Source organism: Miniopterus schreibersii (assembly GCF_964146895.1).
Source record: "Miniopterus schreibersii genome assembly, chromosome: 5".
NCBI classification, from domain to species: Eukaryota; Metazoa; Chordata; class Mammalia; order Chiroptera; family Miniopteridae; genus Miniopterus; species Miniopterus schreibersii.
Window position 1 is genome coordinate 74,165,143 of NC_138106.1, and position 72,089 is coordinate 74,237,231.

Here is a 72,089-nt window from a genome sequence, read left to right on the forward strand (position 1 = left end):
AATATATACCTTGATAATATTCAAGTTATTGTATTTCATTTATACCTAGATATATTTAAAGAAGAAAAATAATATGAAATCCATATATTGATTTGATCTTTGCAAACAGGCTCTTCAGTTTTATTGTTTTCTAGTTGTATGCACGTGTGGGGGATGGAACAATTGTCACATAATTGTCAATTATTAGTGTGCTTGTCCTCTTTATCCTGATACACTTTAGAGGTGAGAAGAAAGAGTGTATTTCTGTTTGTACTAGAAAAATGACAAATTATATTGGAATATTTTTGGAAGAGTATGTCCAAAGTGTTGAACTGAAGCGGCTCCAATTACTCAGGGATCTGAAGGTCTGAAACTACTGTCGATTAAGTAAGAAATGTCCCATATTACAGAATTGGTGGAAGGTGAAGTCTGTATCCTACTATAGTCACTGAAAAGGACAGATGCCTACTTTCTTATATTTTATTGCAGTGATAGCATACTGTCAAATACACTCACAATGGACAACACAGGGGCCTGTGTTTCCCTCAAGAAGGGACAGTGGAGCATCTTTCCAGGTGGGCGCAGCCATCTGAAGCCTCTAGGATCCGGAGGTGGCTGTAAAACTAGGACACAGTGTCCTGCATTAACGGCATTGCCCGTGCAAGCTACCAAGTCTCATGCTCAGAGCAGTAGCTATTCACTCCTCTCCGGGCTCCTTTGTGGCCCGCTCTTATCTGGGCTGCTGATTGCTTTGCTTTCCTAAACTTCTGCTCATTCTGATTCCCTTTCTTCCGTCTATTGCACCCCCCACCTATTTGTTTTCTTTTTAAATCACACAGTTTATCTGTTTGCTTGCAATTAAGAACATTGACTGTTAGGAGTCTTAGAACTATAATAAACAGAATGGGGAAGAGAAAATATTCATAGAAATAAAGTCTGAACATTTTCCCGAATAGAAGAAAGACATGAGTCATCAAATTAAAAGATCACATCAAGTTTCAAGCAGGAAATACAAAAACAATTTCACACTGAGAACTCATCAGACTGGAATTGCAGAACATCAAAGACAAAAAATATATAAAGAGAGAGCTTTAAAAAGACTGACAGACTGACATATCTCATTTGTAACAATAGATGGCAGAAGACAGTGGAATAATGCATTCAAAACAATAAATTCAAAATAACTGTCAATCTAGAAACTGATTCCATTTTACCAGCCATCAAAAATAAGAGGACTAAAGATTTTTTTCAGACCAAGATTATAATGTTTCTCCTCATAGGCCTTTACTAAAAAAACCACTAAAATATACACTTCAGAAAAAAAAGAAATTGAAACAAAGAATTGAATACTTTTTTAAATGCTAATAAATGGAAAATAATGTAATGTGGTAAATAAACATTCACGGCAAGAATTGAAAATTAAAATAGTAGTCAATATCCACTTTACAAACAACATTAAATATTGTCTGCATACAAAAATACATCTATTCTAAGTGTACATTTTGATGCATTTAAAAAAGAAACTTATAACGGTTTGGAACCACCAGTATAATCGAGATATAGAGTATTTCCATCAACTCAAAAAATCCCTTGTATACCTTCCAGGTCAATTCCTGTGTAGCAACATAAAAATATGATGTTCAGCTCCTTCAAAAGAACATGTCACAGGGATCATGACTGCCTGACAGCCCTGACTGCCTACTTTCTAGATCCACAAATGCCTTCATGACAAGACTATGCTTCCAGCAAGCACTTCCCAGTGAAGACCTCCGACTGCAGAGGTGCTAATGCTGGCCCATTCCTGTAGGATGCAGGACTCCCAACTGTTTCCTCACTGACATGGGCACAAATAAAACCAAAACTGAAGTCTGAGAGCCTTCCTACTCACCCTTATTATTTCTTTTAATCTTACTTGATATTTTTTCCATTGCTTTTCAGAGAGAGTAGAAGGGGGGAAGGGAGAGAGAGAGAGAGAAACATCCATATGATAGAGACCCATAGACTGGTTGCCTCCTGCACAGGCCCCAACCAGGGCCAGGGATGGAACCTGCAACCGAGGTATATGCCCGTGGCCGGAATTGAACCCTGACCCTTGGGCCCAAGGGCCAATGTTCTAACCACTGAGCAAACCCAGCGAGGGCTCACCTTATTTTTTACAGGCATTTCCCCAATAAATCTCTTACATATTAAATTCCACATGATATGTGCTTCTCAAAGGACATAAACAGACACCTGTACTAATGAGAGTGGGCAGAGTTTGTAAAATGAGGTTTTGAAATTGGCTCCTTTGTCTAACTAGATCATGTTTAGATTTGCCTCCTATAGTTTATTGTGATTACCTCATTAATTTTAGCAATTATCTGTCACCATGCAAATTTATCACAAAATTATTGACTATATTCCCCTTTCCCTTGTCACTCATCCCACCATCTTCTTCCTCCGGAAACCATCCCTTTGGTCTCTGTTTATGAGTCTGTTTCTGTTTTGTTTTTTTATTGCTTGTTTTGTCTTTTTAGGTTCCACATGCAAGTGAAACTGGACGGTATTTGTCTTTTCCTGCATGAGTTATTTAACTTAGCCCAATACCCTCTACATCCATTCATGCTGTTGCAAATAGCAAGATTCATTCTTTTTTATTGGAGTGTAATTTTTACTGTATATAATCCCACATCTTATTTATCCATTCACATCTATTGACAGACACCTAGGTTGCTTCCATATCTTGGCTATTGTAAATAAGGCTTCAATAAATATAGGGGTGCATATGTCATTTCAAATTAGTGCTTTTGCATTCTTTGGATAAATAATCCCACAAGTGGAATTGCTGGATTGTGCAGTACATATTTTTTAGGTTTTTGAGGAATCTTCATCCGTAGTGGCTACACCAGTTTGTATTCCCACCAATGGTGCGCAAGTGTTCCCTTCTCTCCACATCCTCAACAACATGTTAATTGTTGACTTTTTTATAATAGCCATTCCAATTAGTGGGAAGTGGTATCTCATTGTGGTTTATTTTAGATTTTTATATAGACATGAAGTTATATTATTGAATATGTTTCTCTAAAATTGTGCATTCCCCTTGAATCCAACATCTCAGAATCTAGTAGACCAACATAGTGCCACCCAGCAAGCTTGGGGGAGATGGCTTCTCTTCCCTCAATGCACTTGCTGGTTAAGAACTGTTATACTAAGATAGTCCCTCCAACGAAAGTAGTAACTAAGTAAGTAAATGTCACTTTGAGTGTAATCATAATGCCTAGAAGAATTTTATGACTTTTAGTTTTAAATTATTAAACTTATTTCTTGTTTTATTTAGTTTTATTCTCACTTGCTTTTTAAAAGCTGAACAATTTTGTCTAGCTTTTTCCCTTCTATTGTGCATATTGTGATGGGCACTGAATACCTGAAGAAGAGATCACTGTGAATTTATGTCCAAAGCCAGTTGTATATGTAGATGTTATATAAGCAGTTGATCTAGTATTATGATTTAATAATTATGGACAGCCATTTATTCAACAATATTTTTTTGCCAGTCTATATTGACACTTGAGTTTTAGGGTTTTATTATTTTTCTTTAAGGCTCATTTTCCTTTATATGAGAAGTAAACTGGAAGCCAAAACACCTTAAATCATTCTGAAGATTCATACCTAAGAGCCAAGTAGAAGCCCGGAGAGAGCAAAAGAACACCACTTAATAAACAAGAAGGGACTTAAATAAGGTTTTAAAGGAGTTTAGAAGTGAGACGACAATGAAACACTATTAACAGCAACAAGGGAAATATCACTAGTTTGATTAGGACTGGCTCTTTTTTACTTTATATTGTCAAAAGTAAATTTGCCATTCTAAAGAATGTTTCAAAGATTGTTTTGATCTTATAAGAATTAACTTAGTTTGTTTCCATTTAAGCACTTTTTTTTTGGTTGAAAACCATGCCTTTTAAGTTACCAAAAAATTTACTGAAAGAAAATACAAGTCTCTACTTCTTAAATTAAATACAAAAATATATTCTAAAATAGCTAATAAATATTGATATTATTTTATGGTCACATACATATTGCTTTTTGTAAAACAAATAGGCTCCCTGATGATAAATGATGCAAAAATAATTCATGTTCAAGCAAGAACAAAATTGGCAGTAAGGATTAAACTCACATTATACTAGAAAGGCAAGGGATTTCAACTTGAGCCTTAAGCAACTAGAAGTTTTAGTTAGAAATGTGTCAGTAAGATTAAATAATTCAGGCTTTCCTCTGGGTAATGTGGACAAGACTGAATTTTCAAACATACTTTATTGTTAAAGAATGGTAGTTAATATTGGAAAGTAGCTTTCACTCAACATAAACTAATAAGGCTTTATTATGTGCCAGGAAAAGTTCTAGGTTAGGATTATAGCAGTAAACTAAACCAAAAAACCTTTCCATTGTGAAGCTTATTTTCTGGTAAGTCTACTTTTAAGTCAAGATATAAAATTTCCAATGCATGCAACTTCATATACTGTCTTTCAAATATGTATATTTACAATATTTTTTTCTAGGCTTTGGTGAAAATCTAACTCATATTACTTCACAAAAAGAATTTAAAATTCTCTATGAAATGTTTTATCATTTGTGTGTGTTTGTAATTGACTAAATTACAACTTAGTGTTTTAAAAACTACTGCGAAACATAGAACCTAAAAAATGAATTCAATGAGAACATTGTTCAGAATTTCTGTATTACCTAGTGAATATGTTGAGGTATTAGCTCATCTTAATTTTTTCTGCCATATAATATAATTTCAATTCTAAAGTGCTATGTACTCATAAAAATTAGTACTAAATGTTAGCAAATTTAAAAGATTCCCTTCACGTAGGAAATTGTCAAGGGATAATATAAAACTAATGATTAAATCATTTTGCTTGTGGTGCTACAGCTTTATTTTTTCCAAAATATTATTAAGCCTCACACTTATAATCAAGTTTATTTATAGAGCTTAGGATAATATGTCATTCTAGGTAACTCTGAGATGTCTGAGTTTGTAAACTGGACTTTGACGGGACCTAGCTTAGCTAGAGAATTCGAACCATTCAATTAATGACAAGAAACAGTATTATTTGCAACTGCCATTAGTTTATGATTACCAAAAAGCATGTTCATTTCAATTTCAATTAAAAAAGTGAATTAAAGAAATAAATTTTAAACTATAGAAAAATCAGCAAAGAACTAATGAGTATGCCATACTGCAGAAGCACTGTTGTTGCTGACTTTTGTGATAGATTATACATTACACCTAAATGCCTTTCTAAGCTGGCTGGTATGGTTACTGATGGACTTTCAACTTCACCCCACCTGTGCTTGCTTTCCTGGGTTTCATTTAGACCTTTAACGTCATTTCAGCACAATGTTTTCGGTTCAGTGCCTCCTTGCTAAGCAGCTCAGAATTTCCTCCAGGGTGCCTACGGGCTCAGCGCTGGACCCAGTAAAACTTTCTTTGATGAATAATCTTCTGGTAAGTGTGACTTGTGCGGCAAACGCACACTTATTTATGGCTGACATAGTCTTGTGTCAAAAGAACATAAAATTGAAGTTAGAGTTAATAACCTGCCACTTGGTATTATACCTGAATTTTTGCTCTTTTGCAGTTAAGGTTGTATGAGTATTTCCATTAAAAATTGATTTTCAGTGGTTTGTAACTTAACTGCAAATGATTTGTTCATGAGAGATGAAAACTAATATACAAGTGCATCCCTTAGGAGCCAACACATAATGAAAATTACATGGTTGTTTTAAAGTTAAATCGCAGTAAGTTAGGGGTGACAAAAAAGAAGCCATGGGTTTAGGGTAATATTACAAATTAAATTTAGGTTGGATTCCTTTTATTTTTAATTAGCAAATACTATTAATTTAAATAATCATTTTGATTTCATAGAAATTATAAAAACATCAAAGTGCATAACATTTTTCCTTCAAGCGTGTGCAGATTTACCATGTGCTAGCATCAATACTAGGAACATTCTACAAAAAAATGCTTTCATTTTGTTGTGATATTCACTTTATACCAATATATCTTTTAATTTATAAATTTAAAAGAATTTAATCATTTGAATCAATAGATAATTAACAATTTCTTTGTCTCCATAAGATGCTTTATCAGGTGCTGAGGGTTCAAAGATAAATGATATTCTACCTGCCTGGAGGACCTAATAGTCTAATATGATAGAAAAGACAAAAACAGATAGAATATAAATGACAAAGGCATACAGAAAGGGTTTCAGGAGAGGAAGGCGGGACTGCAAGAGTAGAAAATTTCAACTATTTGTCCATGAAACAAATTAATTTGGAAAGAATACCTTTAGCAAAGCCTTATCATGTTGATCAATAATCTAGGGACACAATACAGAAAAGGTAAAATCAGTATAAAAATCAGGTTTGGGGCCACAATTTCATCGCTAGGCAAAACGCTACCACTGACTGTTTTTAAGCAGAACATTGTTCATGTTGGAAGAATATTTGAAGAATATTAATCTGGAAATACTGTAAGCTGGCATCATTGTGTTTTGTTCAAGAGTGTTGACTTAGGTCATATTCCTGGGTTTCAATCTCAGCAGCAATATTCCCTCGCTTTATAAACTTCAAAGAGCCTTTTAACTCTCTAGTCTATAATTGGTTTAATGCTGAAGTACATAAAAAAGATGATAAAATACAGTACCTCTTGTGTAAAGTTGTAAGAATTAAATGAGAGAATACATAAGCACTTGGCACTATGTTTGAATACGTGATAAGTGTTAGTTGTTATTGTTATTGAGATGAAGGAGGAGAGGGAAAGGAAACAAATGACAAACAATGTGGAAATATATACAATTGTACAAGATAGAATTGACATGCCTGTAAGAGGGCTTTAATCATTATAATCAAAATAAAAGTATGCTTTAGATATAGAAAGTATAAAGGTGGAATATGCAAGACTAGAAAATAGATTGGATTTAAATGGTGGGAGGACTGGAGTACAATAATCCTCTGGAGACTTTAAGCCTGGCTGAGAGTGTGAAGGCAGTTTCAGGATCATAAACAGGACAACATGAATCTTAATGATATGGTTAAGGATGACTAATATAAATGTTAAAGCTTCAAGTGTTCCTTGGATATAGAACTAACCAGAAAGTAGTCGTAAATATGAGAAACTTTAGCATAAAGCATCTCTTAAGATCTGTGAGAACAAAATGGAAATTTACAACTGCAATATATGTAGAATCACAATTACCATTCTAATTCTTCATTGCCCATGTTTATAATACTAGCATTATAACACACATAAATATAACATGTAAACTAACGGCAAAAAAGTTTTTAAAAGATATGTATAATACAAAATATTACTATATAAATCATTCTTAGTCAATTAGAAAAATTTAAGTAACTTCAAAATTTGAGAAATACTGATAATATAACTTACAAAGGTGAACCTATCAATGTGAAGAACAGTCCCCCTCAAATCTTTGCATTTTCTAGAAATAATGAAAAGCAAAGCGATATATTTACATTTGTAAAACTTATAAATAATTGTTTTTAATAATTAATATTCAGAGCTATCAAGGTATAGGGAAAGCAATGTTCTCCTCCAACACAATATTCTGGACCTATGGTGATGTTCCTACAACATTAGCTCCTGAACCTGCTTTTGTCTTTGTGGATATAATGTTGCTATCTTTTCTTTAAGCAGCAAATTCAAATGTGAGCCCTCTCAATTATTTTCTGTGATCCTATTTTCAGGCACCAGTTATTGGACAATATTTTCTTTAAAATATATTTAAAATCCATCCCTTATTTTCTATTATCAATCCTAACACCAAATTTAGGTGTTTTTAACATTGTGCAAGAATAATTATACATAATTCAAGTTTTTCTTCATGTCTCTAAAATTTCCTGTATCCAAGCTATCCTTCATTCTGTTCTAAGGACAATATTTTAAAGAGGATTTTTAATGCTTAAATAATATATTTTTTGGAAATTATAAGTGTGCTGTAAAGGAGGAACCAAGAAGCATCATAAAAGGGAAGAAATCTTTGGCGTATTTATTCCCCTTGAGGAAATAAAAAAATAAAAGTTATTATAATATTACTAAAGGAGCATTTACCTCTTCCTTCTACAGAAAGTAACAATGTGAAGGAGAGGAATGTGGCCACTGGGGGTAAAAAAAAGTTGGCTAAGAAACCGAAACTCACAGATAAGTTCCCTCGCTATTATCAATAGCAACCTTGTAGTACAGACTGATTAACCTAACTCTAGTCACTTTCTTTGATTGGATGGCAGATAGTGGTGAAGCATTGAGGAAAGCTAGTCAATCCTTAGAGGCAAAGAATATAAACCTCATGAACAAAGTAAAACAAAAACAATGAACAACTATCACCACACACACACTCACACACACACGTGCACACGCACAAACCTGATGCATTAAACACCAATTGATTTGAAATGAATCCTGCATCAGTATTTCCTTACATTGCCCAGCTATCAAAATCAGTGCAGTGGGCCCAGCCATGTGTGGCTCAGCGGTTGAGCATCGACCTAGGATCCAGGAGATCGAGGTTCGATTCCCGGTCAGGGCACATGCCCGGGTTGCGGGCTCGATCTCCAGTCAGGGGCGTGCATGGCAGCCCATCACTGACTCTCATCATTGACGTTTCAATCTCTCTCTCTTCCTCTCTCTGAAATCAATAAAGATATATATATATATATTTTTTAAAAATCACTGCAGTGGAATACAGGAGAAAATGCCTGCAGGTGGTGAAGGTATATAGGAAGTATAGTGAAACTCATTAAGAAAAAAATAATTGAGAAAGATAACAACTATATAAAAAATTGCTATAATTTCCTAGTATAAATTGTAGTACATTGGCATGGTTTAATAAGCCACGGTTATAACAATACAAGACCTGTAGACAGAAAAGTGTACAAATTCTAGACCCCTACCACACTTGCTTCTCAGGTTAGCTGAGAAACCCACCTGTGCTCTAGGCTAGACACAGTTTAATAGATTTGCTTGCCTTGCTTCTTTAATAAATTTACTTGCTTTATTCTTTAATAAATTGGCTTTATTACAATGCTACTGTACAGTCACTCCTCTGAATTCCTTCCTAGGAGACTGAAAAGAACCGAGGGGACAACCCTTTCCCTTCAACTCAGGGGGCTGTCAGATAACACCTTTTCTGGTGTTTCTGGGGTTCCTATAACATAATTATTTGAATTTAATCAGTTGGGTTCAGCTGTAAGTATCATTTTAATTATTGCCCTTTTCTTTCAGTCCTAAATCTGTCAATTCTAAGAAAGACCTGGTTTATAATATTATGTTTCTTCTGGACACCTAACTCTCATTTTGGAATTCAGTCCTTTTATTAACTTTTATGCCAACCTTTAGTACTTTCTTGTTGAAATTTTAAACACACTTTTATTGGACATGTGGCACAAAATGGTATCAATATATCTCCCTTCTTCTCCATCTTACCAGTAATCTCCCTATTTTCTGTAAAAAATAAATAAATAAATTCATTTTCTAATGGCATAAATCCTATCACAGGGTTGCTCCAATGATTAAAATATTCTAGAAACAATTATTTATGGTATGTCCCTGATATTTTCCTCTTTATTCTTGCTTTATCTAATATGAAAAGAGCAGTTTCTTTTTTATCTAAAAAAGGTTTGTTTCTTCCCCTACCGGTTTCTCATTGCATTATTTCCCTAGTCATTTGTTCTTTGGACATAACTTGAAGTGGCTAAAATATTTGCAACTGGTAAAGAATATTTTACTTTGGCATAATCTTTAAATTTTACTACATATTGATTTCCCTTCCTTAAAATAGGTAATAGCACTTGACAAACTTGCATGGCCCACAGGCTTTTTTTACTTTACTTTGAGGCACTTGAATGCAAAAAGAAACTGAAACCCAAGACATTATTACTGTTGTTATGCAGACAAATGATATTAAAATACAACTGTATCTTAACACTTCCCCTGGGTCATTGACCTTTATGTTTTCACTTTATCCACTTTTCTCTGTGTTAGCCTGCCATGAATAAAATTTCATAGGAGATCAAAGGCTACTAAACACAATGTGTGTGCTTGAAAACCCCCTGTAAGGCAAAAATTAGTTAAGCTCCTTGGTCCCCTTCTCCTAAATTTATAAAAAGGTCTATGCCTTTTGTAAGTATATTTTATTTTCATGAGCGTATGACTTAGTCGGCATATGTATAACTACATGGAGATACTGAGTGTGTTGGAAAAATAAAATATGTTAGCTTAAAATCTAATTTTTCACATGAATTACTTGCCTTAGTAGAATGGACAATGCTTTCTCAAATCACGCATGACAGAATTTTATTTTCTCTTTTCAGCCATTTGCAATAAATGTTTTCTCATGTAATGGTTTTAATATCAGTGTGTGTGGGTTTAGAATGCCATTTTAAAAAATATATCTAAGAGAGGCAAGTTTATGGATTTGCATAATTTTAGGTGACATTTTGACCCACATTTACCAGAGATGCTACATGACATTTCTTCATTTCCCCAGTTTCCCTTCAGAGCAATAGACACTGATTACTTGAACAAAGAGAGACGGTTTTGTGTAAAATCAGTTGCCATGTTGCCTGGATAAGAAGAGCAATCTTTCCAGCCTCCTGAGACTTTCCGGTGAGCTTACAATGTGCCTACAGATGTCAGAAGCATGTACACAAATTAGTTAGGGAAGGAAAAGAGTAGGAAATCTGTGCAAAGAGCTTCATAGAGTGAGAGACACTAGAATTAGCATTAGCTCTTGTTTTGAGCGTTACAAGTTTCATAAATTTCAGAGGAAATAAAATAATGATGTATATTATAAATTAACACAAAAACTTGCAGTCTGCAATTGCATTTCCCTTTGCATTTGACATTCAATAATTTGAGGTCAGAAAGAAGGGTTTATCCTTAAGAAAGGAAAAAAGGGGCTGCTATAAGATTTTCTTTTCTTTTGTTAAATTATTATTTTGACATAATTTCAAATTTATAGAAAAGTTGCAAGGATAGTACAAAGCATTCCATTAATTTCCTTCCCCAAAGTTAACATTTTACTATCTTCGCAAATAAATTGTAGATACGGTGCTCCTCTATCCTAAATATTTCAGTATGTATTTTCTACAAACCTGGGCTAATAACGTAAAACTATTTTACATCATCACAGCAAAAATGACAATTTCAGGAAATTAACCTTGATGTGGTTCTATTATCTAATATACAGACATTATTCAGATTTCACCAATTGTCCCAATAACGTCCTTTAGAGCAAAAGAAAACGCAGGATCAGGCACTGCAGTCAATTATCATGTCTCTTTCATCTTTTAATCCAGATAATTCCTCAATTTTTAAAATTCTGTTTCATGCCATGGGTATTTTCAAAGTGCAAAGGCCATACGTTTTGTAGCGTCCCTCAGTTTGGGTTCGTCTGATACTATTTCACCATGATTAGATCTGGAGCATACAGTTTTGGCAGGAGTACTTAGCAACGGTGTTGTGCTCTCCTCTCAGGAGACACGAGGTTAGTCTGCTCCATTCCTGGTGACGTGACCGCCGGTCACTTGGTTCAAGCGGTCAGGTTCCTGTAGAGCTAAATGTGAACCTCTTTACACATAGACTGTGCACAAGACCTTCCACTCCGCCTTCACCTCCCTGGCTGAAATCTCACCTGCTTCCACCACAGTGTCTGTAAAGGCGAGGCACAGCAGATATGTTTTGTAAGGATTATAGTGTGATGAAGTACACAAAAGGGCAAGAAGGGAAGGAGGGAAGGGAAAAAGAAAGGAGACAGAAAAAAAGTGGCTTTGGCTCCAGGCAGTCTGTTTAAATTCGTTTTTCTACCTATGCTCAGTTTTGCTTTTTTCTGGCATATGAGGAAGAGATTTTCCACCTTACGTGGCTGTGTGCAGATTAAAAGTCAGATGTACCTAGAGCGTGGGTAGGAGCAAGCGCTCGGCGCCACGTGTTCGCGATCACGAGTCCTGCAGCTCGGAGAGCTTACTAAAATAATTAGGATAAATCAGTGAGAATTTGCATTTTAATCCCAGTGAAGCAGGACTCCTGAAAATATCTGGTAGAGCTCCTGTTTTTTGAGGTTCCTTTGTTTGCCCTGACAATTCAAGCTGGGAAACCTAGGTGTGTTGAGCAGTGTCTACTGACCATGAGTGAAAAAGGCCTTTACTTCTGCTGCATCTGGCCTGTTGAAATATGACAAATACGCAACTCTTTCCATGCTTGTTACAAACACTGTTAAAAACTCATGACAGACATCTTCCAGCCATAAAAGATGGAAGCATAGCATGGACTGCACATTGCCTTAATTAGTTTTAAGAGGAATTAAATGAGATAATCCTGCAAAATTTCAGACAAAACTTGGCACATGGTAAGCACTGAGTTAACTAATAATAGTAACATTTTAACTATAAATATTACTGGGACAAAGTTTTGTATTATCATGATATATTCTGAATTGTATACCTTCCAGAAAACACTGCATCTTTAGTTATTTGCTGGCAGTTTTTCTTTTTTTTACATAAGCAACACAGTAGCCTTCTCCAAAATGTTTTTCCAACATCTTGCTTAGGCAAGTGAAATTAAGGCACCCTCTGATCCTAGCAAGAGAATAGTAGTGTCATAAAAATAGTAATATCAATGAATATTAATGAAATATTAATGAATCCCTACCCGATGGGTGGAAAGACAATCCTACCACAGACTACTGAATCCTTCATCAAAACCACCGAGCATCAGAATCTGCATCTCTGTTTACGTTTCCCTCAATCATAATTGGTAGCTTGTCACTGCTTCTTTACTTGCTTGGAGGCATTTTTCTAAGCGAATACATCCTGTGAGTACAGAAGAATCCTCCCTCGCCAGGGCTGTCAGTTTGGCCAGCTCTCCTTTTAGGTTTCCTTGTTAGTTACTCTGCTTCTGCTTTTACTCACTTAAGTCATGTCACTCATTCAGCAGATGCACTGACACATACTTGACTGACGTGTAAATTTATTCACAGGAAAGAAAAGAACATTTTTGTTCTGACGTTTTATTTTTATCTCTGTGTGCCATCTTTATTTGACAGATTATAAAGCCATATCCATATTAAAAAGCACCTTTAAATAAAAAGCAATTTGTCACATCAATATTGCCTTCCCACCTCTTTTATTGCCATGGCCTTAGCAGGCTTCCCGAAAGAGCACATCTGAGATGGTTATCCAAGTAATCGCGAATAGCCACCCTTCCTTTCTTTCTTTGACTTTATTTTTTGTTTTTAAATTATTTCTGGCTTATTCAATGAACACAGGGAGAACTGTGTCTTCTTCCTATATCATGGAGACATGCGAACTGGCATACACTCTGCTTGTACTTTTCTAAAATGCTTAGAGAGATTACAGCTCATGGGCATAGGAAATAAAATAGTCAAATTCGACAGCTTAGGAACAGGAGCTAAGGAGGAAATTTGTGTTATATTTTAATTAAGAAAGACCCTTTATAAAAATGGGATCAAACTCTCCTTTATATGTCAGTGAAATGAGAAAAAGTCTTCTGTAATTAAAATGTATAGGTTCATTTATTCTCTTTGACAGTTTAGGTATGGAAATTGAATAATGCTTTTGTAAAATGGTGTTTGAAAATGCATATTTTCTTTATATTTAAAGGATGTATATTTAGTGTAATTATCATTTGAAGGGAAAAAATAACACAGATGAACATGCCCACAGAACCAGTCATCCTGATGTCAGAAATGAATTGCGTAGTCCTACTCACTGCACCCATGTCAAGCCAAAAGCGACAAACACATAGCACTTATCAACAGTCTAGTAGTTCTGAACACAGAGTAAGTAATATGAATATTCATCAGATGCCGTATATGCTGTAAAATGACATTTTATTTCACTAAGCCAGTTATTTCTAAGATTAGTAATGGTCAAGTGGTCCTCAAAAGCTAGAATGTCTCCATTTGCCAGCTCACTTGAATGTTTCTAAATATCTTAGAATTTAGACATTTAGGGGTTACCTAAGTCAATATGACAAGTAGGGTGAATAAATGAGCACTCTACCCACCTGATGCAGACTATCAGTGTTTGTTAGGTATGTCAGAATAGTTTACCACTTATGTAACTTTTCATAGAGGTATTTACTCTTGGAGCATGTTTATTTGATCTAGAATCTGTACTCTAACATCAAGAATTATTTAAGGTTTCACAAAAAGACTTTATATCAAAAAGTGGATTTTGGAGAGAGAAGTTGAAAGAAATACGTGAGGTCAATTAATATGAATGAATATAAGACCCTAGAATTGAATAAAAAACTAATAAAGTGTTTCTTCTAACTTTATAAAGGTTAAAAATCAATGTTTAGCTTAACATTAAATCTTAAGTGTCTAGTGCAGATGTTGCTAGCATAGAGTAAGTACTTAATTAATGATTACTTCATGAATGAACAAGTAAATGAACACCCCAAAGCTACATTTTCAAAAGACTCACATAACTCACTGTTAGGCTGAATTCTTAATAATGGATCTTTTCAATTTGCAATGGTGCATTGTTCTTAAACCTAAGTTAAAAAATCGTTTATTACTTTCAACTGGGTGACTCAGTTGAAAAATTTATACTTTTTTTTTTCAGAGTTCTGTTATCTCTGGTACTATTCACATGAAGTTAAAATAACTGCTCCAATAACTTATTCATTCAAATTTTAACCTACTTTAAAGGACTCTTGAAAACCAAGGACCAAGCAAACAACAATCATAATTACTTGGACCTGATCATTTGAATATATGTTGAGTTATTGTAATCTGAGGGCCAGAATGAAAACATTAACATAAGGCAAGGAAATTGTGTTACCAACAATACACAAAGTTAGTTTTTCTGGCTCTGTGATGGTAAAATAATTTGCATCTCAACTTTTAAATATGTCATTTTTTCTGTTACCTGGAGACATCATTATGAGCTGATGCCTGTCAGAAGTTTTCCTGACCCTTTCATTCAGCTCATTCTCCTGCTATATTTGTAGCCACACACCAGATGTGCTCATAGGACAACTGATTTCCTGGGCAGGGCTGAAAATGCTTCACAATGTACTTGGATAGGACTTTTACATACAAAATACTGAAGCAGTCATTTCTTTTGCATGAAAAATGAGCCCAAAAACCTCACAGCTTCATGATACACCAAGATGACTGATGAATCATAATTTCTGAGAAAAGCTGACTTGGAAAAAATAAATGTACCTCAGGATACCGATGCATCCCTAGTTCCTTGGTATTTACAGCATTTCCATCCCAAATCCCTGGGATAAATCCATCTCCTTTGTGACCATTTGTGTAGACAAGTGCCTTAAAAAGAGTCTTATTTCCTTTCATTGACATTGTTTTAACACTATTTGTTCACTGTGACTTTAGTATTAACATGTCTGTTGAATGTTTCTACAACAGTTTTTCAGGAAGCTATTTTCTGAATAATTTGAAAAATATTAAAAAAATAATGCCTCATAGAAGAAAAACACTGTCTTATAAAGGAGTTGAATGATTTATATGTGTTAGTGTGACTTTTTACATTTGTTATGGAATATTTATTCATTACAGAATATGAAAATGATGAAAAAATGTAGTAAAAACAAATAATTGTATATTTAACATGTTTGCTCTTTATTTTCCTTCTCTGTATCCATTATCAAAATATAGTTGTAGCTATAATGTGTAAGTGGGGACACTTACAAAATTGTATTATCATTTTTCCATGTTATTATATAATTCCCTTAGTGCCTACCTAAAATTTTTCATAGCATTTTTTATGAATGCTACATACAGGGAGGGGCAAAAGGTTTACAGTTATGAGTATGCAAAACACAGAATTTGTTCTTGTATTATTTATTAATGATTGTATTTTCCATATGAATAATTGTAAATCTACCTTTGTCCCACCCTGTATTTCTAGACATACTTGATGTTCAGCAAATTGTCCTTTCATTTGTAATCAAATTTTGATTTAATATATTTTTATTGATTTCAGAGAGAGGAAGGGAGAGGGAGAGAGAGAGAGAAACATCAATGATGAGAGAGTCATTGATCAGCTGCCTCCTGTACGCCCCCTGCTGGGGATCAAGCCCTCGGCCCCAGAATGTGCCCTGACCAGGAATTGAACAGCAATCTCTTGGATCCTAGATCCACATGCAACCGCTAAGCCACGCCAGCCAGGCAAAACTATGATCTTTTTTTTCTTGTATTTTCTGTCACTTCTATTCCTAGAAATTCCACTCTTAAATAATATTTTCTTGTTTTGTAATAATTTTGTTTCAAAATATTTAATTATTACATGCATGTGAAATAAATTTACACAGTGTCAATAAAAATTGTAGCTAAGTTAATATATGTAAAATATATTTCCCTTTTTCCTTACACTGGTATTGTTATTGAGACTTTGAAATATGTTTAACATAGGATATTCACAGTGGTGCTCTAATGTATGTAAAAAATATTTTGCTTTGTGTTTATTATTGTTGAATTTATCTTATTAATCAAATTCCTATTTTATTTATTTAAAGTTTTTGGTCATGAAGTCATATACTGTGCAAATAATATTTTACTTTCTCCCTTTTACACAGTGTTTATCAGCATTCAAAATACAAGCCTCTAGCTTTTACTACATAAGTCCACACTTGTTATTGTTCCCATGTTTTGTGGCTGTTTATTTTGAATTATTTCATTGGGAAGTTGATTTGTTTCTATGTGCCTGGAATGTCAGATTCGACTTCTCAAAACTGAGAACTGTAGTGTAATTTAATGAGCAAAGATACCCCTCAGTAGATAAGCTTGTAAAGTGAAACCGAAATTCAAGCATTTGTTCCTCAGGGTGGGTATGCTAACCCTGCATGTAACCAACATTTCTTATTTCCCCACGCAGCCAGCATGACTTTAGGCTTTCCTTGCTGTCCACACCGTAATATTCCTTCAGGCATGATGATGCACGTGCCCCATCACCCAGCTCTGTCAAACCTGCCAGTGAAAGCACCCGAAGTACTGGGAACGGGGCACCCACAAGGACAATCAGTGTCCCTTGACCTGAAAATCTGGATCTTGAGCTAAGGTGCCCCAAGGCTGGAAAATGATGGGCCTGTTTCATTTATAACGGGAGGTTCCTAGAAACATGTCCTGCTACCGAGGTCCCTTTCCTGAGCCTCATTTTTCAAATGATGTTTTTAAATTCTATAAACTATTTCTTACTTTCTAAGAATTTCTTTTTTTTTTTCCTTTTGATTGAATTTATTTGGGTGGCACTGGTTAACAAAATTATACATTTCTGGTGCATGATTTTTTTTTGCTTTTTGCTTTTTAAATTTTTTATATTTATGACAAGCATGGCCAGAGATGGTATCTGGTGCTTAAACACAGAGAGAGAGAAACATCTCTCTATGTTTAGTAATGGTCAAGTGGTCCTCAAAAGCTAGAATGTCTCCAGGCATTCCAGACACAGAGAAATACTTTTAAAGAAAAAATTAGAAATAAATAAGTAATAATTAAACTTTCAAAGTCAGCTCCATGCATCTGATACACTAATAATTTAATACATATTTTGGAGAGTTTAAAAAAGAAAATATTAGGGTTATATGTGTGTGTGTGTGTGTGTATGATGAAAATGCTAGGCAATTGATAGGTAAATTATATAACATTTTTATATATCAAAACGAATAAAGGAACAGAGGAGGCAAATAATCTTTACATTAAGTCTCTTTAAGAACTCATTTAAACAGCCAAATCCATTGAAGAACTTCAAAAGAGATATTTGTGTAAATGAATACACATTTAATTTGTGACTTTACTACATTAAATAAAATTGAAACTTGTGAGCAGAAACTCAGTTTAAACTGGTGTTTTCATCAGTCTAGTGGGAATAAAAATGTTTGCTATGACTTTACCAATTATTATCCAACTAGTCTTTATGTGGCTCTATGTATTTTCACCAAATTATATCATTTTTGTCATTTTAATTAAATGTATTTTTAGAAATACTCTCTGGAAATTTTAAATTATAGGGTGTTCTCAACAATATTAAATGTTTCATACACTTGGTAAAAATATTCAGAAATTAGTTTTAGCAAAAAGAGGTAAACAACAGATACCACCAAGTAGATCTATAAACAATTATAAAGTGTCTCAGGCTAAAGGGGCATTTGAAAAACTTTTATTTTTAGATTCTTTTCAGAAATTTTACTTCTGGATTTCATAGTTAGCCTCCATATGTACATTAGAATTTTTCTGTGGATCTCAAATCTCACTATAGAAATATCTTCCAAAAGCTTTGTTTTCAAGAAATATGTTGCAAGTATTGTGTTTCTGTCTGTAGGGTGGTTCTGCCTTATGGTGCCCATTAAACCACCAATTTCTACACTGCAAAGGTTTTCCTATGATGGAATGTTATTGTTTTAAGCATGCTAATGATTCTACTGAGGGGTCACAGTAAAAATAAAAATGATATACCCATTCCTGGTGTGTGTGTGTGTGTGTGTGTACTTCCCAATTATGTCTTCTCCAATGACTCCTGTGTAATTAACTGAAGCACAACTTTCTGACCAGTTTCAACCTTTGCATTGGTTTGATGCCTCAATCTGAAATAAAATTTACCTCTGACCAAACCCAAACCTGAAGAAAATCAGAAGCGTTCTATAATCCAGTGGCCAGAGAGTGTGTATTTATATAAAGGTTTGACAAAGAATCGATACTGTCAGTTGGCTTTCTAATTACAGAATAGTAGTGTGAGAAAAACAGTTTTATACATTTTTTCCTTTCAAAGTTTTTTTATATGCCTTCCTGTTACAGGTTGATGTGAAAGACAGAGAAAGAGGTGATTATGAAAAAAATATTCCAATGCTCCACCACATATATCATGTCTTTGGACTACAGCTGTCATTTAAAATACACACACTTAAAAATATTCAAAAGTTCTTCCCATGAAAGTAGTATTTTTAATTTCACATAAAATATTGAACTATGTTAAATAAGTTATCAGATGAAATATTATTTGATTAAAATAAAACTCTATAAATATACCAAACTGGCTCGTTAATATGAGAGGCAGGACTTTTTTGTCCATTTTATCATATTATTTTCTTGTTTTAAATTATGCAGATACACTTCTAATATTTTCTCTTCTGTTACTGTTAAACAACAGAGTCTTAGAAATCAGATTTTTCTTATCAATATTAAAGAAAACATATGCACTATTTCTAAAATTCACTGCTGTTTAAAGTGTACTATGCAACAATGTTCAGTTTGAAATATGTATTATAAAGTTAGTGTTTGTGTTTCATTGTGACTAAACAGGGAAAACACATGTTGCATATCATTAAATGATTCATATAAGGTTAACATAATTATTATATTTGACAAATTATAATAAAATACTTTTAATATGATTTTGATGCTTGTTAAGATTCTGTTATCAATTTCTAAATATATATTGTTAGTGATATCAGACACCAGATGAACCTAGCTAAATTAATTCATTTCAGATATTGGCCACTTATTTACTAAATATTAATTGCACACCTAATGAAACAGAGGGTCCTCATGACTTTGAGTAAATTTAGTGTTAAGTCCTAACTGCTCTCTCATTCTATTCCGCTCAGAGACCTAGCCTTTCCCCCAGATAATCAGCAAGCCCAGGAGATGGCACAGGACAGGAGCCTGGGCCGAACTAATGGTCACAAGGCCTGGGCCTCTGGCAGGCAAAATATAACATCTTGACCAAGTTATGATTCACTTCCTGAGCCCTAAGCTGAAACAACCCTCTTGCTGCTTTCCCATGAGACCAGACCGGGTACTGAACAGAGCTCAGCGCTGTCCTCAAGACCTGAAGAGGCCCTGGCTGCCCAGCTCAGTAGGTCCGAGTATGGTCCAGATGCACCAAGATTGCAAGTTCCATCCCTGGTCAGAGGACGTAAGAACCAACCAAGGAGTGCACAAATAAGTGGAACAACAAACGTGTCTGTCCATCTATCAACCCCATTTCCCTTCTCTCTCTCTCAAATCAATCAATCAATAAAAAAATAAAAAAAATAAAAAGACCTGAAGAAATGATTCATTACCCTATGGAAAAAGTTCCTAGATTTATTGACTCTGGAGTCCTGCGGCTGCCTTGGCGGGGCCAAAGGATGTCACTGGCCAGGGCAGCCCCCGGCTGGGTGTCCCCCACACCTGGGCCTGGGTAGACACATCAAACACCAGCGGCCTGTGGGGTTCAGGCGGTTAGGGCGACTGGGAGGAGGAACCATAACAAAGAACGCAAAAACCGCTGAGAGTCCCCGAGGTAAGCAGCTGCAGGGGAGGATAAAGACCACCCCCGCTTTCCAAGGAGATACGAGGAATCTGACCTTCAAAAGAGGAGGAGCTGGCCCGCAGGGCGGGGCTCAGCGGCTGAGCATCCACCTGGGATCCAGGCGATCGGGTTCGATTCCCGGTCAGGGCACAGGCCCGGGTTGCGGGCTCGATCAATGACTCTCTCATCACTGATGTTTCTATCTCTCTCTCCCTCTCCCTTCCTCTCTCTGAAATCAATAAAGATATATATATATATATATATATATATATATATATATATATATATATATATATATGAGGAGGAGGTCAATATCTAGGTTAGACCTTACCTTGCAGTCATATATAAATTATCACTTTGTTTATGGCATTAGTTCATAGAAATGACATTGGTATAATTTATGTTAGTTGAATCTCCATTATTTATTTAGAAGACTAGCCCATAATCCCAATTCTATTCCTGTGTATCACAGGAGTGTCCTGTCCTGTCTTTGAGGTATAGTGTCCAGCTTGGTCATTATTGCCACAGGGATCTCATGAGGAACAAATGAGACAATAGACATATAGATATAGATATGTAGATTATATAGATATATAGATATATAGATGTATAGATGTATAGATATATAGATATATAGAGATCTAGATATAGATATATAGCCCCTTTTTAAAAACTGAAAAGAGAATAGTTGAAGGCCAATATATGATACAATTACTTTATATTCTTTTCAGAGAGATATCAATGACTTGAAGTTTCTAGTAGAATCTACACCTTGGTCATTATACTTATTCTTATTATTTTTATTAGCATTGAACTTAATTATTAGCACAACTCCTTTCATTCAATGTAAAAATATTCAATGTAGATCAGTTTGCAATTGTATTAGACATTTTATAATCTTTTCTTTCTTATCATTAATCATTAATGTTCAACTCATTCTAGTTAGTCTAATTAACATAATTCCACATAATTACAGGTGCAGAAATGACACGTTATTTCCAAGTTACTTTACTCATAACATATCAAAGGAAATCCTAAAATAATGTCATATTTCAATTTAATTATATATTATAAGAAAATTTGAATTTTTCATTGTGAATTTTTTCTTGATCATTAAAAAATTCTCGTTATAGGCAAGAAATGAGAACACCCATTTTTCATATAAGAAAATAAATATTGAATAATTTTTCTCAAATTTTAATGTCAGTTTATATGAGACATAGGGATAAGAATGTTCCTTCTATTAATCCAGATACAGTTATTTTTTTCTACAAATATACATCACATTTTGTCTGTTAGTTAAAATTTCAAAATGTAAGCTTGTAACAAAAATGGTCTAGTGCACCTACTGCAATTCCCTTCAAGCTCTGATGTTTAGGAAAAACTGAATAAGGATTTTCAATAGTAATGCTTTTTTTAAAACAACTATTTCCAAGACTCTTAAATGAAGAAGAAAAAAAGATTTTAAAAAAAGAGAAAGAAAAGGAAACTGCCATTTCATAGACAAGGTACAGACTGGAAAGATGAAACCTAAAGGTTATTTGCTGATTTCATTTTAGGCTAATGATACTTGTTTGTTTTAACGGACTAAAAGCATTTTAGTACTTTTTAAAAATTTTCCCCCATAAACAGCCCATCACCCCAAGAAGAAACATACACCAAGTAACTTAATTATAAAATGTCAAAGTTTAAGAGCAAGAGTTGCCAAGCACCATCATGAAATTTCAGTAGCACTGAGACCGGCTCAGGTTAGCCTGCCATCTATATAATCCATTTGCAAGTAAAATGTGCCCTCTCTCCTAATCAACTGCTCTAGAGCTGATTATTTCCCATTTATTTAATGCTACCTGCCAGGCCTCCCAAATGTTTCAGTCCTTATTTTAGGACCATCTCAGACTCATTAGCCTTTTGCCTGACAGTGCCAATGTGACTCTGACAGCCTGAAACGTGGAGATGTTATGCTGTTGAGTGTCAAGATCTTTCCAGGAAAAGGTGTTTAAAAAAATACAGGAACATATATTTAAATAATGCCAATTTATGCAGCAAGGGGAAAAAAGCCAAGTATTCTATATTACATCTGATATATCTGAACATTATTTTTTTCATATGCAACCGGAATAAAATGATGTTTGTTTTCCATGATTCTGGAAGCAAGATCCCTTTTGAATTTTTTCATGACTAAGTGACCTTTTGCCATAAACTATATATTATGAACCCTTTGTATAAAAATTATTTTTCATTATATTTAGTTTAACAACATGCAGCTACAATTTTTTTCTTTACTCCAAATGATCAAATAACAGCACTTTTATAGGACCCAATTTAATATAATATATAATAGGAGCTATATTATAGAAACACATTTCCACATTTACAGATAAATTTTAAGTTCACAGGTCTAAATTAAATTTTCTATTTGCTAACAAATTGTTTTACATTCCTAAAAGAATCAAAATGAATTCATCAATGATTTAAAGAAATACTAAGTTAGCAAAATAGGGGAAATGTGAGACTTCTCTATCTAATTATGAAATCATAACAAGTGACCAAACACTGAATTTTAATATTGATTCAGACCTGCAGAAACTAGCCATGTGCTTAGTCATTTAAATTAGGTTTTCATGCTGTTTTTGTGCCAACAGCATTTAGCCTAGATTGGTAACCTAAATTTACTAGGTCATCTCAGAGAAAACCTAAACCTTCCCACATTATTTTGATCTGGGAGGAAAACAAATCAACTTGAGGAAAATAGAATATTATATTATGTCATAAATTGACTTAAAAGAACCATAAAATTCCCATTGCCTTATGACTTTGTGCCTGGCACTTTGAGAATTAAAGCTCTAATTCTGTAGAGCTTTAGAAATGTTAAGAATCTATCAAAGGTCACACAGGTAATTGCAGCTGAAATTAGAACCAGTTGGTTCCAAAGCCTTGGATCTCTTCATCTGAGTCAGTTTTCTGAAAATCCTACATTATGTATCTGTTGATTGAGATTTTAGCTAAGCTGCTCCATGGTTTTGTTGCTTGGTATCCATTTGGTTTGGCTAAGCGGCCTGCAGGGACCTTAAATGGACACTAGCCCCTCCTGCAAGCAAACGCCCCTAGATAGCCCCAGTGTCACATCAACTCTAAGTTTTTGGTTTTTTTATGCTTAGTTCTTGTTGAGACTTCTCCAACAGCCCTTATGATCAACAGTCTCCCCTGCCTCCCCGAGCCTGTATGCCTTACATATCCTTTAGATGAGACCCCTGTGAGACTTATCAAAACCCCATTCTGTTGGTTTGAATTGATCAATCAGTCCTAGTCCACAAACTCAAAAGCACTCTACCTAGGTACCCTAATAAAGGCATGTGCCTCAAGTCCCATTTCCCTCTCCCCCCTCCCCTTCTCTCTCTTCCCCTCTCTCCCTCCTCGGCCTTAACTTGCCTTTGTGGCCCCTCAAGTTGTTCTGTTTACTTCCTCCAGTTCTATGAATTGTGAGTAATAAATTCCATTTCAATGTCTCTTGTGGTCTGCAGTTGAACTGTGGTTCATCATCTAGCATCCTGTGCGTCACTTAACAAATGATGATTTAATAAAGTATGAACAGCATCCTAATATTATTAATTATTCATCAAAAAGAGGGATAAAACTTCATCTGACAATGACAATGTATGTAAACATAATTAAAATCATTTTAAACTCAGGCCAAAAAAGTGCATTATACACCAGATTGAGAATTCTCAAGGTTCACTTGTATGCTTTTTGAATGAAGCATACTCTTATTCTAAGCTCATCAGTTAAGTATATTTAGACCAAGATATTGCTTGTTATATAAGTTGTGGATCCTGTGCCAATGATATATTGGTACACAATTTCAGTGATTAGATAAAAGTCACTGGCTAAAACATGTTAAAAAAATCACTTCATATAGAAAAATAAATAAATTGCAAATGGGAAACTTAGGCGTGTAATTATCAGGCAACTAGAATACAAATAAATCAAGAATAAATAACATGGAGACAGTGCAGACTATAAAAATTCAAGATGCCATTGTTAGCCAGCAGAGTTTAAATGCTTAAGAGAATGATCTCCAAATAGCTGTTCAATGTGGTTCCTAGATGCAGATACATAAATGTCACCACACTACTGAAAGCACTCATGATCTCTAACAGCAGGGAAGTTAAACTTCAACTCATGAGTGAAATTTAAAGTTAAAATAGGTAAAACAAGCTTAAGGAAAGACAGTAAGCAAGATTATTAAAAAAAATTTAAACAATAAAACTCTTAACCAATTTGAACTAAAGTAATTAGTAAATGGAGCAAGAAGTGACAGATGTCAACATATTTCAAATGGTGTTCAGGATACACAAACACACACATATGTGTATATTATGTGTATGTACACATTTATCTATATATTTATTCATATTATCTGTGAAGTAAAGGGACAGATAATGATCCAAACCCATTTCAAAGCTGATCAATACCCAACAATCCTTTTAAAGGAAAGCCTGCAAATTCCATGTAACAAATACTTGGGTTGCACAAACATTGATCAGTGTAACACTAATAGTCCTTGCTAATATATCATATTTACAATGTCAACCATAAAACTGACCAACAAAGTTATAGGCCTTTACCTTGTTTCAGAGAGGCAACGGCCCAGAGAAATTGGCTCCAATGTGATAAACTCTTACAAAATGGTCCTTTTTCAATAATCTTTTGTGCTTGCATTCTGTTTCATTTTCCTTCCCCCTCCCATGGCATGCCATTGCTCACAGTCGTGTCACGGTCTTATTTTCCTCTGTAAAGGCGGCTTGCCAGTGCTGGTAGGTTTGGGGCATCCCTGCCCTGCCCTGCCCTTTCCTTTGGTTAGCATCAGACTCACTCTCCCAGGCCCTGAGCGGGAGTCAAGGCCAGAGGCCACGCACCTTTCTGCTCCCTGCAGTCATTAGAGAGGGGCTTACAGCAAGTTCAGCCCAGAGAGCCGTGGCCACCCTGCTCTCACACTGAGAACAAAGTCACCTTCACAGTATGCACAGAGCTTCTGCCGCTCTTCCCTCCTCTCTCTGTGGAGAGAAACCTCCCTAGTGAGTCTCTAAACTTGACCTTCCAGCAGGACAAGACAATCTTCAGGATACCATGCTGCTCGCGTGGCTAAAGCCACAGCCTCACACTGTTTGGACTTTCACCCTTTGACACACTACAGAATCTCAGAAATTTCATACAACAGTCTTGTCTTTTCCCAAATTAGTTCAAGTTATGTTTTTTGCCTTTCTTAATTTTAATGGTAACCGAAATAGTTCACATCTTAGAGGCATGATTTTCAATCTAACAGCTCAGAAGAAGGTAGATAGACCTGGCAAAGAGCATATCCCAATACTTCTTATCATATCCTTTAATTCTTCAAATTAAAAAAAATACTATTAAAAAGATTTCTGCTTCCAGTGATGATGGAGAAACAAGGGCTAGATTTACACTTCTGCCTAAAACAAATGAAAACATAAACAAATAACAAAACAGACAAAATATATAACACAATGTTTTTCAACACAATAGACATCAAGCAACAAAAGACACTGAAGCCTTGGATACTGGAAACACATGGGGTGAGCCTTGCGAGAGTATTAGAAACAGCAACAAGAGGAGGAAACTAAGTAGAACCCCAGATCACAATATTTGAAGAGACAGTTAAGAGTACAGAAAACAATGTAGATAGAATTTCAGGATATGGTCAGTTATTAGAAAGCTACACACACACACACACACACACACACACGCAGGCACAGGAAACAAAACCAACCACCCAACCAAAAAACCCCTGCAGAAATTTGCAAATATTCAGCAGAAAGTATCTCTTAAGTATTCAGCAGAACCCTGATTAGCACATTGCATATAATTACCTGAAAGTGTGGTATTTGGACTGAATGTTTAGGTCTCCCTAATAGTCATATGCTGAAATTTAATCCCCAGCGTGATGGTATTTGGAGCTGGAGAATTTGGGAGGTAATTAGATATGGGTAGAGCCCTCATGAATGGAATCAATGCTCTTATAAGAAAGGTCAGAAAGCTAGCCTGCTCTCTTTCCTCCATGTGGAGATACTAGAAGCCTGCAGCCTGCAGCCTGCAACCTGTAAGAGGTTTCTCACCAAAGCTCTATCATCCTGGTGCACTAATCACGGGCTTGTAGCCTCCAGAACTGTAAGAAATAAATGTGTGTTGCTTAAGCCAGTCTATGGTAGTTTGTTATAGCAGTCCAAACTGACTAAGGCTTTGTTACTGAGAAGTGGGGTGTTGATATAATAAATATCTAAAAATGTGGAAATGGCTTTGGAACTGGGTAATGGGTAGAGGTTGGAAGAATAGTGAAGACTATGCTAGAAAAAGCCAAGATTGTTGTGAAGGGATTTTTATAGGCAAATCTAGTGAGTTCTTAGAAAGGTAAAGAAAGATTTCGTTTGTTTAGAGAATATATAAATAATCACGTATACAGTGCTGGTAGAAATGTGGGCAGTAAAGGTTATTCTGATGCAGCCTCAGGCATAAATAGGGAACTGTCATTGGACAATGAAGAAAAGGTGATCCTTGCTATAAAGTGTCAAAGAAATTGGCTGAATTATATTTCTGTTTCAGTGTTTTGTGAAAGGTAAAAATTGTAAGCAATGAAATTAGACATTTAGGGGTGGAGAAGATTACTGAAAGATCACCTTGGCCCTCCTGTCTGCTTATAGTAAAATGCAAGAAAAGAGAAATGCCTTGAAGATGGAATAATTAAGCAAAAAGAAACTAGAACTTAAAAATGTGGATTCTCAGCCCATCCAATATTGTAAAATATGAGAAAGCATGTTCAGAGAGAACACTAAGGGTGTGCAAGTGAGCATTTGATAAGGTGATTAGTATGAATGTGAACCAATGGCATGTGTACCCTTATAAGAAGAAGCCAGAGAGTTAGCAAGCTCACTTTCTGATGGTTGAAAAATGAAAGAAATCAGCAATCTGTAAAGTGGAAGAGAGCTCTCACCGGGGCCTAACCATGCTGACACCCTGATTTCAGATGTCCAGCCGCCAGAACTGTGAGAAACAAATTTCTGTTTCTTATAAACTACCCAGCCTATGTTACTTTGTTAAAGCAACCCAAAGTGACTAAGAAAAACAGAAGAATTATTCAAAAGGATTAAAGGGAACAGTATCTGGCACTCACAAAGGAAGGCTTCATGATTCACCATTCACGGGATACTGGGAAATCCACTCAAAATAGTTTAGCCTCAGAAGACAGGAAAATTAACTTGAGATTAAACTCTGTTCCTGTTCTACCAACAACTTCTAAAAGCAAGAAACAAAATAATTAAACTTAAGCAAATTAAATTAACTACTACTTTTGAGGACAATGCTCAATAATATGTGGAGGGATACAAAATATCCAGCACACACACACACAAAGGAAATGTATAATGTCTGGTATATTATCCAGAGAAACAGAACCAAAAACTCAGTGAGGAGCTACAGTAATCAAGATAGTGTGGCACTGAAAACAGACAAATAGATCAATGGGACAAAACAGAATCCAGAAACAAAACTCCATAAACAGAATCAACTCATATCTGATATAGGTGCAAAGGTGATGCAATGATGGGGCAAAGAAAGTCTTTTAAACAAATGTTGCTCCACCCTGGCCTGGTGGTTCCGTTAGTTAGAGCAACCATCCCTTAGGCCAAAGTGTTGCGGATTCAATTCATGGTCCGGGCACATACCTTGGTTGTGGGTTTGTCCCCAGTTGGGGTGTATATGGGTGGCAGCCGATCCATGCTTCTCTCTCACATTCATCTCTCTCTCTCTCTACACCCCCTGCCTCTCCTTAAAATCAATAAAAACATATCCTTGGGTAAGGATCAATAAGTAAATAAATAAAAAAATGTTGCTATAACAACTGGAAATCAAAAGCAAAAGTGTAGACATTTTTGGAGACATCATGCAGACACAGATCTTAAGCCCTTTATAAAAATTAGCAAAATGGATGACAGATCTAAATGTAAAATTCAAAACTATAAAACTCCTAGATGATAATAATGGACCTTTTACATGGTATTTTAATGTTTAATACGTAGGAACAAGTGGAGTTAAGTTATATTTAGCATTCAGATATCCTGGAGAAAGACAATAAGGATGGTGACATTACTCCTTGGCTAATTTATGTTACACAAATATTTACGTGATATGTATAGGAGTGCTGTCAAATGTACAACTTACAAATTTAAAAAATTCACAAAGGGAACAAAACACACTGACTCACTCAAAGGTTAAATAGACACAGAGAAACACATGCACATGCATTTTGGTTAAATAAGCATAGTGATTTTATAAGAATAAACATATAAATAGAATTATAGTACACAGATGTAAACACATTGCAAGATTATCAGTTTCTGTCATTCTGTAAAGGGATCACTATTTTCGTTTTGCGTATTTTCCAATTTTATATATTACTAGGCTATGTTAATACATGTCCAACTTTGTTATTTTATTTTATATTTCATCTATAGTAAGCCAAACAAAACTAGCTTTTGGGAGTGTTGGACTGTTTTGTGTTGAAAGTTGACACCTTCAGTGGTGCTTAAAGCAACATAATGCCTAACATAATGTATATCAATTATACTTCAATAAAAGGAAATATAATTTTTCCCCCCTCCATATATCATGTGCATTGCTCCAAAAATTATTGTCTTCAACTAATATTTTTAGTTCCACAATTACATATGTTAATGCCCGGGCTCACTTTTCATTGCAGTGTTTTCACTTCATTATATACTCAGTGGCATTGTACTTGGGTATCGAATTCTAGTGCTTCTGATCAGAATTTCTAAACAGAGAGGATGAGATCTCAAGACTATTTTTAAGGAAGAGGGGAAATGTTTTAATGTGAAACAGGAACTAAATATTACATGTATTTGTGGGTGTGCTTCTAAATTTAGCTTTCATAATATTTTTCTAATTACTTCAGAGGTCTGAATAATGTGTGCTTGACATTTATATTGGTATTTTTTGTATTCTTAGTTTTATACCTTCACTATAATTCTCAAAATCTTTGACATTTTACAATGGAAATAATGAAACTTGAATACAACTAATACAATAATTTCCTTGAATACAACTAAAATTTACATTCAAAATAAAATTAATGGATAATTTTAGGAGAAAATAAGTAATATATGTATCATTTTGTCAATTTTGCACTCTACTTTTTGATGTATGGCACTATATTTGGTTGACAGGTACCTACTGAAGAATTAAAAGCAAAAAACTAGACATTGTCCTCAAGAGTTCCGTATGATGCACTGAACGGATCCTGTTAAAGCAGCATCTGCGATGACCTAGAATCTAAGCCACAAAAATCCAATCCTTTTATTGACATGTGCTTCACATTATCTGATGCAATCTGAATCCCATATTGAGACACCATATGTGTGACATTTTCTGCTTTTTATAAAGTATTCGAAACACTAATCAAAATATCAGGATTATGTAAGACTGTCAGCTGTAAGAAAACGCCTTTCTGTTGACTTTATATTCCCTTAGGGGAGAAATAATCACCTGAGTCACATTATGCATATTTGTCACCACAGCCAGTATGAGGATTTTTACTAGTGATGATTATTAACATCCTATCTATGATTTGGAAACCAATTTGAGTGACAGGTGCGTTTTTTTTTCTTTCTACATCCACAACTGTCAGAAATGTTCAAGAAGATATAATTTATAACGTGTTTGTATGTTGCTTTATATTTTTGAAACAAATAAACTTCTGTATCATCTAGATGATTTGAAATTTTTTCTGCTTAAATAGGACAATTTGATGCTTCTAAACCTAGATGCTTTGAATAAAAATTTCTATTTGAAGCTCGTTTTCTTTCTCTGTAGCATCCACACTCTGCTTTTCAACTCCTCCAGGCCCAGAGAAAGTGGGAAGCAAATGTGGGAGCTTTGTCTCTTTTCCTTCATTTCTCTAATTTATGAGTGGCCCGGAGTAGCCTATATTAAATAAGTGTTTTTAAATGGTCTCACAGTAACTATTCTAACCAAATTAGTGAAAAAATGGATGATTTAATATCATGTAAAAAGAAGAAAAAGGTATATGGGCTAATAAGTGAGGGCTAAATCCTGTGTGTGATTTTTCAGGCCTGAGCAGAGGCAATTCCAGAGGCTTCACCTGGCTTTGGGGCAGCCCTGCCCTCCCAACAGACCCGGCGCATTGCTTTGCAGGGCAGGCCCTGGGGGAGTTGTAACCGGGGATTCAGGGGCCTCAGCAGGCCTCGCTCTACTCACATGTGTTCCTTCCCCGGGCACCTGTGCTGAGACCTACTTTTAGAGGGAACTAGGGAGAATCTTGAAGACATTTTTCTGACTCAGTGTTCAGCACCCTTCTAGTGCTAGTGCTCGCCCCTGCCCTCCTCATTGGCCCTTGGCAGTGAAAAGATCCCTGTGTCTGTGTAACCCACCTAACCCTGAGCCTAGCGCTGTTTCCCCGGGAAAGTTGGACAGTGGAGGGGCCAGCACTTGTTTTCAGTTTAGCCTCCTGCTTATATTATGGGACTAAGTGGTTAAACACTTGAGGGTTACTTTCGTTTTGGTTTGTTATAATTGATTAATCCTACACTTGGCAGCTTAGCTCTCCAGCTCAGCTCAGATCCTGACTGTATAGGATTACAAAAATCACACTGATTGAAATAAAATATTTAATAATCACCAAAATGAAAGAAAAAAAAGCTACAATTTAAAAGTGTGATGAAAGTAAAATTTATAATAATCGGATTTTGAAACTATGCTAAAATTTTTGGAGGGAGGAAATGAGAGGGAATCTTTTATTAAAAAATACTTAAATTTGATATCACTAAGTTAACCCAAGAGTAACTGGCTTTTTCCTTTTCTTGTGCATACAAGCAAGTAATTCTACCCTCCACTTAAACTCTTGAGTAATATACACTGTACTGATAAAGAATAATTAAATGTTACATTTTAATTAAACTTTTGAAGATAATTATAGATTCATATGCAGTTGTGGAAACTGATATAGAAAGGTCTGGAGTACTTCTTACCCAGTTTCCTCTAAGGGTAACATCTTATAAACTAGAGTAAAATATCAAAACCAGTTTCCTGGCACTGATGTGGAAGCAGCCAAGATATTGAGCATTCTCACCATCACAAGGATCCCTCTTGGTGCTCCTGTAAAGTTTCCGTCACCCACTTCCCTCCAGGCCCTACTCCCCCTTAATCCTGGAAATCACTAATCTCTTCTCCATTTTTATAACTTTATCCTTTCAAAAATGTTATATATTCCTGGCCAGTGTTGCTCAGTGGTTGAGTGCCGCCCTATGAATCAAGCAGTCAGGGTCCGATTCCCGGTCAGGGCACAGGCCCGGGCTGCGGGCTCCATCCCCTGTCGGGGGGCCCGCAGGAGGCAGCCGATCAATGACTCTCTCTCATCTTTGATGTTTCTCTCTCTCTCCCCATCTCTTCCTCTCTCTGAAATAAAAACATATTTTAAAAATATGTTATATACATGGAATAATACAGCATGTAACCTTTGGGGGCTGGCTTTTCCCCCTCAGCATAATTGTGAAGATACTCATCCAGGTTGTGGAAGTGTCAATAGTTCTTTCCCTTTTATTATTGAATAGCAGTCAGTGGTATGAACACACCACAGTTTGTTTAATCATTTATCATTTGAAGAACATCTGGGTTGCTTGGAGTTTTACAGATAAAGCTACTATAAACATATTCTGCTGGGTTGTATATTATTTGCGGGTTTAGTTTTTTAATAAACTGTCAAACTGTTTTGCTTTTTAAAATGGTGGCTACATTATTTTGCATTCCCAGGAGCAATGTTGCAGTGATCCACTTTTTCCATGTTGCTGCCCTTGGTGATTTGTATCGGGGTGGCCCACAGTTGTTTTTATTTTCTTGTTTGTTTTGTTTCATTTTTCATTCTGGTATTTGGCTGCAATAAAGCATTTGTTTTTAAAAGGTATATGTCTTGCTAAGGTCCCCTTTCCTGGTGCCTTGGCTACAGAAAGCCAGCTTTGGTTTGCCTTCCTCTGTCTCTGCCCATTGGCATTTCCAGGTTACTGGGTTCTCCGTGCCCATTCTGGGCTCAACGAGGCAAAAGAAAAATTAGAAAATTCAAAGCCATGTAAGTCTTTGTGTCCAGAGGGCACTAGTTTTTCTATGTTCTTCTCTCCACTTTTCAGTGTTTCAATGTCTTCTTATAATTGTTTTATATGTAATATCCAGAGTTTTTATACTAGCAGGCTCTTTTTTCCCCACACTAACAAGCAGAATAGGAAAAAAATATTATATCTTCATGGAAAAAGTCAGATAGTGGTATGTGCTTTAGTTGAAATGATTTAAACAGTGTAATGGTATTTAAATATAATATATTCCTTTTGAGTGAAAAGTACACTGTCATAATTTCATATATATATATTTATTGAATTTATTGGGGTGACACTGCTTAATAAAATTATATAGTTTCAAATGTATAATTATATATCATCTGTATATTGTATCATGTGTTCACTACCCCAAGTCAGTCTCCTTCCATCACCATTCATCCCCCCTACCCCCTGGTAGTCACCATATTGCTGTCTGTGTCTATGAGTTTTGTTGTTTTTTATCATTTTATTTTTATCGTTTGTTTTGCTTAATCCCTTCACCTTTTTCACAGAGCCCCAACCCTCCCCTCTGACAGCAGCCAGTCTGTTCTCTGTATCTATGAGTCTATTTCTTTTTTGTTTGCTAGTTAATTTTGTTAGTTAGAATCCACATGAAAGTGAAATCATATGAACAGTGAAATAAGCCAGTCAGAGAAAGACAAGTATCATACATGTTTTAGAGACTCCAAGTCTTTAGGGTTATTCCAATTGAGTATAATAAAAATAAACAATTTTCAAAAGAATTTTATTCCTGATATAATACAAATATTCTATATAACTTCATAGACTATTTTAAAATCCCTTTATTATCTCTATATACTTCATATGAGAGAACAAAGGAAACACTTTTCTCCCCTTATTTGCATTGATATTGGTAATAAGAATAGAGTTTCATCAGCATTTTCTGGTCTATTTTAGAAGATGAAGCACTCATCGCTTCCATTTAGAATTACCTTGCAACTAATCAGGTAAGAAATTGGAAATCTATTATGGAGCTGAGCCAAATTTTTCTATTCATAGTTTCCCTCTGCTTGAGACCACATAAACCTCCTCCCCACTTTCTGCTGCCACTATTCAATTATGAGTGTAGTGACATTCACTTTTAAAAATAAAAAATAAGGAAAACACTGAAACTTTAGCAAAAATATGTATTGCTTTAATTCAGCAACAGGATATAAATAACAGGTGCATCTAATTTGGTTTAATTTATAATAACTATAGCAACATTGAAAGATGAACTGACGTTTTAGAAAACAAATCCAAATGAAATACTATATGGGAAACTTTTATCTTTCACATACAGACACATGATTTCCACTTTTGCTGGTATTTAGTTGAAACTTCTGTTCTTTGTTCAGAACACAAGAATATGTGTTTAACTTGATCACATGTTTGAAAATTATTTCCAACTTGTTTTATGTGTGACTGGTAGAGTTTATTATATACTTGTGAATGTGAATTTGTCTTTAAAGCTAATAACCAGAATAACAATTATTATGCCCTTGACTTACGACAGTAATCACGGGTATGCGGGGCATTAGCAGCATATAACATAAAGCTGAAAAAATATACAAATGCATAAGGACCGCCCTGGCTGGTGTCCTCAGTGGTTAGAGCATTGGCCTGTGCACCAAAGGATCTCGGGGTTCCATTCCCGGTCAAGGGCACACACCAGCTGTAAAACAAGTTTCTGATCTATGTGGCCTGTATATTTCTATCTAAATGGAAAACTTTCTAAACTTGAGACAGCAAATTACGATAGTGAGAAAACTAGAAATGGTGTCACCATTGAAAAGGAATCCACTTTTTCTAGGACTCTGTAAACGAGGAGGGTTTTTGGCATCAGATGATCCCTCCTTATTCTGTCTCTCAGTCTGTGATGTCTGTGGAACTAAGTAGAGGTAAGAATTTGTTCTCTCCCCACAGGTAGCACTTTTCAACCACATTAGACCTCTTACTCCCTTTTGTAACATCCCTTTCCTACCCTGACATGAGTCATAGGCACCATAACCAACCTGTAGAAACCTTTTCCAAAGCAGCAGTGTTGATATGACACCATGTGAGTCAAGCGAAGGCGATGTATGAGGCGTGCGGCCGTGAAGACACAGCAAAGCGCTTACACCGAATTCTCCAGCTACCCACGCAGACAGGCGTGCTATGATTCAAATATTTTGTAGTCATAGCACTGCTGTTAATGACATGGCTACAAAATTGAGACAAACCCAAGGGACAATTTGAACAAAACCAAGCCCAAACTATCCTTGCTTTTAGTTGTATCTTGGAAAAATTCCATTTATTAAAATTGTACAAAATAATTGATTTTTAAGTAGGAATTATTGTTTTCTAGTTCTAATGAGCAACAGTTTCACACACATGAATGGTGACCTTTTATTAACATAACCTGCCGTGATCACTGTGAGGTGTCTAGCAATATTGCTTTCCAAATGATGAGAGTCAAAACTGTTCACAAAATTCTAAAATGTGCTTTAGGCAGCTGAGCTAGCCCCACCTGATGCTATTATTCTAAAAGGACTCATAATCCTGGCAATTCATAGAGAATCTAGGCAACATGTATACAAAAATCAGAGTAGTCAGCAAATATTAAATGAGACTGGACATTCTAGCAAGTAGTGTTTTATATTCCACCTTGTCAGTGTTATCTTTTTGGGGGTAGACAACTATGTATCAGTACTTCCTAAATGAAATTGCAAAGCAGATATTTCAACAGATCCCTAAACATAAATGCAGAGACACTCTCAATTACATTGTACTGTCTTTTCCTTCATTTCCTTGCACATTTATATACTAGAATCTATTTACCTTGATTTGCCAAGGATGAGTGGCTGAGAGAAGTAAAGTAATAAGAAGCTTCAAAGATGCTGAGCACTTTCTGCTTTGTGCTGGTTTTTCTCTTTCACTAACTTTGCCATTCTAAGAAAACTAAAGCTCTTGATTATAGAGCAATATTTTCTTTCTGTGAGAACTAACCCACATGTTTTGTCTTGATATTTTATTTTTGCAACACCCTTACTTCAAGGAATTTAGGTACTGTGTTAGATATGTCAGTGAGTCTACTAACATTCCTCTGGGATATGCAGTGGGCTTGGTGGTAGCAGCGATGTGTGTGTCTGTGTGTATACAACTGAAACAAGCTTTCCAGAGATTTTCCCTTTACAATCTCTTGGTTGGTTTGTTTTTTGTTTCATCTTTTTGTCTCTCTGTCTCTGTCTCAATTTTTATTGCTTTCAATCTATTTTGAATATAAGGTGAGAATGTAAGTTCTAAAAAAAACTCAGTTCCTAAAGTGCCTCCTCAGATTCCTAATCTTGCTAATGTTTCACCCTTTTTTTTTTTTGGATCTTGTTTTCTTGTTTTTAATTTTTTAAAATTTACCTTTATCCTTGAAAGGATTACAGATGCTCCCGTTAATCCCCATTGACCTTCCCCACCCTGCAGATCCCCCACGGGCCTTCACCGCACCTTTCATTCTTTCTTACTGCAACCAAGTTTTGTATCCTATGATTCCCACTGTAGTTTCAGCTGAATTCTGCCTGGTCACATAACTGATTTAACATAAAAGACTTGGCCACTTCAATTAATTACTACTACCCAAGTGACCCTCTGTTTCCAAGTTTCTCGTGGAGGTTGCCCACATTATTAAGTTGCCAGCAAAAGTCCATATGCCAGTGGGAAGAACTGGATTTTTTCCAAGCTCACATCTCCTTCCACGTTGATTTTTTTATATTATTGTTTGAGGAAAGCAAGGCACAGGGATTCTAAAAAGCCTCTCAAATAGGTGTTATCCCTTTAAAAATACATTTTTATTAGTCATATTTGGAGCCAATTGGTACATTACAAATTTGACTTATTAGTTTTTTTCTCAAACATTTTCCTTATACAAGGATTCAAAAGTCTCTTTCTCAACAGTGTCCCACTAATTCACAGAGCTCTGCCAAGCAAATCTCATATCTGTGAGATTAGATTTGCGGAATCTATTTATAAGGTCAACTTATATTCTGCTTGCAAAGTAAAATTAACCAGTATTTGTGTGTGTGTGTGTGTGTGTGTGTGTGTGTGTTTAAGATGCTATATGCTAAAAAATAATGGTGTTTTACACAAAATTATCAAAGTTAAGACTGTCTAGACACTTTAAATCCTTTCTTGGCTAGTACAAAGGTGAATTTATTTTGTCTGAAAAAAACACTGAGTGAATAACAACTATTGAAATATGCTATATAGAAATACTGGAAAAATTACAGAAATTACAGTATAGGGGCCAGGAAATATTATCTGGCCTCTGTCATTAAACTGGGTCAAAAGGCAAACCTGAAGCTCTTATGTGGGCACTTACATAGAAAGAGCAAAAACAATTTTTCTCCAGCAATTTAAATATAGAAAAAGGATTCTCCAGTACCCAATTTACAGATCAAATTGTGATGCCTTTTATTGCATCGACATTACTAGCTGTCCATGTTTGCACTACTTATTCTGAAAAAAATTAAAAATTAGCATTTAGAGCTTGCTTTCCTCTTTACCACAATGTTAAATACCCTCTTTCTTCCTATTCCCTTTTCCCTCCCCCTCTCTCACTATGCATGGGTTTCTGTATACCTATAAAGAATATCATTCTGTGGTTTTTCTGCATAAATAACTGAAAAAAATTAATATTTTGATTTACAGATAACTAATTTTCCTCTAACCTGAGTTACTGATCTCTGGGCCCCTTACTTCATAGTTTTGATAGAATAGAGAAATCATTGCTAAAGGTAATGCTACTTTAATAATTGACATTATTCACAAATAACTTAGAAAATTCCTCAATAACAGCTTTAAGATTTACTTTCCAAATATATTCTGTATGTCATCTATTTTAAAAAAAATAAGTAGACCTCAGTACTGAAATGATTACCTGCATTTGTTTTGTTCAGATATTTTCGATATTTTGAAATATATACCACATAAACAAAGTAAAGGACAAAAACCTCATGATCTCCTGGCCTGTGTGGTTCAGTTGGTTGACCTTTGTCCCATGCACCCAAGAGATCACCCATTTCAGGTTGCACACCCAATAGGGGGTGTGCAGGAGGCAACCTATCGATTTTTCTCTCTGATGTTTCAATCTCTCTCTCCCTCTCCCTTCTTCTAAAAAATCAATAAAAACATATTAAAAACAACATGATCATATCAATAGATCTAGAAAAAGCATTTGAAAAAATTCAGCACCCATTTATGATAAAAATTCTCAGCAAAGTGGGAATAGAAGGAGCACACCTCAATGCAGTAAGGCCATATATGACAAACCACCAACCAACCTCATACTCAATGGGCAAAACCTACAAGAGTTTCCCTTAAGATCACGAACAAGACAAGGTCATCCACTTTCACCCCTCTTATTCAACAAAGTACTGGAAGTCCTAGCACAGCGATCAGACAGGAAGAAGAAATAAAAGGCATTCAAGTTGGAAAGGAGGAAGTAGAACTGTCATATTCATAGATGACATGATACTGTATATAGAGAACCCCAAAGGTTACACCAAAAAAATGATTAGAATTGACAAATGAATTCAGTAAACTAGCAGGATAAAAAATAAATATCCAGAAATCGGTTGCATTTTTATACACCAATAATGAACTCTCAGAAAGGGAAACTAAGAAAACATTCCCATTCACAAATTCTTCAAAAACAATAAAATACCTGGGAATACATTTAACTAAGAATGTAAAAGACCTGTACTTGGAAAATTATAAGACACAGAAGAAAGAAACGGAAGAAGATACAAATAGGTGGAAACATATTCCATGTTCCACATGGAAAAATAATCATTAAAATGTCCATACTACCCAAAGCAATCAATAGATTCAATGCAATTCCTATCAAGATATAAATGGTGTATTCTACAGAACTAGAACAAATATTTCAAAAATTTATATCGAACCACAATAGACCCCACATATCCACAGCAATCTTGAGAAAGAAGAACAAAGTTGGAGGAATCACTGATATCAAACTATACTACAAGGTCATAGTAATCAAAACAGCATGGTACTGGCATAAAAACAGACATACAGATCAGTGGAACAGAACAGAGAGCCCAGAAGTAAACCCATGACTTTACAGTCAATGAATATTTGGCAAAGATGAAACAACATACGATGAAATTCACCTAATTTTAGAGGGTATCATTTTGTTGAGAATGAGTTTTTCTATATTTCTCATTCACTTAAACCACATGAAAGATTTAGAATGGATTTATTCTATGACAAATTCAAAACCACTGAAATTTATCAGCTTAATGTTCACAATTTTAACATTATTCCATGTAGTTGTCTGAATTAAATTATAAATTAAACAGTAAATGAAAAAAAAAATCTTTTAAAATATCCAATTTTTTTAATGACATTATCAGATTACTTAGGTACCAACTGTGAAAAATTAGTCTTTCTAAACTACAAGTTTTCTTTCCAGAAACATTTTCAAATTACTTGAATAAACTTCCCAAAACTGAGTTGAAAACTACTTAACTGAAATTACAATTTAAAAAATGAACTTTGTTGTGGTCACAGAGATACTGGCCACTAGAAGGAAAACTATTTGTGACTAGTATTTTCCTGAGAACTTAAATATTCTGTTTACCTTTACTTGTATGTGTCCTTTCTACCTTTTAAAATACATTTTACACATGCCTAGGGCAGTGCCTGAGCTTGGTAAGTGGATATAGGCAATTAAAAATAGAAATCATGAGTTGGCAGGACCCCACACATGACTGGTGATAATAAATGCTAATATTTACACAGATCCCCAGACATAAATGAAACATTTTGTAATCAAGGTCCACTTTAAAATACTGCTTTCCTGAAGTCTTAGTGTAAATAAATTAAAGCCCTCTAATCTTTACAATTTCAAACATCGTCTGTATTTTTTTAATAGACTACAGGTCTTCTCAAACCATGAGTATTTGTTTCTGCCCTGTGAATGGCTTGCTAGAACACACAGAGCCTCGTATTCTCCAGCCTTTTTTCTCTCTCCTAGCATGTTAGTGAGGCCATTCTCACAATTTCTAAAAATCAGCTTGCTGGTTGCTGAACCTACAGTCCTCCTAGCATTCATAAAGAAGACCTGAGGTGCTTAATAAATTATTTATTGTGGGACAGGGAAGTGAAATGAATGAATGGGTGAAGAAAACCTAAATTTCAAAGTAACGTAGGAAACAGTGCAGAGGAGGAGGAAATATTTGGCAGAAACATAAATAAGATGTTGCTGTAGAAAATACATCATTTTTTGTTTGGGAAATTCAGCATCTTTTCAGCAAAACATAGGAAGAGAAGGCGATGAAGATATAGCTTCTTCTCTTGGGCTCCAGCGAGAGAAACCTGCCCTGCGCACTGTGAATTCCTTGGCCTGGGTGCTAGGACTTCTTGCACAGCCCACACCTGAACCTCACTCCCAGGCTGACCCCCATCACAGCTGGGCTCACGAGAGTCTACAGTGTACAGCAGGGACATGTGCGAGGCCTCTTGGATATTTGGTTGTCTAGTTACCATGGACACTTAGACACCTGAGAGGCATTTCAAATTTTCCATCATAATTATTTAATTCTTGCTACCCTGCCCAGTCTGAAAACTCACTCCTTCCTTGTTCTGCCACATCTCAGTTGCTAGCAATTCCATTTTCCAGTTGTTAGAGCAAAAACATCAGACGCACATTTGACACTAATAACTATTCCATTAGTAAATCTTATGATTGGTCTCTCTAACAATGATCCTTAATCCCACTACTCAACATTTCCATCACCACTACCCGAGGCTATGACATCTGTATGGGTTAAACTGTGTCCCCTGCATCTTCGTGTGTTCAAGCCCTAACCCTCAGTACCTCAGAACATGACTACATATGGAAATAGAGCCTTTAGAGGTGTGAAAAGTTAAAGTTAAAAAGAGGTCATTTGGGTAGGCCCTAATTCCACCTGACTGGTGTCCTCATAAGAGGAGATCTGGACACACAGGGACACCAGGGATATGTGAGCACACAGGCAAGACCATGTAAGAACACAGCTAGAAGCAGCCACCTGCAAGCCAAGGAAAAAGGCTTCAGAAAAAAACAATCCTGCCAACACCTTGATCTTGGACTTCTAGCTTTTGGAACTAGGAAAAAATAAATCTGTGTTGTTTAAGCCCCCCAGCCTTGGCATGTTGTTATGGCAGCCCTGGCAAACTAATACAGACACCGTTATCTCTCACCGATAGCAGGCAATGTTCTGTAATACTTCTGTTTTTACCTGAACTCTCTATATCCATGCACCATACAATATCTAATGCTAAGCCTTTAAAAGAAGTTTATCACATGGCTTTTCTGTTCAGGAAATCCAATTATTTTCCACTTTACTCAGGCTAAAACATACAGTGTATTCCTTTGAATTGCTGGGCTGGGCGATCTTCCCCAAAGCTACTTTTCTGACCCCAGCTGTTTCTACGAGCACCAGCCTCCTCTCTCCTCTAACCACATTGGATTCTGGGCTGTTCTTTTAACACATCTCACATGCTCCTACCTCAGGGACTTTGCACACGTGTTTCTAGCTGCTCTTAATTTTTTCCCTTCAGTTTTCTATGCCCTGCACTTTAAACTTTCTTATTTCTGTTCTAATAAAAACTTATCAGAGAGGCCTTTCTTGAAAATTTTGCTTTAAAATAATATCCCTCTTCCTACACCTTCATATTTTATATTCCCTTTACCTGCTTCATTTCTTGCATAGCACATTTACATGTTTACATGTTTCCGGACTCTTTTCCATCACCAAAATAAGCTGCGTAAGAGCAGAGCCTCTGTTTATTTCCCGCACTGACTTCCTGACTTTTAGAATAGTTTATAGCACATATTTGGTTATAAATATTATTAAATGTATGAATTATCCAAAGAATTTCTTAAGAATAATATCAATACAGATCACCTTGTTAATCAATTGCTCAGCCCAGTTCTCAGAAATATTTCTTTCCCTTACTTTTGTAGTGCTATTAGTAGCTTCTTCCCTCCTATTTCTGATCTACTTTTTCTTAGAGTTGAGTTTCTAATTTTCTCCTAGTCTTGTGTGTGTGTGCGCGCGCACCTGTCTCAATTTAGAATCTGTTTCTGGTATGACTTGTCTTCTTGGTTATAATTAATTATAATTGTCAAATATAATTTTAATTCTTATTAATTTAATAATCTAAAATTTATTTTATGACAATGTTCAATGTCTAAGTAGTTTTCTGTGTTTTTTTGTTGTTATTGATGATGTTATTGTTACTTGCTTACTTTTGCTTTCTGCAAAAAACAAGTATTTGACTAGAAAGACAATTTAAGGAATGGAGACAGCTAACCAAAATACAGTATTCCCCTTTTCTCTCCCCACCCAATAGAACCTATCTTTCAAACATTTCAATTTCCTCATGCTGTTTTCTAGCTCAAGATTGTTTGCAACATCCATCATTTTGGCACATGTCTCCTCACTCATATTTAGTATCTTTAAAAGGAAATATAAAAGCGTTGCTCATACCAAGGCTGTGCCTAGTCCTAAGAAGAAATCAAGGAGATGATTCTTTAGTTTAGAGATAACAATTGTGAAATATTTGGTGTAAATAAGTGTACTGTGTGAAGCAGTCTGACTTCAGCCTGACACCTCTTTCCTGTTTACATTTCGGCATCTCCTGAAATTGAGATTTTATTACAAAACAAAAGTAAAGCTTAAGACTGTGTTTTGTCTGAAAATTAAATTTTTACCCTGTCAGAAGGAGCAAATACTTTGCTAGTATTACTATATTCTGATCTCATGCTTTCATAAGACATAAGTCATTTTTATCTAATTAATTTGGCTTGGCATTTCAAAAATGTTACATCATTGTAGCTGCATTATATCACTGAGCTTTACACATAAATGACAAAAGTAAAATAAAAATAAAATAAAATAGATTATACAAACAGCGTGTTAAGAACATTACACAGAATTTAAAACTTAAATTTTCAAATTAAAAGTTTAGCTACATCAACACTATATAACAAATGAGATCCACAATTATGACAAGAGTAGAAGTCAAAATATTCATATTGTTCCTAGGAAAATGACCCCTGGAGTGATACGGGACACTGCTGACTTTATCTACTGCATTAGTTTTCTATTGCTATGGTAACAAGTACCACAAGGGTAATGACTTAAAACAAAATTGTTTACTTACAGTTCTGAAGTCAGAAGCCCAAAATCAATGTCAGTAGATCTTCATTCTAGAGGCTTCAGAGAAGAGCATTTTCCTAGTCTTTTCATCAGCTGGAGGTCACCTACAAGCCCTGGCTCATGGCTCCTTCCAGAATCACTCCAACCTCCGCAGCCCCCACTCTGCCCGGACTGACCCTCCCGGCTCTTTTATAAGACGCTTCTGATTGCACTGGGCCCACCTGGGTAACAGGAGACTCCCCTCTGCCCGAGTCCTCGCCTTCGTCCCACCTGCGAGTTTCCTTTACCGCGCGGGGAGGAAGCGTGTTCCCAGGCCCCAGGCAGGAGCATGCAGCTCTCTCTATGAAAAGTATATTCAGCCCAAGACACGTAGGAATAAAACCTGAATATACATACACACGTGTGAATTGTGTAACTGCCTATGATCTGCATCAAGTTGCTCAAATAGAGCTTTGGATATATTCAGTGGATTGAGTTGCTTTATGTAGCACTAATAGACAAGTATGCCAAACATAGATAATCTTTTGGAGGGTTTACGCTCCACTATTCTCGGAATCACCTCGTCTGTAATTGATTCCGTTTTCCTCTTTTTGCCTGTGACAGCCACATTGAGGGTTCCTTATTTGTGCTGGGCGAATTTTCATGTTACGTGCTAGGCACACGGGGGAGTCAGATGCATTAGCCACCGTGTGATATTGATTTAATTTCATTATGTCAGACCTCACCGTGAATCTCGGCCCCTAGGCTTCAGCACATCACCACGTTCAAGCTGCTTCAACAATCTTGTCGTTTCAATTTTCCACACTTTTTCATTTGTTTGTTCCTTTACACCACAACACATACCAATAGGTAATACTGTGGAAAAACATGAGAAGTGTCAGCATCAAAACTGTCAAACTTTGTGTCATAAACTCACTCTAAAATAACTAATCCAGAAATATTTCAAAAATATTTATTTGATAATTCCTTAATCTATTATACAAACTTTCTACTCTTTTCATTTTTAGTGAAGACGGGCACCTTAAACCCCAATACTAAGGCTTTTTTCCTCCCAGCCCATCCTATGTTTATTTAAATATTTCACAGTTTGGCAGACAAGCCAGCCAATTCTGCCCATGGCCATTTGTTTAAATATTAACCACAGCAGCTTCTGCGCTATAGTGACCAAGGTAGGTAGTTGCAAGAGAGACCCCTCTACCCATAACTTGAAAATATTTACTCTCTGACCCTGTACCGAAAAGTTTGCCAAACCCATGTTTGAAAGGATTGAAAACCATCCGTGAGCAGATAGTGATGCTCTCAAGGTACTTAACTATATTTGTTATACACATATATACAAAATATAATTTTTGTATTTTATATTGTTATAATTTATTGTGCCATCACTTGATGACAAGTAGTAAAAACAGTTTAATGTATTTTAATAGGTTCAGTCCAAGTTATCAATCAAGCAGGTGGCAATTTTTTTATGTATTCCTATGTGTACCACTGTATCCTATCTCATTCCATCTCTCAAAATCTGCCCTTATTCTCTAGGGTTTGATTGGGAATCTGAAAATATTTTTTGGCACCTCTATTTGTTTATTTTCTAAATCAGCCAATCTTGTTGATTCGTCCAGTCCTGTGTGTGTGTGTGTGTGTGTGTGTCTGCGTGTGTGTGTGTGTGTGTGTGTGTGTGTGTGTGTGTGTGTGTGTCTGGAAATACAGATATACATTCATTACTCTGCATTTCCACTGCTACCAGCCAGGTTTAAGCCAACACAGTTTCTCAACTGTACCATTACTCATCCACGCTGTGCTCCCATCCCCTTATTGTTGCCATAGAAAGCTAATACAAACTTCGTAAAATTTAAAATCAATGTTTTCTCTTCTTTTGCTAAAATTCTTGACTGGTTCTCATTGCTCTTAGAATAAAATACAAAATGATTAGCATGGCCTAAAAGCTCCTGAGTCTGAAATTTGTTTATTTTATCTCCTCACATTTCACTCTCTACATGCTCACTACGGTCAAGGTACAATGCTCATCTATTGTTACCTGGAACAGCCTAATCTCTTTTCACTCCTTCAAGTTTATTCCCCCTAGAGCTACAGGTCTCAGCTTAAGGTTCAATGAAGGAAAGGTGCATTTTTTATTGCCCTAAATACATCAAATTACTCCACTGATTTTTCTCTTAACATTCTTTTCCTTCACGGAACTTAAAATAATTTATAATATTATTTATATGTGTTTTCTAAATTTTATTTAACGCCAATATCTCCCAGTAGATCCCCCTAGTGGACTATAACCTCAGTTAATAAGGAAAGAAACCAAGTCTGATCTACTTTATCCCTCACCCCTGAGGAGACCTAGCACAGGCACAACAGCTGGCTTATATTCAATACATTATTATAGAATATTCCTTTGGCTTCAAGTTATCTAGCATTCTTCTGGTTGTACTATTTCATGCTTGATATTTTGGAAATCATTTTTATTATTTTAAAGTTCTTTCTATTTTAGGAATTTGTCTTCTGCTTAGCTTTTAGCATGGCCTTCTTCTCCCAGGTGAACCACTCGGTACATTGAAAACCCTTGTCACTGCTTGGCTACCTGTATCTATGTTTGTCAGGTGACCCAGTACTAACTCATTTCAAATAAATCAGTTCTTACAGAGATATATCATGGACTAAAAGATATATTTCCACTCTTTTCTTCTTGAAGCAACTGAAATTATGCTTAAGTAGCACACCTAAAATTATTTTTCAATTGACTTGTTTAGAAGAAAAACAAAAAACAGGTAGTTTATTAGAGGCAGGAACAATAGGCAGATCAGATACTCATTCTGATTCACCCATTTAGTAGACACAGTACACATTTGGCAGTCAGCTATAAATGAGAAGAAATCTGAGAAGGAAAGACAAGTTATTACGGTGTACCTGGTAACTCTGGTAATCGTCCAGATGGTTGTAAAAAAGAAATGTTACTCAACTTAATACTTGTAGACACAGACAACATACATTTAATAATTGCAACACTCCAAAGTAATTCTCCCTGGTTAAAAAATATGTACCCTAAAGAATAAATCATAATTTTTATATATTCTATAGAACATTATGGAATTTTATGATGCATATTTATTTATTTTATGTCAGAGAGCTAACTCAATTAAGGGCAAGGACTTTCATTTGGTTTGTATACCACTGTGTCCAACGTTAATGGAACAGTAGCTGGTATTACTGGATACTCAGTAAATTTTTGTTGAATTATTGAATTAATGTTCATTTTGTCACATTTAATATTTTATTTGTTTCATAGGAAGAATCTTTTTAGCTAGAAGAGAAATTAAGCCTCACAAAATCAACAAACAAATGCTTTTTCCACAACTCTTTCACATTTTTTCTTACACGGATTAACTAAAATTTTAAGGAAGCTTGAACACATCACAAATGTGATGTGTGAGCCTGTGACACTTATGTAAGTTTCTTTTGTTTCTACAAAGTAATAAATGCCTGAAATCTATCAGTATGAATTAAAGATTCCATAATCAAGAAGAGTGTCAACTTTTCTAGGAACTGAACTTTGAGGAGTGTATTAATTCCCTTTTTTTTTTTCACGGGTATTTTCATCCAACTCTGTGGGAACTGATGACAAAGACAGGCATTTTCACATCTTCATTCTGTTTTAAATGTTTCTCTGAATCCCTTAGGCAATGGCATTTCAACTGAAATTCTATAAATAAGCCATACCTATAATGTGCCAATATGAATTGTTGAACAGTAAAAACATGAATGTTTTGTTTGATTGACACCTAACTCACCCATTTTGAAGTAGAAAAATATTTTTTGCTGTTACCAGGAATTATCTATTAATGATCCAGAAAGTACTCAAATGATAGGAGCCATAAAAAATATGGCCTCTTTTTGCTGAGGTGGGGATAGAAGAGAATTTTAACAGTTGACAGTGAACAGAGACAATGTATTTGGAGATATAAAAAGATAAAGATCTCTCAGGTCTACCAATAAGGTAAGTGCACTAAGATGAGGACACAGAACAGGTCCAGCAGAATTTCTGCCCTAGATGCTGGTGCGGGACAAATACCTGAGGAACAGCCACGTGGGCGTCTGCTCATCAGCCAGACTTGGAAGCCAGAAATTAGGCAGTAAAATTCTCTCCTGGTAGGCAATTCTGTTACTAATTCTCTCAGGAACTTTACTACAAGCCAAGTCCTCCCATCATACTATACTTGATCTGGGTATATCCTCAGATTTTTTTTTTCTTTTCATATATTTACACTTTTAATACAAATAATTTCATATGTAGTGTTTTGTAAAGATTCAAAATTAAGTAGTTTTATTTTGTTTTGGGGGAAGGTAAAGAAAATACTGGTTGGGAACAAAGAAATGGGATGGGAAAGAGAGGAGAGCAGAAGGCACATATTGTGACGACAACTGCCACTGCGGGTGAATGCAGCTCGATGCTTGAGGAAACTCTAAGAAACAGGATAAAACCCACTCCTCTGTTCTACCACCAGGGGAAGCAAGAACTCGGGTTTTATATTCTACCTTCCAGTAGTAGTTGGTAGAGGCTGCTCAGAGGGTGTTAATTTTCCACCTCTCTGGCCTCACTCCTGGAAAGGCATAGAAACCCTCTCTGGCTTCAGAGAGAATTGTGGAAATGATGCAGATACTGGTTGTAGAAAAGTGATCAAGTCCAAGGGAGTGAGTGTTGCCGTAGGGTCTTGACATTCCATGTTACTAACAATTCTTCAAAATAAAAGAAAAATAAAGATGTTTTAATGAATGCATAGTATTTCACCATTTGATTAAAGCTTAAGTATATTGAACCAATGCCTTATTTTGTTTCAAGGGCCTCGAATATCGGCAAAAGTGTTAATGTTTAGTTTTGTCTAATTGGTACAAATGTCTTACATCAGAATAAATGAACCAGTGATTAAAAGAAACAACCATTCTTAAATCTTTTACATGTACTCCAAATTTATCTTCCAGAATATCCATGCCAAATAGTCCCTATACATCCAATTGTAACATATGAGAATGTAGCCTCTCCAGTGCCCACAGTGGGTTATTTATTGTATCCTTGCCAAACTAAGAAGAAAAAATGTATATGACCATTGTTTTAATTTGATTTTATTTGATTACTAGTGTTTCCTATTGCTAGTGTAACAAATTAAAGTCAAACCTCAGTTCTCAAACATGTCACATCATGAACAATTCGGTTCTCGACCAAGTTGTTCATGCAAAGAATGTCTCCATCTTTGAACAAAACTTCAGTTCTGACCTGACAACCCTTTCATGCTGCTACATCAGCGTGACAAAAAGCGTCTTTCAGGCCACAAACAGAGGAGAGAAAACGCGAGTCAGTTTATGGCTAAACCTCAAATTGTTAACATCTCAGGAAATTGTGCTGTGAAAATTTGTGTGTTCTTTTTTTTTTTTTTTTTGCTTTTGTTGCTGGCAAAATGAAAGATTAGCACAATTTTTAAAACATAAAGAGGCCATCAAGAGTGCTAATATTGCTAAGGATGTGAAAGAAACTATGATCACAGACAACTGAAGACACAGAAAAAAAAGTTGTTGATTTGGAGGAAGGAAGAGCAGTTATCCAGTGACAGCATTTCAGAGGTAGTGATATGTGAAAAAGCTAAGATGGTCCACTGTACCACAAATTTTGTAGCTTAAAAGAATAGAAATGTATTATGCTATAATTATGGACATCACAAGTTTAAAATGGGTCTCAATATACTTAAATGAAAATGTCTAAAGGCTGCATCCTCTGAAGGCTTTAGGTAGAGAAGGGTCCCTTTCTTTGTCCTTTCTAACTTCTAGAGCAGCGATTTTCAACCTTGTTCATCTCATAGCACATAAATTAATTTCTAAAATTCTGTGGCAGACTAAAAACTGTATTTTTTGATGCTCTGACCAAAAAACAGGTATAACTTTGATCATTCACACGGGACGGCTATTGTTGTGTTGGCTGTTGTCATTTTTTTATTTGACAGTCTAAGGCAAAGGGGTCAGTGCCCCTGACTAAATAGTCAGGCATCACTTGTTTTAAAAATTCTTGTGGCTCACCAGTGTGCCCTGGCACACCGTTGAAAATTGCTGTTTTGGAGGCTACCCCTTTACCGGCTTCATTTATGCTTCATCTTCAAAGCCCTTTCAGTCTCTCTCACAGTGCAGAGCTCTGCCTCTTCACCTCCCTCTTCCATCTTTTAAGGACTCAGGTGATTATATTCAGCCCACTCACAAAATCCAGAAAAATCTCTTTATTTCAACTATTTTAACTCTAGCTAATTAGCAACCTTGATTTCCCCTTGCCATTGTAGGAGAGGCAAAATTTTACCTCTACCCTCTTAGCGTCTTTGGCTGGGCCTGAGAATTAAACTGAAATAAACAGATTAAGAGTGAAAAAAGCACATGAATTCATTTACCCGTAAATTTTATGACATAGGAGCCTTCATAAGGAAATCAAAATTCAAAGGAGTGGCAAAAGCTAAGTGCTTATGAGGTGGAACAAAGAGAGGCAATTGTGGAAAAGTAAACATGCAGAGCTTGAAGGAAAATAAGTTATTTTAACAAGGGGCGTTTGTCCAGAGACTCCTTGGCCTCTACTCCCAGCCTCTAGTGATAAAATGTTTCTTTCCTCCTAGTGCAGGATCGACTTTCACACAAAGATTTTATCTCCTTGTTTTAGAAAGAAAATGGGGAAGTCAGAGCATCCTTCCTAAACCTTCTATACTCCAAGTGCCTTTAGCTCAAAGTACTCCTTACGCAAAGGGGCATATTTTGGAGAGGCGCATTTCATCACCCTTCACCCTATAGCACAACACGGTTACGGGTGCCAGAGATTATAATGTGAACATCTGGGGGCAGGGCCATTAATCTCCTTACCGATACTCTTAAAGCTGAATATTACCATATTTTACTCTCAATTTGTACTTTTTTTTCTTCTGTGATGCTTTGTTCATGGTTTCTGCTTTTTATTAGGGAGTTCATATTTTTATTTTGTTTTCTGAATTTATCTTTATTTCTTTATATTCTGTACATGGTAACACTGCAAACTCATCAAGTATATACTGTGCCTTTTATTTGGTTTTCAGTCCTTCTGCTACTTGATAAACAATGATCACTTAAAGACATACTAAAGAATTAAAAAATATTATTAGATTTCCAGACTTTCTTAGCTACAATGTAACAAGTTTCACAGACACTTTCAGAAGTAATAGCAAATAACACAGAAACTACATGGTGCGATATCTTTGTGTCTTTCATGATTATGTAAATAAGACCTGGTGAGAATATATTTGAATAAGAGTTATAACAGTTATTTAAGTTTTAAGCTGAGAAATTGAGTGCAAATGAATTATACATTTTCAAAAGTAGGCATTTTTTTGAAGTGAATATTGTAATTCTTAGTTGATTTTATTTTAATTTGGAATTGGTTTAGTTCCATAAGAATTTACTTTAGGAACTACAAAAACTAACAAATTAATTTAATATGTATACATTTTCCGTTTATAATTTAATTTTTGGAAAGTAGTTTGCTGTATAAAGAGCAGTAATATTAAAAATACATCTTTAGCCCTGGCCGGTGTTGCTCAGTTGGTTGGGTGTGGTCCCATGCACTGAAAGTTTCCCAGGTTCAATTCTCAGTCAGGGCACATGCCTGGGCTGTGGGCTCCATCCCCACTGGGGGACATGTAGGAGAGGAAAAGAGGAGGCAAGGATTAGAGAAATAGACAGGATTTAGCAAATAAATGTACAATAACACTGCTAATTAAAGGGAAGACATGGAAAGACCAACAGACCTATTTTAAATCTTTGCCATTGTCAGCATCAGCATTAGCGTCACCAGCATCGGCATCATTATCATTAATACTCTTTGACTGATGAGTAGGCAAGATGGAAGAAATTCGTTTTTTGATGAACTGAGTTTGAATGGCAAGCTAGACATTTAGGTGGAGATGGCTAATTAGGAAATTAAAAATACAATCTACCTTAAATTAGGCATCTAATAATATATTTGGTCAATTTTTTGTAGGTAATAATAATAATTCCATAACACTTTGGGAATAGATATAATTATCTAGGGAGTTTAGACAAAGAAATGAGTGTGAGAAACAGAGCTCTTAAGAATTCTTATGTGTATAGAGGAGCAAGAGGGGGTGGAATTAAGGAGAGCATTGGGGAGCTCTATTAGCGTATTCTCATTAAAATCACAGCGCTGAAAGATGAAGAGACAAAGACATTATCCCTTTTGAAGTTTAACAATAATATTTAAAAACTAAATAATAATAGTTTGGTGTACACTGGCGTACAGGCAAAGTTAAATATAAGTTTCATTATTGTTGTTAAGGGTGAAAGTTTCTTGAGTATATAAGTAGCCTGAGAAGGAGGAATTCTTGGAGAACAAATTGAAGATGCAGGAGAGAGAGGTATTAGTAATACATGGAGCTCCAAAAGACACAACAAGGAAGGGATCGACACTAATTGTTCCGTTTCAAAAAATACACCACCTTCATCTTTACAATTTAAATGCTTCCTCTTTTTTTTGCTAACGATTGTCTCATAAAAATTTGGATTGCTGTGCTTGATAAAAACCAATAATTGATTATGTCAAAGCATCTTGGAATTTCACTGTGTGTTAAAACTCTAGTGATCTGTGTATAACACCAAGCACTGCTCTGAAGAGTGTTTTAGGTCCCTCGGGTACAAGATGGGGATAACTATAACAACAGATAAATTAGTAAAATGCCTTAAAACTTTACTGTATAGATAAATATATATGGCAAAGCCATGCCGTTAGGACACTGTACCCTAGGTTATGTGAAGATTAACTTTATTAGATCCCTCTGTTTATAGAGGGATTAAAACAATGCTTGGCACATAGTAAATAACAAATAGTTATTGTATTATATTGTGTTGACGAGTACGCTTATCCTAGACTTCAACAATTATAAGTGTTTACCAAGAGAAATGAAAACATGTCCACACAAAGTCCTGCACACAAATGTTTATGAAAGATCCATTCTGATAAAATCCCTAAACTAAAATAATCCCAGACGTTCAACAAGAAAACTGATAAACAAATGTGATTATACCTATCAAGATAATACTGTTCAGCAACAAAAAGCAAAAATTAGCAATGTACACAATATGGATAAATATCAAACACATTATGTACTGAACAAAATAAGTCAGAAACAAAAGAGTATATCCACTATGATGTCATGCATGTGCCATTCTAAAAAATACAAATTCATTCTATAATGTAAGAAACAAGGTCAGTGATTGGCTGGGGCAAGCTGAAGTCATGGCCTAAGGAAATATTCCATATTGTTTATATAATAGCATTAACGAGATATAATTCACATCTCATATAATTCACACATTTAAAATATACAATCCAGTATTTTTTAGTATATTCCAGAGATGAACAGTTATTATCACAGTCAATTTTAGAGGGAGGGAGAGTATAGTCTTGGTTTAGCTACCATAGACTCTTGCAGTTCCTTCTGGGTTTCAGTAGATTTTCTTGAATGAGTGTATCTTTATTTGTTGTATGCCAATTCCAAAGACTTTAAATGCTCATTTTAAAGATAATTTTCAGCAGTTTTTCTGGGGAGTGGTCCACAAATTTCTTCATGCATTCCTGGCATTAGTATATCAGTATCTTGAATATATATATATAGTTACACAAGTATATAAACTACTCCAAAATTATGAAAACATATTCTTAAATATGGGAGCATTTTATGTTACTTCAGTTATCCTTTAACAAAATTAATTTTTAATTTTTTGTCAACTTAAGAGGAAAAGAATATAATTTAAAAAGCACCAAAGTAGCCCTCTATTAGTAGTTTAAATAGTAACATAATTCGACTTTCACATAATTTTACCCTGAAATTAAATTTAATACCCCTACATTGCCAAGAGTGTGTGATACTGTTGCTCTGTTACTAGAACATGTTCTTTTCATATCCCAGATTATATGTCAAGAAGTGAGGGCTGGAACCAGAATTTTGGGGGCTGAATTTTGTACAACTCAAGAGTGCGCTTTAAGAAAAGCATCCAAAAATATCATATATTATAAACTTTTCAAATATACGTTTGCTAGTTATTTGTTAGCAAAATACAATCATTGTAAATAAAACTGAAGCTCGAGCTTTATTAACTCTATGTCATAACTGCTTCTGCCAGGAATAATTGCTATGGTTCTCTTTTGTCCCAGGACTTCCTTCCTAATGCTATGTGTTTTCTGAAAAGGTTGACCTCTTGGGTGCTAATATTATGCTTTCCAGTGATGCTCTTGTTAACGATATAAACAAGAAACATCATTTTGTGACATCTCTAATTTACCTCTATTCCAGTGCTGCATTTGGTAAAGATATAAATTAGAAACTTATTCATGTGACATCTCAGATTTGACACCATTTAAGTGAATTCATTTGAAAAATATTATTAGTACATATAGCGTAAATAATTTTCATTTTTATCACTGTGGTAGGGACATCATTTAACTTGATTTATTTTTAGCTAAGTTAGTGTGCCATGCTTCTCCAGGGGAAAGGGAACTTTTATCAAAGGTTTAGAATTCTTTAGTATGATATATACCCCTTTAATATGGTGAAAAGACAAATAAAAATATGTAACAGCTAAAATTGTTGAGAACTATAGGACGAAGACCAAAACATAAGACCATTTAGAGAATGAGAGGAAATGTATAACCAAAATAGATAAGATTACCCAGGGAATGCAAAATAAAGAATTTAAAATATTCAAAAGAAGCAAAATATGGTCTACTATTTAGGTTTCAGGGGAGTATAGAAAGGAAAACTGATAAATGGACATTTTCTTTGAGTTTAATGACTCACAAAATCAGATGTTGTCAAGCAAACACTATTTATGTATTGCCTGAGACATCAAATAAATAAACCTGAGACATGAAATAAGGTAAAATTCTATTTATAAATATGTTGCTAGTTATTTTTTACCAGGCTCTCTGCTAGTTGTGGTTTCTCTGCAGTGAAATCCTATGAGGCAAAGGGTTAAACTTTTCCTCTGACAGAAACATCAGACTACAGTTCTACTCTGAAAGACTCATGTATGGTTTCCTAAAAGATCTAATGAATGACTTCTATAGAAATTTCAGTGTTGTTACTATTTTTTTCTGTTCTAACTTCTCCCTTTTCCACTGGGCAGCATAAAATAAGAAAGCAATGGTTCTCCGTGATAAAATTCATAGATCTTATATTTCCACTGGACCTGCTGTTATGATATTAAATATATATACTCTCTGGGGGGAAATAGTTCAAATAGATAATTATATTATTTTTCCCTTGTCTTTTTTTAATCAAATGCTCCCAGCAGGAAAGATATAAACAGCTTGTGTATTATAAATTGTAATATTATTTGTTAGCTATGTTTAATTTGTTTATTGTCATTTAAATTTTGCTAGTCACTAGCTGTGTAACCTTAGGCAAAATACTTAATGATTTCAAATTTTATTTTTCTTTAAATAACAAAAAATTCTATATATTTTCCAATGTGTTTGAGCACTTTTTTTTAAAATAGATGGCAATGCATTGCTTAAGTGTATGTGGCAATTACTTTGGTGGAACCATGGTGTTACACTGTTATATAAGCTCTTGAATGAGTAAGCAGCATGGCAAAGAGCACAGGATTTTATGTTAAGTTGCCTTGGGTTTGAAATTAAGCTCCAATATTTATTAAATCTGTGATTTTGAAAAAGTTAATTAACCTCAATGAAGAATATGTTTTCTGTGAAATATGGGCATAATAACAGGTATTGCAAGGATTAAGTATGAGAGTTCAGTTCAGTGTTATCATTACACCCTATACTATATAAAATATACTTTAAAAATATAGATTTTTTTCTTTGATTTCAGACTATTTTGATTATAAAGAAGATAAAGAGAGAATGAAAAGAACATTTTTTTAGAATTTCCAATCTCATCTTTCTCACCTAAAAGATTTTGCATGAAACATTTTCTTGCTACAACAAACAAGCCTGCTAAGACACCTCAGTATATTTATAGGTTTCCAAATTCAGCATCTCTTTAGGGGCAAAAATGACTTGGAATATAATCACCCATTGTTTAGGGGAGAGAGTCTACATAGATTTTCTCTCCCCCTATTTTTTTGTTTTCTATATGACATTCTGTAAAAACTCACCCTTTCCCTACAAATAAATGCTATTAGAAAATCAATAGGGTTATGAGGTATTTAAACATAAGTGCTAAAAATCAGAATGTATTTGTCATCATTAACTTAATAGTGTCTGCCTCTATAATTCCTCAATGATCACCATAGAAATTTGCTAGCTTGGAACCATAGGAAACTGCTTTTTAGCCTTGGAAATACAATAACTATTCTTAGAATTTTAAAGTAAGATGTCACTCAACTCTGTATGTCATATTTGTTCTCAGGCACAAAATTCTTTAGTGACTTATATCTGGCTTATGCTGCTTCTCCTTCACATCTGCATATTGGCTTTAATTTTAAACTTCAATGCAAAGCAATGTTACATCAATATTTAGAGTGCTGATGATTGGTGATGGCTATAGCTCAATCTTGTATCAAGAAGTTTTGACATTTGATGGGGACCAAATAAGATCAATGTCAACACATAGCTCCCCAACAAATGACATGGCAAATCCTTGGCAAAATAATTAGCAACGTTTCCCATTCATCACTGAAAAGACATGTAATTCCTTGCAAGCTGTTTTGGGTGTGAATCTAATAATGTGTTGTCCAAGTTCATTTTTAGTTAATTTCTAGAAAATGACAAGAGAGACAGCTAAAGAGAAAGTTGTATTTCCTGAATCAGATGAAGAACTAATTAATTTTCATATCCTAACCTAATTTAAACTCATATGGGAACATAATATTGTATGTTAAAGAAAAATAAGCTTTTTGAACCAATCCACTACATTTCTAAGCACAATTATGGGAAAGCAACAATGATGTCAAAACAGACTGAGATTAAAGGAAGTTTCACTAAGAACTACATTTCACTAGACATCTCTTTCCTCATTCAGCCAATATTCACATAGCATAGCTGTACCCCCATGCCTTTTATAACACAGTTCTAAGGTTCCCAGGAATTGGAGCAGTAAATTGAAATGAGATGTATGAAATGCATATAGAAATAAGAATCCCAAAAGGGTAAAGAAATTAAATCATTTTAAGGTTTATTCCATTTTAAAGCCAGGTAAATTGACCTCTAGGGATTTTATTTCTACTCTTTGCATTTCCTGTTTGAGGGCCTAATTTTTTTAAAAGGCCTAAAATTTTAATCATAATTTAAAATAATTTCCTTTAACATTAAAGAAAAGAGGTTTTCATTAAGATGGATTTTTCTCTAAATGTTTCTCTTATGGATGTTCTCTTTAATTTCACATTATATGCTTAATTTCATCTTTTATATTCAGGAATATTTTTCCACAATCCATGAAAAATTATACCACTCTTAAAAATAGTTGTAGTCCAGCCAGGCGTGGCTCAGCGGTTGAGCATCAACCTAAAATCCAGGAGATTGCAGTCTGATACCTGGTCAGGTCACATGCCCCAGTTGTGGGATTGATCCCCAGTGGGGGACATGCAGGAGGCTGCAGATCAGTGACCCTCTCATCACTGATATTTCTTTATTTTTTTAAAAAATTTATCTTTATTGTTGAAAGTATTACAGGCGTCCATTTTTCCCCCCAATTGACTCCCTCCACTTTGCTCCCACCCCCTCCCCAGGCTTTCACCCCGTTATTGACTGTGCCCATGGGTTATGCATATATGCATATAACTTCTTTGGTTAATCTCTTCCCACCCTCCACCCCCCTTCCTTCTTTCCTCTGAAATATGATCATCTGTTGCATGCATCAATGTCTCTGGATCTATTTAATTCATCATATTCTTTTGTTCATTAGATTCTTAAAGAAGACCCTTCAGCTTTTCCTATAGTGCTGGTCTGGTGGTGATGAACTCCTTTAACGTTTTATTATCTGTGAAGCTCTTTTTCTGACTTTCAATTTTAAATGATAGCTTTGCTGGGTAGAATAATCTTGGTTGTAGTTCCACGTTTTTCACCACTTTGAATATTTCTTGCCACTCCCTTCTGGCCTGCAAGTTTTCTGTTGAGAAATCGGCTGACTGTCTTATGGGTGCTCCCTTGCATGTAACTAATTGCTTTTCTCTTGCTGCTTTTAAGATTCTCTCTTTGTATTTAACCTTTGGCATTTTAATTATGATATGTCTTTCTGTGGGTCTCTTTGGGTTCCTCTTGTTTGGGACCCTCTGTGCTTCCTGGACTTGTAAGTCTATTTCTTTCCCCAGGTATGGGAAGTTTTCTGTAATTATTTTTTCAAATAGGTTTTCAATTTCTTGGTCTCTTTCTTCCCATTCTGGAACCTCAGTGATAAGACTGTTGGGCCTCTTAAAGTTATCCCAGAGGCTCCTTATACTATCTTCATATTTCTGGATTCTTTTTTCTTTTTGCTCTTCTGGTTGGAGGTTTTTTGTTTCCTCATGTTCCAAATTGCTGATTTGATTCTCAGCGTCCTCTACTCTACTGCTGATTCCCTGTAAATTATTCTTCATTTCAGTTCATGTAGCCTTCATTTCAAATTGGTACTTTGTTATGTTATCAATTTTCTCAGTTATTTTCGTAATAATATGCTTGAGCATCCTTATAAACAAAACTCTGAACTCTGTATCTGTTAGCTTGCTTGGATCTATTTCATTTAGTTCCTCTTCTAGAGATTTCTTCTGTTCTTTCCTTTGTGACATGTTTCTTTGCCTTCACATTTTGGCTGTTTCCAGGTGTTTGTTTCTTTGTATTAGGTAGAGCTGCCATGTCTCTTGGAATTTGTAGAGTGGCTTTGTGTAGTAGGTGTCCTGTAGGGTCCAGTGGCTCAGCCTCCCCAGGCACCTGGGCTGGGCCTTCTAGCTGCTCCCCTGTGTGGGCTGTGTGCACTGTCCTGTTGTAGTTGAGCATTGGTTGCTGTTGGCATCACTGGGAGGAATTCACCCCCAGGCCAATCAGCTGTGAGGACCAGCTGCAACTATAGCCAAAGAGCTGCTGTGCTAGAGACACCCCTATGGAGCAGGATTTACTTCAGTGGAGCTTTGGTGTTCAGCAAGTGCACCCCTTGAGTGTGTCACTCATGGATGTGGGTTGTAATCCAGTGTGGGCGAGTCTGACCACCAGATGCACTGTCTCTGGGGCCTCCTGGGCGGTGCAAAGTAAGCCTCTGTCTGTCCATTGCCCAGGGCCCCCCAGCCTGAGCTACTCAGCAAACCGTAGTTGGCTGCTACTTGTGCTGGGCTTGGAGGTGTCCAGGAGAGGCCAAGCTATGAACCAATGCAGGCTGCCACTAGTGCCAGGCCTGGGTCACTTATCAAGCCGCATGGGGCCTGCTGCTGCTTGTTTGAGAGATTTTAGGAAAGTCCTAAGCATGGGGCTCAAGAGGCTAGTTTATCAAGTTTTAATAAGTGATCCAAAATTTCACAGCACTTGCCTTGAAGTCAGAGCTAAGCTTCTGTGCTTGGTTTTCATAAAATTATCTCCAAGTGAAGATAATACTAAAAAGGCCAAAGTAAATTTGTGCTGAAAATTTAAGAGTTGGTGAATATGAAATAATTATATAGTATCAGTACACAAGTCACTTCTGTCACATAAAATAAATTTTATCACCAAAAGAGTATATAAAATGTGATTAAATGATTTGTGAACCAGGCATTTGACATATTAAATTAGGTGAATTATTTTTTGGGTTGTCTGATAATTATAGCATTTTTTTTCTACTTGGATTTAGTATAGGTCTTTATCTAAGCATGTTTGCAATAGATCAGTATATTTTTATATGCAGCCCACACTCTAATTAGCACATTCTAATTTCTAGCTTAAAAGAAAACCACAAGTAGCATATGGCTTAAAAGATTTTATTGTTAACAACTAAGCTGTATGCCTCACTGTAAGACAAAAATTAAATCTTTCTTTGCTTTGATTCAGCCTTGCTCTCTATCTCCTTATTTTTATCGGATAATTAAATAACTAAACAAGATGAAATGAGTTACTTAATTTTGTTAGAAATTATAGATAATTAAGTTTTTAGAAACTTTTCTGAGCTTTGGAATGTTTTTCTTATGTCAACTTTACAGAACTTGCTAGTATCTGATTTCTTTTCACTTCTAATATTTATGTCATATATTGGGATGCATATGTTTATAGCAAATGAATACTTTTGTTTAGATTTTCTTTTTAAAATATTTTTAATGTTCTAGGGCTGCCTCACTTAAAAAATATCTACTATAATTTGAGTACAATTACCATCAAACATGAAGAATAAGCTGAGATATATCATCTTTATAGCACAAGTAGGATCAAGGGTTTATGCATAACACAGTGAAATTTGAACCTGAGATAAGTAAGTGCAATTTAAATATAAGTATGTTCCAAATATTGAATGAAATTTAGTTATAATAAAATTTTATTTTTATATAAAATTCAATTTTAACTGGTGTGTGGCATTTTTATTTGCTAAATCTGGCAAATTTACTTACAAGAAACACTAAAGAGTATTTCTGCCCAGCTTTTTCTCTCAGTTGGTCAATGGTTGCCCCTTACGGTGTTAATTCCCTTGACTTTGCGTGCTTATGAGCATAAGTAGGCTCTCATAGGTGTTCCATTGCACAAGCCCCAGAGCAGAAAGGAAGAGGCGTATCACATAGCCAAGACCAGTTCAGTCGAAGTACAACTGCATACAACTGACACAACTACCCTGATGGTGACAATGGGGTTCAGAACCTGTGAGCTTGAGCACAAGGCTCTGTCACTCACAGGTATGTAACCTTAAAATCCTCATGAGGGTCAGATTTCTTGCAAGAGGCTTTTCCCTCTCATGTCCTGCTAAGTGGCATACCTTGATAATATATTCCCTGACACAATCACAGAGATTTCTAGGTGCACTGATAGATTGCACACCATTTTCCAGTTCCCAGCTCTATGAAGGGGCCTCTGCTCAAGCTCCCTCAGCATATGGGATTGCTTTCTGAACTCCACCACCTGTAACCATGAAATTATAGTTAGGTGATTATCAGTTCTGTGTGCCTGCTGGCTTCAACACCTCACCTCTTCTGTGACCTGGAGTCAATTTTGTATTTCTTTCTACTGGGGCTTTTATTTCTTGCTACAGAGACTGAGTAAATATTTTTATATGTAAAGTGTTTTCCTGGTAGTGGCATTTTTCCCTACCAATTCTATGTTGTTGAAACAGGAGAGGTGTCCTTTCCATTTTAGCTCAGACTTTCATACTAACAAGAACACTCATCTTTATTTCTAGACTTGGTTGTTATCCAGGGCTTCAAGAGAAAGGCCTTGAGTTGCCAGACAGTGCTTTGTTGGAGTAGTTTTGGAGAACATGCATGATTTGACACTGTTGTGTCTAATGGCCCAGCTGCCTTAATCCTGGAGCTCAAACCCATTTCCTGACAGCTCCAGCACTCTCAGGCTCTCTCAACCTCACACAGGAGTCTCTGGTAGCAGAATGTAGTCCTCTTGCCTCCACTAGCCAGAAATATTTGGGTGCGATTGCTAAGAACATTCGTTCAGCCCTGGCTGGGTGGCTCAGTTGGCTAGAGCATCATTCCATGCACCCCAAGGTTGTGGGATCCATTCCCAGTCGGGGCACATATTTAATTTTCGAGTTTGATCCCTGATCAGGGCATATGCGGGAGGCAACCGAAGGATGTTTCTCCCTCACATTGATGTTTCTCTCTTTCTCTCTCTCTCTCTCTCTCTCTTTCTATCTCTCTCTCTCTCACCCCCATCCTCTCTCTCTAAAATCAGTGAAAACATATCTTCTGATGAAAATTAGAAAATAAGTAAAAGAACATTAATTCTACCTAAAGATGTCAGAGCAAGAAAATAAGTGCCTGTTCTGAAAACAAAGAAATCCACCTTGTAGTTCACATGGAGAAAGTGCAGGGCCCCTGGAATTCCTTTCCCTGGGCCTCTCTCCTGCTGCGTCTACTAACCCTCACCCTTTACAGCACCAGTGTCCATCCTGCTGCAGCCAGGGGGGAAGGTAAATGTGGATCATTACATTCTTTATAGTGGCTACACAAACACAGTGAGAATCATCTTGCTAGTAATCTTTTGTGACATACTATTGGTGATTGCATTGCTAAAATCCAGCCTCTGCCAGAGGACATCAGGAAGGCACAGAAGTACTAATAGTGCCAAGTATTTCACAGAACTATATGTAAGCACATGCTTGTATATGTGTGTATATGAGCACACATAAAGTCATATATATGCATATGTAAATATATATAAAATGTGTATACATATGCAGTTAAAGCATGTATAAATTATATAGTACAGCCTTTTGAAATTTATTATCTTTATCTCTTGGAATTTGCCATCTCCATATCACATGTTTTCAACTCAGAAATATTATTTAGAATTTTTCTTAAATGCTTTTTCTTCTCATAAATTTTTATGTTACCCAATATATTGCTGAGCTAAAGGAATTCCAGATCTTTGTGGATATATTTAATATAATTTTAATGGTGGAAAGAGTTCTAAGAGCCTAACACCTAAAAAGTTCTCCTCTGCCACTTGACCTGGGACCTGTAACAGGAACTAAATGACCAATGCTCATGGCTGAAATATTATCTGAAATAAGAAATAAGGAGAGAGTAGGTAATATTTATAACCTTTATCATCTCATAAGTGTTAATTACTCTAAGGTTTTTAAAAAGAAAGGGATGGCAGCCCTTATGGAACATTAGAGTTGAGAGGCAGTAAGCATTTCTGGCTTCATAAATTATCATGCATGAGGTTAAGGATATATCTACTTTGTTTCTCTTTAGTCTCACACACACACACACACACACACACATGCACACATACACACACTTTGGAGAAGGCAAATAAAATGGTAATTTCCACATCTCAAGCTACAGAAAGTAAGGCCTAAACTATAGAAGTGAGAGTAGAAATGAGTCTAAAAGTATGAGGTTTGCAGTTGGAATTGAAAGAATTGTTAACAGGTGGGATATCATTTTGAGGGGGGAAAAATATTTGAATATACATTCTGTATTTGTTGAGTATTGTGTATCAAAGGAGGATGTTGGGGGGATTAACATGCTTAGTTTTGAATATAAAAAAATGACTCAAAGATAAAAAGTGTACCGAAAAGCAAGCACTAAAATGTAAGCAACCAGAAGAATCTCTGCTCCCATTTGGTCATTAATTTGAGATTATTTATATTTAAAATATATTTATAAAGACAAAATTATGTTGTTTCCAGTGTATAGATCAGAAGCAAGTACTTTTTAGGAGATAGAACTAGTACACAATCAAATATTAGTAATAACTACTTGATTAATAGTTGTAAATAACTTGGGTTTGACTGGTTAATACTAGACTGGTTAATACCTTTAGTGAGTGTTTAATATAAAACAGCATGAATCTAAGTATTCACACACATTAATTCATGTAATTTTCACAACTCTATGAGGTCATTAACCATATCTCCATTTTACAAATAGGGAACCTGAGGTAAAGAACTGCTAATTACTTGGTTAAAATATCATAGATAAGACATAATGTTTAATGCTTCTCTTCAAACAGAAAACAAATCCAAAAATAACTTAAAAATCCAAAAATTTTGTCAACTCTGTGTAATGACTGTCTTCAGTTTTTACCATTAGTTCTTTTAAACATCTTATGCTTTCAGTTACTTATACAAAACAAATTATTTGAAGTCTACACGTTGCCAAATCTCTGAGGGATTGAATAATAAAATCATCTTATACTACATCATATCAAATAACTGCCAAACCATCTGAAAAAGATGAAATTCTTCCACAAAATAGCTAAATCTGTGGTGCTAAAATTAAAAATATTGAGTCAATGAAGTGGATACAACCATCATGGAGAAAGAGAACATGAGTATTTGGAGGCAGGCTTCCAACACTCATTAATAACTTGACTCGAGCAGAATGGATAACCAGGTTCCTAGAGACACGACAAGTTCCATAGATGCTTTATTAGACTTATTGTCCTGCGGATTAAGTGTATTTTACGATTTTCTGCCTCCCTTCTCCCTTATTCAGCTCTCTCAAAGTAACTTTCTATTTACTAATTCTTCCTCTCAAATAAATTAGTTGAATTCAAATAAAAAAGCATGTACTAAGAGCGTAATGCAGCATAACATTCTGGATTCTTATACTTGTCTTGTTTGCTTGATGAAATTTAGGTTAGTATTCCTAAATCACCAGAATCTCTGAGGTCATTGTCAAGACCAAGCTTTCAGACTTCAGATCTTAAGAGTCAGACTCTTAAGATCAGAGTCTAGACATCATTCAATTGCATTGCTACTCAAAGTGTGCTATGTATGAGTTCAGCCTTGGCAATAACTTGGAGCTTCTCTGAAATGTAGAATTTCAGGCAGCATCCCAGACCTTCTGGATCAAGCTCTGCTTCTTATGAAGATACTCAGGGTATTATTTTGCACATTACATTTTAGGAGTTCTGCTCTGAGTTTCTGCTACTCTTTGAAATCTCTTGGTAGGCATCCAGCTCTACATGGAGAGACAACCTAGCTTATTATGAAAAGTATCAGAAGCATGGAACTGGTTCATTGAGATATCTCAACACTGCATCATGCTCTTAGCCTTTCATAATGCATTTTTAAATATGTTCCCATTATGCTTGAGCCAGGTGGTTGTATGAGAATAAAAATGAACATTCTGTCACTCAGCAAGTAGCCACCAGGAAACAACATGCCTATCACCCAGGTTGCCATATTTAGACAATAAAAATACATTGGTTACCAGTTAAACTTGACTGTCAGATGAATAAGTATTGTTTATTATAATTATGTCCCAAATATTGCATTGGACATGTTTGTAATACAAAAAAATTATTATTTATCTAAAATTCACATTTAACAAGGTTTCCTGTATTTATCTGACAACCCTACTATCATCTTTTCTCCAGAGCTTTCTAATTTCTGCAAATTAGGTTCTTGGATCCTTCTTCACTTAATTCTGGGTAGAAAAACTCACATGAGAGAAAGGAATAATATTCTTTGTGTGATGTCATTATCCGAAGACAAGCACACTGTTTGCCTTTACTCATTTTTTCCTAGGGAGAAGCTTCCAGATCTGGCTGATAATAGTGTTATTTCAGTCAGAGCTCAATAAAGCCTGTAAGAGAGTGACTAAGTTCAACTGCCAGTGGCATTTTTGTAAAAAGAGCTCTTCAAGACATTTGCCTTTAGCATTGTGGTTTAATTGCTATTACTGGCCAACACACACACACACACACACATCCGACCGGACATCCAATTCTACAAAACAACATCTCTCCATCTGAAGAATGTATTATTTTAGAAAATATCCCCAGTCCCTGTTACAGACAACAGCTAATTCAATTTTTGTGTAAGAATTTTCCAAACTCATAATCAATGATATTTCTACTCAGTAAGAAAGCAAGTAAATGTTATGCTTCTTGTTGATTTTCAGAGTTTCTCCAAGTTTTGTGAAAACCTTCTCTTTATTTTTCTCGTAATTTCCATCAGTCTGCAGTGCTTTTGCCATAAGCCAGAGCTCTCATCCAGGAAAACTCAGCCTGATTCTAAATGCCTGTAAAGTTCTTCCTTTCTAACCTCTCTAGCACCAGCTTCTGCTGCTCTAATTTATCACACCCAACAGCACCAAGAATCATTATCAAAATGTCATTTTGATAATGTCACTCTTTTTCTCAGACTCTAAAGTACATCAGGCCAGACTTTGAGGCAAAGGCATGTAACTTTGAACTATGATAAGCTCTGTAAATTGTGTCTGCTCTACTAAAATGGCTTGCTGGTGTGTAATCTGGAAATATATTTTGATCAATTACTGGTCACTGAAAGCCATTAGTCAGTCATAAGGCTTTTCCAGTGAGAATCCATAATCAGTTTCCTGAAGTATACTACAGGTACATGCCAGAGGTGTCTTTGCAAGGAAAGAGTGAATTACCCCTTTCGAAGTGGATTTAAACAAATACCTATAAGATACCGTCATGATGCAAGCATTTATTGGTCTGCCACTCTCACAAAGAGTGAAAGATGATTCTGTCACTGACAATAAAATAGTTTTTCATATACCTAAAAAAAATCTATTGCCAGGGAATATTCCTGTCCTCTGCTTTCACTCTCACTGAGAAGAATTAAGGTTACTATTAACCAATTCCATTTTGATGCATATAGTCCATATATTTAAAGGAGATTTCCTTATAACAACATTGGGTAAGAATTATATTTATTTTAATATGGCTGCTGCTGGCTATAATTACATATTGAACCAGATAGTTCATAGATAAAATATGCAAAACCAGTTCACTTACTGAGAACCCTGGTAGACTGAGCCATTCTATATAAATGGTTTTTCAGCAATAGAAGCTGACTGACTTAAGTTTCAATTTGTTTTTACATGTTAAGTGTATTAAGTATGGGAGTTGCTCTAAAATACATTAGACATATTTCTGCTTTATTACATGTAATACTCTGGACATAGTTTTATGTTTTTTTATGATTTGGTCTTATAATTACACACTTCAATTATTACATTCTGTGGAAATATATAAATCATGACAGGACGTACATAATGGATATATAAGCCTGTGAGTTACATTACAACAGTTAAAAATTGGCATAGGGGCATGACCTTTTGCTAGCTGAATAGCTTTTTATTTTTCCCAACTTTCTCTATTTCTTTCAGTTTTCTTTCATTTTGATAGTATGTTTACCTCTAAATTATTACCATTATACATTTTATCTTGTTGTTATAAATGAAAAATGAATAAGCTATGTCCCTCATTTTTGGCCTGGGGAGATTGATGGTAAGTGTACAATAATTGAATTCACAGCACTCTTCAGATGGCTTTTTTCAGGGAATGATGAAAAAGCTTTATCTGGGATGGTTAAGAGAGTCTATCTAGTCTAGGTGCTTCCTAATATCATATGAAGAACTTCTGGTTTCAGCTGCAATATGTAAAGTCAGAATGAAGTCCTTACACCTGTCCTTATAACAAGAAAAAAAGCTAAAAAACATCTATAAATCAACTGCTCTTCTGGGGTCCATCAATCTATCAAATTGCCACCTTAAAAACTTGAGTGACAGGTAAATACAAAGAATCAACTGAAACCTGCTTACCTGGAGCAGCAGCTGCTGGGGAAGCTTAAATGGTGGGAACACTTAGCTGCTCATGTTGACTATTTGAATGTGAAGTGTGAGAACAGAAAATTCCGGGGGGGGAGGGGCACAGTTGTAGGAGGAACTCCATATATTTTTGAGTCTTATCTCCAGGAACCTCCCCAGGTTTTCATGGTGAGGAGTCAAAAAACAAACCACCACCAACAACAAAAAACCCTCAAGAATAGGGAAACACTTTTATTTTTAGAGTTTAAAGTGGAGAGACTTTATTAGTGAAGCAGTCAGTCAGAGGGTGGCTACGCCACACACAGAGCAAGAGTAGCCGAGAAAACTATTTTAAAATACACCCAGAGCTTTCTCCATAATAAATACCTACTTTTCAGAAGAAAAGATGACATCAGAGCCTTATTGTCTGGAAAAGAGTGAAGTCAGTGAGAACAAAGGCATAACCCATAGATACAGACAATAGTGTGGTGAAGGTCTGGGGTGGGGGCAGGAGCTGGGTAGAAAGGGTCAATGGGGAAAAAGAGGACATCTGGAATACTTCCAACAATAAAGGTAAATTTTTAAAAAATGAACAAAACAAACAAAAAAGGCAACAGGAATAGCGCCTGAGCACTGTACTCTTGTAGATAGTTTATTTGTGTGGGGAATGCTTGACAATTCTGAGACTGATACACACATCTACTGGAAGTGCAGACTCAAGCAAACAAACGGCAGGTTGTGGAAGCCAGGTTTTTCAGTGTTGGAGTGAGAATTCACAGATAAGTAAAGGAGTGAGTTAGAATGATCCTTCTCTGGTAATTAGTGTTGGAGCATTAGTAATAATTCACATTTAGCTTAATGTAGATACAGAGTTTTACATATAGAAATATGTATAGATATGTGACCACGCACAGGTTAGTACACAAACATATGTTTCCTTTCTTTGTCAGCTGAGGGGGCCTAAAAGGAACAAATATCCAGTAACAAATATCACACCTAGCACCCCAATCTTAGTTTCGTATCCTGTTCTCCAATAAAAGAAACCAGACTCCTTAAAGAAATGGCTAAAGGTAGGACTGATGCAAGAAATATACAAGATATGCCTAGAGCATTTTGTAGTGTCAGAAAATAAAGGAGTGCTTAAACAACACAAAACTCAAACTATCTGCACCCCCCCACACACACACACACCCACACACCACACACACACACCCATAAAATAACATACAATAACAAGAGTGCGTCAAAGGAGCCCAGGATCCAATGGCCAAACCTAGAACAATATGAACAATAAAACAAAGTAGTAATGGAGTATAACCCACAGGCTAACACAAATACCTATGAACCCATACTGATATAATTGATTAAAAAATTAGTAAATGGAGAAGAGGCAAATCTATACAGGAAAATTCAAAGTAATTTACATAGACAATCTGCCCTCAAAGAAGTAACATAACTTCATCTTCTTAAATGTGTGCTGCACACAATTTCTTCCAAAGTGCACAGTATAAAAAGTAGGAGAGGGTCAAACTTACAGCGGAGAACCCATGGAAACACCACCTCAGCCAGGCAATCAAACGTCAGTAGACATAAATTGCGCTGATATTGTTTACCCTCTATACTGTGTACAGAAATGACACTTTACCTCTCTGATCATCCCCCCAATAACCCCCAACCTTTGTGTTATCCTGAGAAAAACATCACACAAATTTAAGTAGTGAAGCATCCTAAAAATAACTATTACTTTTCAAAACTGTCATGGTTATAAAAACCAGGAGTCAGAGAAACTGATACCTTCAAGAAGAGCCTAAGGAGACATGACTAAATGAAATTAGATCTAGTGTTGTATCCTGGATGGGATTCTAAAACCATGAAAGGACATTAGGTGTAATTAAGAAAATCTAAACTATGAACTTTAATAATAATGTATTAATATTGGTTTATTGATCATAACAAATATACCATATTAAAGTAAGATGTTAATAATAAGGTAAACTGGGTATTCTGTTTATAGGAACTCTATTATTTTTTCTATTTTCCTATAAATCTAAAACTGCACTAAAAAAGTCTACTAAAAGTGTGAAGATGTTCTTTTGCCTAAGGACTTTATAAAGAAGTGAAAAGACTTGATTCACACTGAAAATGAACTGTATGTGGTTAACTAAAGAAAAGCTATATGCTCATGTATAAATATTTACCCATATCTGTATGTTATATATGCATATTTACACATACTTGTGTTCATCTGTATATATATGTGTATGCATACAAATGGATATTCTAGAGTTTGCTTGCTTAAGTTAGAAGGGTTCATCTAACTTAATATGCTGTTGCAGTGTCAACAGATATATTGAAAGAAAGAGGAAATTTAAGATGCTTTGGCAACAAATGGAAGGGGCACTTGACTTTAATCCAATGGGAGTTTGGGGCAGTCAGAATATCAAAGCTGAAACTTGACCACAGTCTGAGTAGAAGTTCATCAAATAGGAAAAAATGGAAGCAGACAAAAAAAAAAAACAGAACCATGAAAATATGGGGAAGATATAAGAATCTGGGTTTGATGAAAAAAAGTTGAAGCTTCTCTGTTTGATTATTTCTTCATTGTCTTTGAATTGATAATACAAATCATCTGAGAATCAATAAGGATATCATAGGGTCAGAAGTTTAAAAATGTGAAAAAATGATTTAATATGATAGCAGTGCAGTCAAGGGACTAGAGAAGATTATTAGGTAGAAGAAAAAGTAAAGAAAGTTACTGCGTTAAGGGACCCAAAGGATGTGTAATTTTAAAGTGGGATGGATAATACAATTCTGAAACTAATCCAATGTGTGTTGATTTTGTTTGTTTTTTCCACACCAAGTCATTCTTGGACAACAGCTAGATGTCCTATAAGTAAACTCAATTCTGACACTATTCACCTGGAGACAAAGTCAGATCCCACAGGCTAAGGCCGCAGTGCTACAAGACTGTCCCCACCCACTTTACACTCGCTTCAGATGCCAATGGCAAGTCCAGGTGTCACCTGTGCTTCTGACTGAAGGGCTATCGATTTGGGGTTTCAACAACCTCCTTCCTGGATTTGATTAATTTGTTAGAACAACTCCCAGAGGTCAGAGAAACATTTTACTTACTAGATTGTCAATATATTATAAAAGAATATAACTCAGGAACAGCTGAACAACTAAGAAATTCATGGGCCAAGGCATGGGGAAAGGGCTCAGAGTTTCCATACTCATAACGAAACACACCATTAAGCTTCTCATCACAGAAAATTCCAAGGGTTTTAGGAACTCTGTGCCAGAAACAGGTCCTTCAATTAAAACTTGCCCTACCAATGCACTTCTGAATCACTGCTCCTCCAAGTCCCTTAAAAGCCCTGAACCTAGTCCAGCGAGTGAACAAGGTGTCTTTGAGGCACCAGTAGGTCTCCTGCCTTCTCAGCCAACACCTCCTCATTCAATAAACCTTTCTTACTCCAAACTCTAATGTTTTGAATTTTGGTCATTTGAAGCCTCCGGTACATGAATTTGGTTTGGGTAATAACAATGTGTCTCTGATTCTGAAAGGGATGACTAGGAGGTTAGCGGATTGTACTAAGTGGGAGAAGAAAAGTCCTGGGTAGAGACTCAGAAGAGCTGGAACTGTCCCAAGGATGGTGGAGCAATGGCTGTGACAAGGAAAAGCTGGAGAAACAGTCAAATGTTTTCCCAACTTAAAATGCACAGATTTAGAGAATGTGTGTTCCTCATCACCACAGAGGAGTGATGACCCAGGGATGACCAAGGAGATGAAGAAATTATTTTGGGGATGTAGAGGGGCTATAATGTAGATATTTATGCATGTTTGTCTTTGTGTGGGGGGTAGGGTTAGCTTTCTTTCTTTTTATCTATATTTTACAAAGACATTAAATTTAATTGTATATAATCTAAAAACTATAATATAATGTACTTTTTAATATTCTATGTATTTAATATTCCTGAAAGGTAATAGAAAACCTGAGGATACACTGTATTTTCTATTTATCTTTAGCACATTGTTTTATTTCAGTCAAATATGTACACTCGCTGGGTCTGCCATGCTTACGTAAGTTAATATGAAGTTTTAAATTTGCTGGATTTATATTGCAATTAAATTATTTTTAAAACTCTCTCTAAATAAGTTGAACATGGCCATAGGCTTTGTTTCTAAGTACAAAGTGCCAGTTGTCCAATTGCATAAAGAATGTAATTAAAAGCAAACTTGAGACCCCTCATCAGAAGGAATCACTTTTTCCAATCCCACCCATCATAAATTCAGTGTGACTTTTAAAGTGATGCTACATTTTTTAGCAGCAGTGAACAAAGAGCATCAGATTTTTTAAAAAGATGCCTTTGGGTAATTAAGAATTCAGTAGGTATGTGAATACCTGCAGAGCCGGCAAGCCCTTTCTATTCTCATTTTACCATATTTCATAGAACGGTTCCCAAGGTGTTTTAAGCTATTACCTCAGTTCTTGACTGGGTAAACTGGCTTGTCAACTGGATTTAAAAATAAATCTTTCACACTCTCCTCTTTGACTTACACTTCCTTGTTTTTCAGCGTTTTGACTCTGCTGGTGGTTAATAATTCTTCAAAGCTAAACCAGCTCGTCTTCATTGATTCCTTTCCCCCTCAGATGTTCCCGTTGCTCTCCTGTGTTTTGGGCTGTTTCTGTGAACCGTAATGGCCTTAAGGTGATCAACTTGAAAAGAAGTGGAAATGAATGCTTAAATTTTTTACTAAATTAAAGTGAATCTGGCTTTTCTACTGTGCTGTACCAGTCTTTTGTTTCCACTGTGTTTTATTTCTTTCCTTGGTCTTTAGATCATTTCCAGGTTGCAGTTTTTATTTTCCTCTGCTCCTCCTATGTTTTATTTGTTCCAAGAAGTATTGTATGATAATCTGACTGACGTGCACGGCTTTTCTTCACTGTAATGCTGAGCCAGGTCAACCATTTATTTTGTTTGTCTCTTTCCTTTCAAGAGCTCGCAGCCAATGCAGCCTCGTCTGATTTGACAACTGCTTTCAGAAGTATATATAGCAGACAGCAATTTTGCAAAATCAACGCAGGCCCCAGACTCTTGACGGTTCCGTGTTGTTGAATCCTGTTTAGCAACGGACGTAGACAGGCAGTGAGAGCTCTGGAAGCCGAAGCTAAAAAAATCAGGTATATGATATCTGAACATTTAAAAAATAAATCCAGAAATTCCTCCATTACTGCCAGAAAAAAAACTTATCCTTCTTAATATGTACATACCCAGTTTCCTTTTTGATGAGTTTTGCTTTTTTTATGTTTGCTACCGATGTTAATTTAGACTAGATTTTACTCATATTGAAATGGTAGGGTGAAAGGAATTCTCACAGAAGAGTCACAGTGTGATTTCCTTGGGTTTTTGTCAGTCTTAGAGCTGATATTTAGTCTTGGTCTATTCAGTATTATTATTTTTCTGTGAGTTAAGTATTTTCATTTCTCTTTTCCCACTGTTAGTATTTGAGTGTGTAATATCATCACCTTTAACATAAATATGTACCACAAACTCCTAACTAGTTTTCCCGTCTAAATTTTTCTTTTCATCATTGCTAGGCTCTCTTTCTTTCTCCTTCCTTTCTTTCTTTCTTTCTTTCTTTCTTTCTTTCTTTCTTTCTTTCTTTCTTTCTTTCTTTCTTTCTTTCTCTTTCTTTTTTTTTTTTAAATAAGAGAAGAACAATTTAGAAAAGTTCTTATAAAATTTCATTGCTCAAAAGCTTTGATTAATTTGTATTTCCCATCCCACTAAATTCAATATCTCTTTACTTTTAAAAATCTTCTCTAAACTGACTTTATCATGTCCGCCTGAGGATATTTGAAGCATTTATTTTTTGTTCATATCAGCTAATAGCCTTCTTGCTCTAGACACAGGGCTCCTCCCTCTGCATTTGTGCATTCACGAATGCTACTCTAGTTACTTGTGAGTTTCCCTATCCTACCTCTGTCTGCCTAAACCCTACATACTCCTAATTCTTCTAGAAAATCTCTATCACTTTTTACTACTTCAGCTTTTATTGATCTTAACATTCCTAAATAACTAGTTATAATAATTAAGCCACATATCTAGCAAATTTATTTCCATGTATTCTGTTCAAATACAGTGTAAATGTTTCTTGGATCCACAATCC